Source organism: Schistocerca gregaria, chromosome 3 (assembly GCF_023897955.1).
Source record: "Schistocerca gregaria isolate iqSchGreg1 chromosome 3, iqSchGreg1.2, whole genome shotgun sequence".
NCBI lineage: Eukaryota > Metazoa > Arthropoda > Insecta > Orthoptera > Acrididae > Schistocerca > Schistocerca gregaria.
In genome coordinates this window covers 220,152,853-220,224,941 of record NC_064922.1, presented here as the reverse complement: position 1 = coordinate 220,224,941, position 72,089 = coordinate 220,152,853, and positions in this window count along the sequence as shown.

Here is a 72,089-nt window from a genome sequence, read left to right as displayed (position 1 = left end):
GGTTCCTGTTGTATTTAATCCCGATGCAATTCCTGTGTTTCATCGTCGACACGAATGTCCAAGAGTTACAGAAAACGTGGTGTGGATCATCGGAACCTAGTAATGGAATCCCGGTTATAGTAAAAATTTACTGTTTGAAGTGTTTCCTGGGTGGACAGAAGTCGCCATGGTTCATGTTGTATTTAATCCCGATGCAACTCCTGTGTTTCATCGTCGACACGAATGTCGATGTGTTACAGAAAACGTGGGATGGTGAATCGGCAACTATTACTGGACTCCCAGCAAAGGTTCCAAGGAAAGACAGTTCGAAGTGTTTCTCGTCTGGACAGTAGTACGCTTGGTGCCTGTTGCATTCAATCCCGAAGCAGTTCCTGTGCTTCATGGTCAATGGGAAGGTCTAAGAGTTATAGAAAACATGGAGTGGTGCATTGGGACCTAGTAATGGTATGCCTGTAATAGTTAAAAGAATGACAGTTTGAAGTGTTACTTGCGTGGACAGAAGTCACCATGGTTCCTGTTGTATTTAATGCCGATGCAATTCATGTGTTTCAGCATCGACACGAATGTCCAAGAGTTACAGAAAACGTGGTGTGGATCATCGGAACCTAATAATGGAATCCCGCTAATAGTGGAAAGAATTACTGTTTGAAGTGTTTCTTGTGTGGACAGAAGACGCCATGGTTCCTATTGTATTTTATCCCGATGCAACTCCTGTGTTTCATCGTCGACACGAATGTCCATGTCTTACAGAAAACGTGGGATGGTGAATCGGCAACTATTACTAGACGCCCAGCAAAGGATCCAAGGAAAGACAGTTCGAAGTGTTACTCGTCTGGACAGTAGTACGATTGGTGCCTGTTGCATTTAATCCCGAAGCAGTTCCTGTGCTTCATAGTCAATGGAATGGTCTAAGAGTTATAGAAAACATGGAGTGGTTTATCGGGACCTTGTAATTGTATGCCTGTAATAGTTAAAAGATTGACGGTTTGAAGTGTTACTTCTGTGGGCCGAAGTCACCATGGTTCCTGTTGTACTTAATCCCGATGCAATTCCTGTGTTTCATCGTCGACACGAATGTCCAAGGGTTACAGAAAACGTGGTGTCGATCATCGGAACCTAGTAATGGAATCCCGGTAATAGTAGAAAAAATTACTGTTTGAAGTGTTTCTTGTGTGGACAGAAGTCGCCATGGTTCGTGTTGTATTTTATCCCGATGCAACTCCTGTGTTTCATCGTCGACAAGAAAGTCCATGTGATTCAGAAAACGTGGGATGGTGAATCGGCAACTATTAGTAGGCACCTAGTAATGGATCCAATTAAGACATTTCGAAGTGTTACTCGTCTGGACAGTAGTACGCTTGGTGCCTGTTGCATTCAATCCCGAAGCAGTTCCTGTGCTTCATAGTCAATGGGAAGGTCTAAGAGCTATAGAAAACATGGAGTGGTTCATCGGGACCTAGTAATGGTATGCCTGTAAAAGTTAAAAGAATGACAGTTTGAAGTGTTACTTGTGTGGACAGAAGTCACCATGGTTCCTGTTGTATTTAATCCCGATGCAATTCCTGTGTTTCATCGTCGACACGAATGTCCATGTGTTACAGAAAACGTTTGATGGTGAATCGGCAACTATTACTAGACGCCCAGTAAAGGTTCCAATGAAAGACAGTTCGAAGTGTTACTCGTTTGGACAGTAGTACGCATGGTGCCTGTTGCATTCAATCCCGAAGCAGTTCCTGTGCTTCATAGTCAATGGGAAGGTCTAAGAGTTATAGAAAACATGGAGTGGTTCATCGGGACCTAGTAATGGTAAGCCTGTAATAGTTAAAAGAATGACAGTTTGAAGTGTTACTTGTGTGGACAGAAGTCACCATGGTTCCTTTTGTATTTAATCCCGATGCAATTCCTGTGTTTCATCGTCGACACGAATGTCCATGTGTTACAGAAAACGTTTGATGGTGAATCGGCAACTATTACTAGACGCCCAGTAAAGGTTCCAATGAAAGACAGTTCGAAGTGTTACTCGTTTGGACAGTAGTACGCATGGTGCCTGTTGCATTCAATCCCGAAGCAGTTCCTGTGCTTCATAGTCAATGGGAAGGTCTAAGAGTTATAGAAAACATGGAGTGGTTCATCGGGACCTAGTAATGGTAAGCCTGTAATAGTTAAAAGAATGACAGTTTGAAGTGTTACTTGTGTGGACAGAAGTCACCATGGTTCCTTTTGTATTTAATCCCGATGCAATTCCTGTGTTTCATCGTCGACACGAATGTCCAAGGGTTACAGAAGACGTGGTGTCGATCATCGGAACCTAGTAATGGAATCCCGGTAATAATAGAAAAAATTACTGTTTGAAGTGTTTCTTGTGTGGACAGAAGTCGCCATGGTTCCTGTTGTATTTTATCCCGATGCAACTCCTGTGTTTCATAGTCGACACGAAAGTCCATGTGTTACAGAAAACGTGGGATGGTGAATCGGCAACTATTAGTAGACGCCCAGTAATTGATCCAAGGGAAGACAGTTCGAAGTGTTACTCGTCTGGACAGTAGTACGCTTGGTGCCTGTTGCATTCAATCACGAAGCAGTTCCTGTGCTTCATAGTCAATGGGAATGTCTAAGAGTTATAGAAAAAATGGAGTGGTTCATCGGGACCTAGTAATGGTATGCCTGTAAAAGTTAAAAGAATGACAGTTTGAAGTGTTACTTGTGTGGACGGAAGTCACCATGGTTCCTGTTGTATTTAATCCCGATGCAATTCCTGTGTTTCATCGTCGACGCGAATGTCCAAGAGTTACAGAAAACGTGGTGTGGATCATCGGAACCTAGTAATGGAATCCCGGTTATAGTAAAAATTTACTGTTTGAAGTGTTTCCTGGGTGGACAGAAGTCGCCATGGTTCATGTTGTATTTAATCCCGATGCAACTCCTGTGTTTCATCGTCGACAAGAATGTCGATGTGTTACAGAAAACGTGGGATGGTGAATCGGCAACTATTACTGGACTCCCAGCAAAGGTTCCAATGAAAGACAGTTCGAAGTGTTTCTCGTCTGGACAGTAGTACGCTTGGTGCCTGTTGCATTCAATCCCGAAGCAGTTCCTGTGCTTCGTAGTCAATGGGAAGGTCTAAGAGTGATAGAAAGCATGGAGTGGATCATCGGGACCTAGTAATGGTATGAATGTAATAGTTAAAAGAATGACAGTTTGAAGTGGTACTTGTGTGGACAGAAGTCACCATGGTTCCTGTTGTATTTAATCCCGATGCAATTCATGTGTTTCAGCGTCGACACGAATGTCCAAGAGTTACAGAAAACGTGGTGTAAATCATCGGAACCTAGTAATGGAATCCCGCTAATAGTGGAAAGAATTACTGTTTGAAGTGTTTCTTGTGTGGACAGAAGTCGCCATGGTTAATATTGTATTTTATCCCGATGCAACTCCTGTGTTTCATCGTCGACACGAATGTCCATGTCTTACAGAAAACGTGGGATGGTGAATCGGCAACTATTACTAGACGCCCAGCAAAGGATCCAAGGAAAGACAGTTCGAAGTGTTACTTGTCTGGACAGTAGTACGATTGGTGCCTGTTGCATTCAATCCCGAAGCAGTTCCTGTGCTTCATAGTCAATGGAATGGTCTAAGAGTTATAGAAAACATGGAGTGGTTCATCGGGACCTTGTAATTGTATGCCTGTAATAGTTAAAACATTGACGGTTTGAAGTGTTACTTGTGTGGGCCGAAGTCACCATGGTTCCTGTTGTACTTAATCCCGATGCAATTCCTGTGTTTCATCGTCGACACGAATGTCCAAGGGTTACAGAAAACGTGGTGTCGATCATCTGAACCTAGTAATGGAATCCCGGTAATAGTAGAAAAAATTACTGTTTGAAGTGTTTCTTGTGTGGACAGAAGTCGCCATGGTTCGTGTTGTATTTTATCCCGATGCAACTCCTGTGTTTCATCGTCGGCACGAAAGTCCATGTGATTCAGAAAACGTGGGATGGTGAATCGGAACTATTAGTAGGCACCTAGTAATGGATCCAATTAAGACATTTCGAAGTGTTACTCGTCTGGACAGTAGTACGCTTGGTGCCTGTTGCATTCAATCCCGAAGCAGTTCCTGTGCTTCATAGTCAATGGGAAGGTCTAAGAGTTATAGAAAACATGGAGTGGTTCATCGGGACCTAGTAATGGTACGCCTGTAATAGTTAAAAAAAATGACAGTTTGAAGTGTTACTTGTGTGGACAGAAGTCACCATGGTTCCTTTTGTATTTAATCCCGATGCAATTCCTGTGTTTCATCGTCGACACGAATGTCCAAGGGTTACAGAAGACGTGGTGTCGATCATCGGAACCTAGTAATGGAATCCCGGTAATAGTAGAAAAAATTACTGTTTGAAGTGTTTCTTGTGTGGACAGAAGTCGCCATGGTTCCTGTTGTATTTTATCCCGATGCAACTCCTGTGTTTCATCGTCGACACGAAAGTCCATGTGTTACAGAAAACGTGGGATGGTGAATCGGCAACTATTAGTAGACGCCCAGTAATTGATCCAAGGGAAGACAGTTCGAAGTGTTACTCGTCTGGACAGTAGTACGCTTAGTGCCTGTTGCATTCAATCCCGAAGCAGTTCCTGTGCTTCATAGTCAATGGGAAGGTCTAAGAGTTATAGAAAACATGGAGTGGTTCATCGGGACCTAGTAATGGTATGGCTGTAATAGTTAAAATAATGACAGTTTGAAGTGTTACTTGCGTGGACAGAAGTCACCATGGTTCCTGTTGTATTTAATCCCGATGCAATTCATGTGTTTCAGCGTCGACACGAATGTCCAAGAGTTGCAGAAAACGTGGTTTAGATCATTTGAAGCTAGTAATGGAATCCCGGTAATAGTGGAAAGGATTAATGTTTGAAGTGTTTCTTGTGTGGACAGAAGTCGCCATGGTTCCTATTGTATTTTATCCCGATGCAACTCCTGTGTTTCATCGTCGACACGAATGTAAATGTCTTACAGAAAACGTGGGATGGTGAATCGGCAACTATTACTAGACGCCCAGCAAAGGATCCAAGGAAAGACAGTTCGAAGTGTTACTCGTCTGGACAGTAGTACGTTTGGTGCCTGTTGCATTCAATCCCGAAGCAGTTCCTGTGCTTCATAGTCAATGGGAATGTCTAAGAGTTATAGAAAACATGGAGTGGATCATCGGGACCTAGTAATGGTATGAATGTAATAGTTAAAAGAATGACAGTTTGAAGTGGTACTTGTGTGGACAGAAGTCACCATGGTTCCTGTTGTATTTAATCCCGATGCAATTCATGTTTTTCAGCGTCGACACGAATGTCCAAGAGTTACAGAAAACGTGGTGTAGATCATCGGAACCTAGTAATGGAATCCCGCTAATAGTGGAAAGAATTACTGTTTGAAGTGTTTCTTGTGTGGACAGAAGTCGCCATGGTTCCTATTGTATTTTATCCCGATGCAACTCCTGTGTTTCATCGTCGACACGAATGTCCATGTCTTACAGAAAACGTGGGATGGTGAATCGGCAACTATTACTAGACGCCCAGCAAAGGATCCAAGGAAAGACAGTTCGAAGTGTTACTCGTCTGGACAGTAGTACGATTGGTGCCTGTTGCATTCAATCCCGAAGCAGTTCCTGTGCTTCATAGTCAATGGAATGGTCTAAGAGTTATAGAAAACATGGAGTGGTTCATCGGGACCTTGTAATTGTATGCCTGTAATAGTTAAAAATTGACGGTTTGAAGTGTTACTTGTGTGGGCCGAAGTCACCATGGTTCCTGTTGTACTTAATCCCGATGCAATTCCTGTGTTTCATCGTCGACACGAATGTCCAAGGGTTACAGAAAACGTGGTGTCGATCATCGGAACCTAGTAATGGTATCCCGGTAATAGTAGAAAAAATTACTGTTTGAAGTGTTTCTTGTGTGGACAGAAGTCGCCATGGTTCGTGTTGTATTTTATCCCGATGCAACTCCTGTGTTTCATCGTCGACACGAAAGTCCATGTGATTCAGAAAACGTGGGATGGTGAATCGGCAACTATTAGTAGGCACCTAGTAATGGATCCAATTAAGACATTTCGAAGTGTTACTCGTCTGGACAGTAGTACGCTTGGTGCCTGTTGCATTCAATCCCGAAGCAGTTCCTGTGCTTCATAGTCAATGGGAAGGTCTAAGAGTTATAGAAAACATGGAGTGGTTCATCGGGACCTAGTAATGGTATGCCTGTAATAGTTAAAAGAATGACAGTTTGAAGTGTTACTTGTGTGGACAGAAGTCACCATGGTTCCTGTTGTATTTAATCCCGATGCAATTCCTGTGTTTCATCGTCGACACGAATGTCCATGTGTTACAGAAAACGTTTGATGGTGAATCGGCAACTATTACTAGACGCCCAGTAAAGGTTCCAAGCAAAAACAGATCGAAGTGTTACTCGTCTGGACAGTAGTACGCTTGGTGCCTGTTGCATTCAATCCCGAAGCAGTTCCTGTGCTTCATAGTCAATGGAATGGTCTAAGTGTTATAGAAAACATGGAGTGGTTCATCGGGACCTTGTAATTGTATGCCTGTAATAGTTAAAAGATTGACGGTTTGAAGTGTTACTTGTGTGGGCCGAAGTCACCATGGTTCCTGTTGTACTTAATCCCGATGCAATTCCTGTGTTTCATCGTCGAACGAATGTCCAAGCGTTACAGAAAACGTGGTGTCGATCACCGGAACCTAGTAATGGAATCCCGGTAATAGTAGAAAAAATTACTGTTTGAAGTGTTTCTTGTGTGGACAGAAGTCGCCATGGTTCGTGTTGTATTTTATCCCGATGCAACTCCTGTGTTTCATCGTCGACACGAAAGTCCATGTGGTTCAGAAAACGTGGGATGGTGAATCGGCAACTATTAGTAGGCACCTAGTAATGGATCAAATTAAGACATTTCGAAGTGTTACTCGTCTGGACAGTAGTACGCTTGGTGCCTGTTGCATTCAATCCCGAAGCAGTTCCTGTGCTTCATAGTCAATGGGAAGGTCTAAGAGCTATAGAAAACATGGAGTGGTTCATCGTGACCTAGTAATGGTATGCCTGTAATAGTTAAAAGAATTACAGTTTGAAGTGTTACTTGTGTGGACAGAAGTCACCATGGTTCCTGTTGTATTTAATCCCGATGCAATTCCTGTGTTTCATCGTCGACATGAATGTCCATGTGTTACAGAAAACGTTTGATGGTGAATCGGCAACTATTACTAGACGCCCAGTAAAGGTTCCAATGAAAGACAGTTCGAAGTGTTACTCGTCTGGACAGTAGTACGCTTGGTGCCTGTTGCATTCAATCCCGAAGCAGTTCCTGTGCTTCATAGTCAATGGAATGGTCTAAGTGTTATAGAAAACATGGAGTGGTTCATCGGGACCTTGTAATTGTATGCCTGTAATAGTTAAAAGATTGACGGTTTGAAGTGTTACTTGTGTGGGCCGAAGTCACCATGGTTCCTGTTGTACTTAATCCCGATGCAATTCCTGTGTTTCATCGTCGACACGAATGTCCAAGCGTTACAGAAAACGTGGTGTCGATCACCGGAACCTAGTAATGGAATCCCGGTAATAGTAGAAAAAATTTCTGTTTGAAGTGTTTCTTGTGTGGACAGAAGTCGCCATGGTTCGTGTTGTATTTTATCCCGATGCAACTCCTGTGTTTCATCGTCGACACGAAAGTCCATGTGGTTCAGAAAACGTTGGATGGTGAATCGGCAACTATTAGTAGGCACCTAGTAATGGATCCAATTAAGACATTTCGAAGTGTTACTCGTCTGGACAGTAGTACGCTTGGTGCCTGTTGCATTCAATCCCGAAGCAGTTCCTGTGCTTCATAGTCAATGGAATGGTCTAAGAGTTATAGAAAACATGGAGTGGTTCATCGGGACCTTGTAATTGTATGCCTGTAATAGTTAAAAGATTGACGGTTTGAAGTGTTACTTGTGTGGGCCGAAGTCACCATGGTTCCTGTTGTACTTAATCCCGATGCAATTCCTGTGTTTCATCGTCGACACGAATGTCCAAGGGTTACAGAAAACGTGGTGTGGATCATCGGAACCTAGTAATGGAATCCCGGTAATAGTAGAAAAAATTACTGTTTGAAGTGTTTCTTGTGTGGACAGACGTCGCCATGGTTCGTGTTGTATTTTATCCCGATGCAACTCCTGTGTTTCATCGTCGGCACGAAAGTCCATGTGATTCAGAAAACGTGGGATGGTGAATCGGAACTATTAGTAGGCACCTAGTAATGGATCCAATTAAGACATTTCGAAGTGTTACTCGTCTGGACAGTAGTACGCTTGGTGCCTGTTGCATTCAATCCCGAAGCAGTTCCTGTGCTTCATAGTCAATGGGAAGGTCTAAGAGTTATAGAAAACATGGAGTGGTTCATCGGGACCTAGTAATGGTACGCCTGTATTAGTTAAAAAAAATGACAGTTTGAAGTGTTACTTGTGTGGACAGAAGTCACCATGGTTCCTTTTGTATTTAATCCCGATGCAATTCCTGTGTTTCATCGTCGACACGAATGTCCAAGGGTTACAGAAGACGTGGTGTCGATCATCGGAACCTAGTAATGGAATCCCGGTAATAGTAGAAAAAATTACTGTTTGAAGTGTTTCTTGTGTGGACAGAAGTCGCCATGGTTCCTGTTGTATTTTATCCCGATGCAACTCCTGTGTTTCATCGTCGACACGAAAGTCCATGTGTTACAGAAAACGTGGGATGGTGAATCGGCAACTATTAGTAGACGCCCAGTAATTGATCCAAGGGAAGACAGTTCGAAGTGTTACTCGTCTGGACAGTAGTACGCTTAGTGCCTGTTGCATTCAATCCCGAAGCAGTTCCTGTGCTTCATAGTCAATGGGAAGGTCTAAGAGTTATAGAAAACATGGAGTGGTTCATCGGGACCTAGTAATGGTATGGCTGTAATAGTTAAAATAATGACAGTTCGAAGTGTTACTTGCGTGGACAGAAGTCACCATGGTTCCTGTTGTATTTAATCCCGATGCAATTCATGTGTTTCAGCGTCGACACGAATGTCCAAGAGTTGCAGAAAACGTGGTTTAGATCATTTGAAGCTAGTAATGGAATCCCGGTAATAGTGGAAAGGATTAATGTTTGAAGTGTTTCTTGTGTGGACAGACGTCGCCATGGTTCGTGTTGTATTTTATCCCGATGCAACTCCTGTGTTTCATCGTCGGCACGAAAGTCCATGTGATTCAGAAAACGTGGGATGGTGAATCGGAACTATTAGTAGGCACCTAGTAATGGATCCAATTAAGACATTTCGAAGTGTTACTCGTCTGGACAGTAGTACGCTTGGTGCCTGTTGCATTCAATCCCGAAGCAGTTCCTGTGCTTCATAGTCAATGGGAAGGTCTAAGAGTTATAGAAAACATGGAGTGGTTCATCGGGACCTAGTAATGGTACGCCTGTAATAGTTAAAAAAAATGACAGTTTGAAGTGTTACTTGTGTGGACAGAAGTCACCATGGTTCCTTTTGTATTTAATCCCGATGCAATTCCTGTGTTTCATCGTCGACACGAATGTCCAAGGGTTACAGAAGACGTGGTGTCGATCATCGGAACCTAGTAATGGAATCCCGGTAATAGTAGAAAAAATTACTGTTTGAAGTGTTTCTTGTGTGGACAGAAGTCGCCATGGTTCCTGTTGTATTTTATCCCGATGCAACTCCTGTGTTTCATCGTCGACACGAAAGTCCATGTGTTACAGAAAACGTGGGATGGTGAATCGGCAACTATTAGTAGACGCCCAGTAATTGATCCAAGGGAAGACAGTTCGAAGTGTTACTCGTCTGGACAGTAGTACGCTTAGTGCCTGTTGCATTCAATCCCGAAGCAGTTCCTGTGCTTCATAGTCAATGGGAAGGTCTAAGAGTTATAGAAAACATGGAGTGGTTCATCGGGACCTAGTAATGGTATGGCTGTAATAGTTAAAATAATGACAGTTTGAAGTGTTACTTGCGTGGACAGAAGTCACCATGGTTCCTGTTGTATTTAATCCCGATGCAAATTCATGTGTTTCAGCGTCGACACGAATGTCCAAGAGTTGCAGAAAACGTGGTTTAGATCATTTGAAGCTAGTAATGGAATCCCGGTAATAGTGGAAAGGATTAATGTTTGAAGTGTTTCTTGTGTGGACAGAAGTCGCCATGGTTCCTATTGTATTTTATCCCGATGCAACTCCTGTGTTTCATCGTCGACATGAATGTCCATGTGTTACAGAAAACGTTTGATGGTGAATCGGCAACTATTACTAGACGCCCAGTAAAGGTTCCAATGACAGACAGTTCGAAGTGTTACTCGTCTGGACAGTAGTACGCATGGTGCCTGTTGCATTCAATCCCGAAGCAGTTCCTGTGCTTCATAGTCAATGGGAAGGTCTAAGAGTTATAGAAAACATGGAGTGGTTCATCGGGACCTAGTAATGGTATGCCTGTAATAGTTAAAAGAATGACAGTTTGAAGTGTTACTTGTGTGGACAGAAGTCACAATGGTTCCTTTTGTATTTAATCCCGATGCAATTCCCGTGTTTCACCGTCGACACGAATGTCCAAGGGTTACAGAAGACGTGGTGTCGATCATCGGAACCTAGTAATGGAATCCCGGTAATAATAGAAAAAATTACTGTTTGAAGTGTTTCTTGTGTGGACAGAAGTCGCCATGGTTCCTGTTGTATTTTATCCCGATGCAACTCCTGTGTTTCATAGTCGACACGAAAGTCAATGTGTTACAGAAAACGTGGGATGGTGAATCGGCAACTATTAGTAGGCACCTAGTAATGGATCCAATTAAGACATTTCGAAGTGTTACTCGTCTGGACAGTAGTACGCTTGGTGCCTGTTGCATTCAATCCCGAAGCAGTTCCTGTGCTTCATAGTCAATGGGAAGGTCTAAGAGTTATAGAAAACATGGAGTGGTTCATCGGGACCTAGTAATGGTATGAATGTAATAGTTAAAAGAATGACTGTTTGAAGTGGTACTTGTGTGGACAGAAGTCACCATGGTTCCTGTTGTATTTAATCCCGATGCAATTCATGTGTTTCAGCGTCGACACGAATGTCCAAGAGTTACAGAAAACGTGGTGTAGATCATCGGAACCTAGTAATGGAATCCCGCTAATAGTGGAAAGAATTACTGTTTGAAGTGTTTCTTGTGTGGACAGAAGTCGCCATGGTTCCTATTGTATTTTATCCCGATGCAACTCCTGTGTTTCATTGTCGACACGAATGTCCATGTCTTACAGAAAACGTGGGATGGTGAATCGGCAACTATTACTAGACGCCCAGCAAAGGATCCAAGGAAAGACAGTTCGAAGTGTTACTCGTCTGGACAGTAGTACGATAGGTGCCTGTTGCATTCAATCCCGAAGCAGTTCCTGTGCTTCATAGTCAATGGAATGGTCTAAGAGTTATAGAAAATATGGAGTGGTTCATCGGGACCTTGTAATTGTATGCCTGTAATAGTTAAAAGATTGACGGTTTGAAGTGTTACTTGTGTGGGCCGAAGTCACCATGGTTCCTGTTGTACTTAATCCCGATGCAATTCCTGTGTTTCATCGTCGACACGAATGTCCAAGGGTTACAGAAAACGTGGTGTCGATCATCTGAACCTAGTAATGGAATCCCGGTAATAGTAGAAAAAATTACTGTTTGAAGTGTTTCTTGTGTGGACAGAAGTCGCCATGGTTCGTGTTGTATTTTATCCCGATGCAACTCCTGTGTTTCATCGTCGGCACGAAAGTCCATGTGATTCAGAAAACGTGGGATGGTGAATCGGAACTATTAGTAGGCACCTAGTAATGGATCCAATTAAGACATTTCGAAGTGTTACTCGTCTGGACAGTAGTACGCTTGGTGCCTGTTGCATTCAATCCCGAAGCAGTTCCTGTGCTTCATAGTCAATGGGAAGGTCTAAGAGTTATAGAAAACATGGAGTGGTTCATCGGGACCTAGTAACGGTACGCCTGTAATAGTTAAAAAAAATGACAGTTTGAAGTGTTACTTGTGTGGACAGAAGTCACCATGGTTCCTTTTGTATTTAATCCCGATGCAATTCATGTGTTTCAGCGTCGACACGAATGTCCAAGAGTTGCAGAAAACGTGGTTTAGATCATCGGAAGCTAGTAATGGAATCCTGGTAATAGTGGAAAGGATTAACGTTTGAAGTGTTTCTTGTGTGGACAGAAGTCGCCATGGTTCCTATTGTATTTTATCCCGATGCAACTCCTGTGTTTCATCGTCGACACGAATGTAAATGTCTTACAGAAAACGTGGGATGGTGAATCGGCAACTATTACTAGACGCCCAGCAAAGGATCCAAGGAAAGACAGTTCGAAGTGTTACTCGTCTGGACAGTAGTACGTTTGGTGCCTGTTGCATTCAATCCCGAAGTAGTTCCTGTGCTTCATAGTCAATGGAATGGTCTAAGAGTTATAGAAAACATGGAGTGGTTCATCGGGATCTTGTAATTGAATGCCTGTAATAGTTAAAAGATTGACGGTTTGAGGTGTTACTTGTGTGGGCCGAAGTCACCATGGTTCCTGTTGTATTTAATCCCGATGCAATTCCTGTGTTTCATCGTCGACACGAATGTCCAAGAGTTACAGTAAACGTGGTGTGGATCATCGGAACCTAGTAATGGAATCCCGGTAATAGTAGAAAAAATTACTGTTTGAAGTGTTTCTTGTGTGGACAGAAGTCGCCATGGTTCCTGTTGTAATTTATCCCGATGCATCTCCTGTGTTTCATCGTCTACACGAATGTCCATGAGTTACAGAAAACGTCTGATGGTGAATCGGCAACTATTACTAGAAGCCCAGCAAAGGTTCCAAGGAAAGACAGTTCGAAGTGTTACTCGTCTGGACACTAGTACGCCTGGGGCCTGTTGCATTCAGTCCCGAAGCGGTTCCTGTGCTTCGTAGTCACTGGGAAGGTCTAAGAGTTATAGAAAACATGGAGTGGTTCATCGGGACCTAGTAATGGTATGCCTGTAATAGTTAAAAGAATGACAGTTTGAAGTGTTACTTGTGTGGACAGAAGTCACCATGGTTCCGGTTGTATTTAATCCCGATGCAATTCCTGTGTTTCATCGTCGACACGAATGACCATGTGTTACAGAAAACGTCTGATGGTGAATCGGCAACTATTACTAGAAGCCCAGCAAAGGTTCCAAGGAAAGACAGTTCGAAGTGTTACTCGTCTGGACACTAGTACGCTTGGTGCCTGTTGCATTCAATCCCGAAGCAGTTCCCGTGCTTCGTAGTCACTGGGAAGGTCTAAGAGTTATAGAAAACATGGAGTGGTTCATCGGGACCTAGTAATGGTATGCCTGTAATAGTTAAAAGAATGACAGTTTGAAGTGTTACTTGTGTGGACAGAAGTCACCAAGGTTCCTGTTGTATTTAATCTCGATGTAATTCCTGTGTTTCATCGTCTACACGAATGTCCAATAGTTACAGAAAACGTGGTGTGGATCATTGGAACCTAGTAATGGAATTCCGGTAATAGTGGAAAGAATTACTGTTTGAAGTGTTTCTTGTGTGCTAAGAAGTCGCCATGGTTCCTGTTCTATTTTATCAAGATATAACACCTGTGTTTCATCGTCGACACGAATGTCCATGTGTTACAGAAAACGTGGGATGGTGAATCGGCAACTATTACTGGACTCCCAGCAAAGGTTCCAAGCAAAAACAGATCGAAGTGTTACTCGTCTGGACAGTAGTACGCTTGGTGCCTGTTGTATTAAATCCCGAAGCAGTTCCTGTGCTTCATAGTCAATGGGAAGGTCTAAGAGTGATAGAAAACATGGAGTGGTTCATCGGGACCTAGTAATGGTATGCCTGTAACAGTTATAAGAATGACAGTTTGAAGTGGTACTTGTGTGGACAGAAGTCACCATGGTTCCTGTTGTATTAAATCCGATGCAATTCCTGTGTTTCATCGTCGACACGAATGTCCAAGAGTTACAGAAAACGTGGTGTGGTTCATCGGAACATAGTAATGGAATCCCGGTAATAGTAGAAAACATTACTGTTTGAATTGTGTCTTGTGTGGACAGAAGTCGCCATGGTTCCTGTTGTAATTTATCCCGATGCATCTACTATGTTTCATCGTCGACACGAATGTCCATGTGTTACAGAAAGCGTTTGATGGTGAACCGGCAACTATTACTAGATGCCCAGCAAAGGCTCCAAGCAAAGACAGGTCGAAGTGTTACTCGTCTGGACAGTAGTACGCTTGGTGCCTGTTGCATTCAATCCCGAAGCAGTTCCTGTGCTTCATAGTCAATGGGAAGGTCTAAGAGTTATAGAAAACATGGAGTGGTGCATTGGGACCTAGTAATGGTATGCCTGTAATAGTTAAAAGAATGACAGTTTGAAGTGTTACTTGCGTGGACAGAAGTCACCATGGTTCCTGTTGTATTTAATGCCGATGCAATTCATGTGTTTCAGCATCGACACGAATGTCCATGTGTTACAGAAAACGTGGTGTGGATCATCGGAACCTGGTAATGGGATCCCGGTAATAGTAGAAGAAATTACTGTTTGAAGTGTTTCTTGTGTGGACAGAAGTCGCCATGGTTCCTGTTGTATTTAATCCCGATGCAATTCCTGTGTTTCATCGTCGACACGAATGTCCAAAGGTTACAGAAAACGTGGTGTCGATCAACGGAACCTAGTAATGGAATCCCGGTAATAGTAGAAAAATTACTGTTTGAAGTGTTTCTTGTGTGGACAGAAGTCGCCATGGTTCCTGTTGTATTTTATCCCGATGCAACTCCTGTGTTTCATCGTCGACACGAAAGTCCATGTGTTACAGAAAACGTGGGATGGTGAATCGGCAACTATTACTAGACGCCCAGTAATTGATCCAAGGGAAGACAGTTCGAAGTGTTACTCGTCTGGACAGTAGTACGCTTAGTGCCTGTTGCATTCAATCCCGAAGCAGTTCCTGTGCTTCATAGTCAATGCGAAGGTCTAAGAGTTATAGAAAACATGGAGTGGTTCATCGGGACCTAGTAATGGTATGCCTGTAATAGTTAAAAGAATGACAGTTTGAAGTGTTACTTGTGTGGACAGAAGTCACCATTTTTCCTGTTGTATTTAATCCCGATGCATTTCCTGTGTTTCATCGTAACACGAATGTCCAAGATTTACAGAAAACGTGGTGTGGATCATCGGAACCTAGTAATGGAATCCCGGTAATAGTAGAAAAAAATACTGTTTGAAGTGTTTCTTGTGTGGACAGAAGTCGCCATGGTTCCTGTTCTATTTTATCCCGATGCATCTCCTGTGTTTCATCGTCGACACGAATGTCCATGTATTACAGAAAACGTGGGATGGTGAATCGGCAACTATTACTAGAAGCCCAGCAAAGGATCCAAGCAAATACAGTTCGAAATGTTACTCGTCTGGACAATAGTACGCTGGGTGCCTGTTGTATTCAATCCCTAAGCAGTTCCTGTGCTTCATAGTCAATGGGAAGGTCTAAGAGTTATAGAAAACATGGAGTGGCTCATCGGGACCTAGTAATGGTATGCCTGTAATAGTTAAAAGAATGACAGTTTGAAGTGTTACTTGCGTGGACAGAAGTCACCATGGTTCCTGTTGTATTTAATGCCGATGCAATTCATGTGTTTCAGCATCGACACGAATGTCCAAGAGTTACAGAAAACGTGGTGTGGATCATCGGAACCTAGTAATGGAATCCCAGTAATAGTGGAATGTATTACTGTTTGAAGTGTTTCTTGTGTGGACAGAAGTTGCCATGGTTCCTATTGTATTTTATCCCGATGCAACTCCTGTGTTTCATCGTCGACACGAATGTCCATATGTTACAGAAATCGTGGGATGGTGAATCGGCAAATATTACTGGACTCCCAGCAAAGGTTCCAAGGGAAGACAGTTCGAAGTGTTACTCGTCTGGACAGTAGTAAGCTTGGTGCCTGTTGCATTCAATCCCGAAGCAGTTCCTGTGCTTCATAGTCAATGGGAAGGTCTAAGAGTTATAGAAAACATGGAGTGGTTCATCGGGACCTAGTAATTGTATGCCTGTAATAGTTAAAAGATTGACGGTTTGAAGTGTTACTTGTGTGGACAGAAGTCACCATGGTTCCTGTTGTATTTAATCCCGATGCAATTCCTGCGTTTCATCGTCGACACGAATGTCTAAGGGTTACAGAAGACGTGGTGATGATCATCGGAACCTAGTAATGGAATCCCGGTAATAGTAGAAAAAATTACTGTTTGAAGTGTTTCTTGTGTGGACAGAAGTCGCCATGGTTCCTGTTGTATTTTATCCCGATGCAACTCCTGTGTTTCATCGTCGACACGAAAGTCCATGTGTTACAGAAAACGTGGGATGGTGAATCGGCAACTATTAGTAGACGCCCAGTAATTGATCCAAGGGAAGACAGTTCGAAGTGTTACTCGTCTGGACAGTAGTACGCTTGGTGCCTGTTGCATTCAATCCCGAAGCAGTTCCTGTGCTTCATGGTCAATGGGAAGGTCTAAGAGTTATAGAAAACATGGAGTGGTGCATTGGGACCTAGTAATGGTATGCCTGTAATAGTTAAAAGAATGACAGTTTGAAGTGTTACTTGCGTGGACAGAAGTCACCATGGTTCCTGTTGTATTTAATGCCGATGCAATTCATGTGTTTCAGCATCGACACGAATGTCCAAGAGTTACAGAAAACGTGGTGTGGATCATCGGAACCTGGTAATGGGATCCCGGTAATAGTAGAAGAAATTACTGTTTGAAGTGTTTCTTGTGTGGACAGAAGTCGCCATGGTTCCTGTTGTATTTAATCCCGATGCAATTCCTGTGTTTCATCGTCGACACGAATGTCCAAAGGTTACAGAAAACGTGGTGTCGATCAACGGAACCTAGTAATGGAATCCCGGTAATAGTAGAAAAATTACTGTTTGAAGTGTTTCTTGTGTGGACAGAAGTCGCCATGGTTCCTGTTGTATTTTATCCCGATGCAACTCCTGTGTTTCATCGTCGACACGAAAGTCCATGTGTTACAGAAAACGTGGGATGGTGAATCGGCAACTATTAGTAGACGCCCAGTAATTGATCCAAGGGAAGACAGTTCGAAGTGTTACTCGTCTGGACAGTAGTACGCTTGGTGCCTGTTGCATTCAATCCCGAAGCAGTTCCTGTGCTTCATGGTCAATGGGAAGGTCTAAGAGTTATAGAAAACATGGAGTGGTGCATTGGGACCTAGTAATGGTATGCCTGTAATAGTTAAAAGAATGACAGTTTGAAGTGTTACTTGCGTGGACAGAAGTCACCATGGTTCCTGTTGTATTTAATGCCGATGCAATTCATGTGTTTCAGCATCGACACGAATGTCCAAGAGTTACAGAAAACGTGGTGTGGATCATCGGAACCTGGTAATGGGATCCCGGTAATAGTAGAAGAAATTACTGTTTGAAGTGTTTCTTGTGTGGACAGAAGTCGCCATGGTTCCTGTTGTATTTAATCCCGATGCAATTCCTGTGTTTCATCGTCGACACGAATGTCCAAGGGTTACAGAAAACGTGGTGTCGATCAACGGAACCTAGTAATGGAATCCCGGTAATAGTAGAAAAATTACTGTTTGAAGTGTTTCTTGTGTGGACAGAAGTCGCCATGGTTCCTGTTGTATTTTATCCCGATGCAACTCCTGTGTTTCATCGTCGACACGAAAGTCCATGTGTTACAGAAAACGTGGGATGGTGAATCGGCAACTATTACTAGACGCCCAGTAATTGATCCAAGGGAAGACAGTTCGAAGTGTTACTCGTCTGGACAGTAGTACGCTTAGTGCCTGTTGCATTCAATCCCGAAGCAGTTCCTGTGCTTCATAGTCAATGGGAAGGTCTAAGAGTTATAGAAAACATGGAGTGGTTCATCGGGACCTAGTAATGGTATGCCTGTAATAGTTAAAAGAATGACAGTTTGAAGTGTTACTTGTGTGGACAGAAGTCACCATTTTTCCTGTTGTATTTAATCCCGATGCATTTCCTGTGTTTCATCGTAACACGAATGTCCAAGATTTACAGAAAACGTGGTGTGGATCATCGGAACCTAGTAATGGAATCCCGGTAATAGTAGAAAAAAATACTGTTTGAAGTGTTTCTTGTGTGGACAGAAGTCGCCATGGTTCCTGTTCTATTTTATCCCGATGCATCTCCTGTGTTTCATCGTCGACACGAATGTCCATGTATTACAGAAAACGTGGGATGGTGAATCGGCAACTATTACTAGAAGCCCAGCAAAGGATCCAAGCAAAGACAGTTCGAAATGTTACTCGTCTGGACAATAGTACGCTGGGTGCCTGTTGTATTCAATCCCTAAGCAGTTCCTGTGCTTCATAGTCAATGGGAAGGTCTAAGAGTTATAGAAAACATGGAGTGGCTCATCGGGACCTAGTAATGGTATGCCTGTAATAGTTAAAAGAATGACAGTTTGAAGTGTTACTTGCGTGGACAGAAGTCACCATGGTTCCTGTTGTATTTAATGCCGATGCAATTCATGTGTTTCAGCATCGACACGAATGTCCAAGAGTTACAGAAAACGTGGTGTGGATCATCGGAACCTAGTAATGGAATCCCAGTAATAGTGGAATGTATTACTGTTTGAAGTGTTTCTTGTGTGGACAGAAGTTGCCATGGTTCCTATTGTATTTTATCCCGATGCAACTCCTGTGTTTCATCGTCGACACGAATGTCCATCTGTTACAGAAATCGTGGGATGGTGAATCGGCAAATATTACTGGACTCCCAGCAAAGGTTCCAAGGGAAGACAGTTCGAAGTGTTACTCGTCTGGACAGTAGTAAGCTTGGTGCCTGTTGCATTCAATCCCGAAGCAGTTCCTGTGCTTCATAGTCAATGGGAAGGTCTAAGAGTTATAGAAAACATGGAGTGGTTCATCGGGACCTAGTAATTGTATGCCTGTAATAGTTAAAAGATTGACGGTTTGAAGTGTTACTTGTGTGGACAGAAGTCACCATGGTTCCTGTTGTATTTAATCCCGATGCAATTCCTGTGTTTCATCGTCGACACGAATGTCTAAGGGTTACAGAAGACGTGGTGATGATCATCGGAACCTAGTAATGGAATCCCGGTAATAGTAGAAAAAATTACTGTTTGAAGTGTTTCTTGTGTGGACAGAAGTCGCCATGGTTCCTGTTGTATTTTATCCCGATGCAACTCCTGTGTTTCATCGTCGACACGAAAGTCCATGTGTTACAGAAAACGTGGGATGGTGAATCGGCAAATATTACTGGACTCCCAGCAAAGGTTCCAAGGGAAGACAGTTCGAAGTGTTACTCGTCTGGACAGTAGTACGCTTGGTGCCTGTTGCATTCAATCCCGAAGCAGTTCCTGTGCTTCATAGTCAATGGAATGGTCTAAGGGTTATAGAAAACATGGAGTGGTTCATCGGGACCTTGTAATTGATTGCCTGTAATAGTTAAAAGATTGACGGTTTGAAGTGTTACTTGTGTGGGCCGAAGTCACCATGGTTCCTGTTGTATTTAATCCCGATGCAATTCCTGTGTTTCATCGTCGACACGAATGTCCAAGGGTTACAGAAAACGTGGTGTCGATCATCGGAAATTAGTAATGGAATCCCGGTAATAGTAGAAAAAATTATTGTTTGAAGTGTTTCTTGTGTGGACAGAAGTCGCCATGGTTCCTGTTGTATTTTATCCCGATGCAACTCCTGTGTTTCATCGTCGACACGAAAGTCCATGTGGTTCAGAAAACGTGGGATGGTGAATCGGCAACTATTAGTAGGCACCTAGTAATGAATCCCAGGGAAGACAGTTCGAAGTGTTACTCGTCTGGACAATAGTACGCTTGGTGCCTGTTGCACTCACTCCCAAAGCAGTTCCTGTGCTTCATAGTCAATGGGAAGGTCTAAGAGTTATGGAAAACATGGAGTGGTTCATCGGGACCTAGTAATGGTAAGCCTGTAATAGTTGAAAAATGACAGTTTGAAGTGTTACTTGTGCGGACAGAAGTCACCATTTTTCCTGTTGTATTTAATCCCGATGCATTTCCTGTGTTTCATCGTAACACGAATGTCCAAGAGTTACAGAAAACGTGGTGTGAATCATCGGAACCTAGTAATGGAATCCCGGTAATAGTAAAAATTTACTGTTTGAAGTGTTTCCTGGGTGGACAGACGTCGCCATGGTTCATGTTGTATTTAATCCCGTTGCAACTCCTGTGTTTCATCGTCGACACGAATGACCATGTGTTACAGAAAACGTGGGATGTTGAATCGGCAACTATTACTGGACTCCCAGCAAAGGTTCCAAGGAAAGACAGTTCGAAGTGTTTCTCGTCTGGACAGTAGTACGCTTGGTGCCTGTTGCATTCAATCCCGAAGCAGTTCCTGTGCTTCGTAGTCAATGGGAAGGTCTAAGAGTTATAGAAAACGTGGAGTGGTTCATCGGGACCTAGTAATGGTATGCCTGTAATAGTTAAAAGAATGACAGTTTGAAGTGTTACTTGTGTGGACAGAAGTCACCAAGGTTCCTGTTGTATTTAATCTCGATGTAATTCCTGTGTTTCATCGTCTACACGAATGTCCAATAGTTGCAGGAAACGTGGTGTGGATCTTTGGAACCTAGTAATGGAATCCCGGTAATAGTGGAAAGAATTACTGTTTGAAGTGTTTCTTGTGTGCTAAGAAGTCGCCATGGTTCCTGTTTTATTTTATCAAGATATAACACCTGTGTTTCATCGTCGACACGAATGTCCATGTGTTACAGAAAACGTAGGATGGTGAATCGGTAACTATTACTGGACACCCAGCAAAGGTTCCAAGCAAAGACAGTTCGAAGTGTTACTCGTCTGGCCAGTAGAATGCTTGGTGCCTGTTGTATTCAATCCCGAAGCAGTTCCTGCGCATCATAGTCAATGGGAAGGTCTAAGAGTGATAGAAAACATGGAGTGGTTCATCGGGACCTAGTAATGGTATGCCTGTAATAGTTAAAAGAATGACAGTTTGAAGTGGTACTTGTGTGGACAGAAGTCACCATGGTTCCTGTTGTATTTAATCCCGATGCAATTCCTGTGTTTCATCGTCGACACGAATGTCCAAGGGTTACAGAAAACGTGGTGTCGATCATCGGAAATTAGTATTGGAATCCCGGTAATAGTAGAAAAAATTATTGTTTGAAGTGTTTCTTGTGTGGACAGAAGTCGCCATGTTTCGTGTTGTATTTTATCCCGATGCAACTCCTGTGTTTCATCGTCGACACGAAAGTCCATGTGGTTCAGAAAACGTGGGATGGTGAATCGGCAACTATTAGTAGACGCCCAGTAATTGATCCAAGGGAAGACAGTTCGAAGTGTTACTCGTCTGGACAGTAGTACGCTTAGTGCCTGTTGCATTCAATCCCGAAGCAGTTCCTGTGCTTCATAGTCAATGGGAAGGTCTAAGAATTATAGAAAACATGGAGTGGTTCATCGGGACCTAGTAATGGTATGCCTGTAATAGTTAAAAGAATGACAGTTTGAAGTGTTACTTGTGTGGACAGAAGTCACCATTTTTCCTGTTGTATTTAATCCCGATGCATTTCCTGTGTTTCATCGTAACACGAATGTCCAAGAGTAACAGAAAACGTGGTGTGGATCATCGGAACCTAGTAATGGAATCCAGGTAATAGTAGAAAAAAATACTGTTTGAAGTGTTTCTTGTGTGGACAGAAGTCGCCATGGTTCCTGTTGTATTTTATCCCGATGCATCTCCTGTGTTTCATCGTCGACACGAATATCCATGTGTTACAGAAAACGTGGGAGGGTGAATCGGCAACTATTACTAGAAGCCCAGCAAAGTTTCCAAGCAAAGACAGTTCGAAATGTTACTCGTCTGGACAATAGTACGCTGGGTGCCTGTTGTATTCACTCCCTAAGCAGTTCCTGTGCTTCATAGTCAATGGGAAGGTCTAAGAGTTATAGAAAACATGGAGTGGTTCATCGGGACCTAGTAATGGTATGCCTGTAATAGTTAAAAGAATGACAGTTTGAAGTGTTACTTGCGTGGACAGAAGTCACCATGGTTCCTGTTGTATTTAATCCCGATGCAATTCATGTGTTTCAACATCGACACGAATGTCCAGGAGTTACAGAAAACGTGGTGTGGATCATCGGAACCTAGTAATGGAATCCCGGTTATAGTGGAAAGTATTGCTGTTTGAAGTGTTTCTTGTGTGGACAGAAGTTGCCATGGTTCCTATTGTATTTTATCCCGATGCAACTCCTGTGTTTCATCGTCGACACGAATGTCCATGTGTTACAGAAATCGTGGGATGGTGAATCGGCAACTATTACTGGACTCCCAGCAAAGGTTCCAAGGGAAGACAGTTCGAAGTGTTACTCGTCTGGACAGTAGTACGCTTGGTGCCTGTTGCATTCAATCCCGAAGCAGTTCCTGTGCTTCATAGTCAATGGGAAGGTCTAAGAGTTATAGAAAACATGGAGTGGTTCATCGGGACCTAGTAATGTTATGCCTGTAATAGTTAAAATAATGACAGTTTGAAGTGTTACTTGCGTGGACAGAAGTCACCATGGTTCCTGTTGTATTTAATCCCGATGCAATTCATGTGTTTCAGCGTCGACACGAATGACCTAGAGTTACAGAAAACGTGGTGTGGATCATCGGAAGCTAGTAATGGAATCCCGGTAATAGTGGAAAGAATTACTGTTTGAAGTGTTTCTTGTGTGGACAGAAGTCGCCATGGTTCCTATTGTATTTTATCCCGATGCAACTCCTGTGTTTCATCGTCGACACGAATGTCCATGTGTTACAGAAATCGTGGGATGGTGAATCGGCAACTATTACTGGACTCCCAGCAAAGGTTCCAAGGAAAGACAGTTCGAAGTGTTACTCGTCTGGACAGTAGTACGCTATGTGCCTGTTGAATTCAATTCCGAAGCAGTTCCTGTGCTTCATAGTCAATGGGAATGTCTAAGAGTTATAGAAAACATGGAGTGGTTCATCGGGACCTAGTAATGGTATGCCTGTAAAAGTTAAAAGAATGACAGTTTGAAGTGTTACTTGTGTGGACGGAAGTCACCATGGTTCCTGTTGTATTTAATCCCGATGCAATTCCTGTGTTTCATCGTCGACACGAATGTCCAAGAGTTACAGAACACGTGGTGTGGATCATCGGAACCTAGTAATGGAATCCCGGTTATAGTAAAAATTTACTGTTTGAAGTGTTTCCTGGGTGGACAGAAGTAGCCATGGTTCATGTTGTATTTAATCCCGATGCAACTCCTGTGTTTCATCGTCGACACGAATGTCCAAGAGTTACAGAAAACGTGGTGTGGTTCATCGGAACATAGTAATGGAATCCCGGTAATAGTAGAAAAAATTTGTGTTTGAATTGTTTCTTGTGTGAACAGAAGTCGCCATGGTTCCTGTTGTATTTTATCCCGATGCAATTCCTGTGTTTCATCGTCGACACGAATGTCGATGTGTTACAGAAAACGTGCGATGGTGAATCGGCAACTATTACTAGACGCCCAGCAAAGGTTCCAAGCAAAGACTGTTCGAAGTGTTACTCGCCATGACAGTAGTACGCTTGGTGCCTGTTGTATTCAATCCCGAAGCAGTTCTTGTGCTTCATAGTCAATGGGAATGTCTAAGAGTTATAGAAAACATGGAGTGGTTCATCGGGACCTAGTAATGGAATCCCGGTAATAGTAGAAAAAATTACTGTTTGAAGTGTTTCTTGTGTGGACAGAAGTCGCCATGGTTCCTGTTGTATTTAATCCCGATGCAATTCCTGTGTTTCATCGTCGACACGAATGTCGATGTGTTACAGAAAACGTGCGATGGTGAATCGGCAACTATTACTAGACGCCCAGCAAAGGTTCCAAGCAAAGACTGTTCGAAGTGTTACTCGTCATGACAGTAGTACGCTTGGTGCCTGTTGTATTCAATCCTGAAGCAGTTCCTGTGCTTCATAGTCAATGGGAATGTCTAAGAGTTATAGAAAACATGGAGTGGTTCATCGGGACCTAGTAATGGTATGCCTGTAATAGTTAAAAGAATGACAGTTTGAAGTGTTACTTGCGTGGACAGAAGTCACCATGGTTCCTGTTGTATTTAATCCCGATGCAATTCATGTGTTTCAGCATCGACACGAATGTCCAAGAGTTACAGAAAACGTGGTGTGGATCATCGGAACCTAGTAATGGAATCCCGGTAATAGTGGAAAGAATTACTGTTTGAAGTGTTTCTTGTGTGGACAGAAGTCGCCATGGTTCCTATTGTATTTTATCCCGATGCAACTCCTGTGTTTCATCGTCGACACGAATGTCCATGTGTTACAGAAAACGTTTGATGGTGAATCGGCAACTATTACTAGACGCCCAGTAAAGGTTCCAATGAAAGACAGTTCGAAGTGTTACTCGTCTGGACAGTAGTTCGCATGGTGCCTGTTGCATTCAATCCCGAAGCAGTTCCTGGGCTACATAGTCAATGGGAAATTCTAAGAGTTATAGAAAACATGGAGTGGTCCATCGGGACCTAGAAATGGTACGCCTGTAATAGTTAAAAAAATGACAGTTTGAAGTGTTACTTGTGTGGACAGAAGTCACCATGGTTCCTTTTGTATATAATCCCGATGCAATTCCTGTGTTTCATCGTCGACACGAATGTCCAAGGGTTACAGAAGACGTGGTGTCGATCATCGGAACCTAGTAATGGAATCCCGGTAATAGTAGAAAAAATTACTGTTTGAAGTGTTTCTTGTGTGGACAGAAGTCGCCATGGTTCCTGTTGTATTTTATCCCGATGCAACTCCTGTGATTCATCGTCGACACGAAAGTCCACGTGTTACAGAAAACGTGGGATGGTGAATCGGCAACTATTAGTAGACGCCCAGTAACTGATCCAAGGGAGGACAGTTCGAAGTGTTACTCGTCTGGACAGTAGTACGCTTAGTGCCTGTTGCATTCAATCCCGAAGCAGTTCCTGTGCTTCATAGTCAATGGAATGGTCTAAGAGTTATAGAAAACATGGAGTGGTTCATCGGGACCTATTACTGGTATGCCTGTAATAGTTAAAAGAATGACAGTTTGAAGTGTTACTTGTGTGGACAGAAGTCACCATGGTTCCTGTTGTATTTAATCCCGATGCAATTGCTGTGTTTCACCGTTACACGAATGTCCAAAAGTTACAGAAAACGTCGTGTGGATCATAGGAACCTATAATGGAATCCCGTTAATAGTAGAAAAATTACTGTTTGAAGTGTTTCTTGTGTGGACAGTAGTCGCCATCGTTCATGTTGTATTTTATCCCGATGCAACTCCTGTGTTTCATCGTCTACACGAATGTCCATGAATTACAGAAAACGTGGGATGGTGAATCGGCAACTATTACTAGACGCCCAGTAAAGGTTCCAAGGAAAGACAGTTCGAAGTGTTATTCGGCTCTACAGTAGTACGCTTGGTGCCTGTTGCATTCAATCCCGAAGTAGTTCCTGTGCTTCATAGTCAATGGGAAGCTCTAACAGTTATACAAAACATGGAGTGGTTCATCGGGACCTAGTAATGGTATGCCTGTAATAGTTAAAAGAATGACAGTTTGAAGTGTTACTTGTGTGGACAGACGTCACCATGGTTCCTGTTGTATTTAATCCCGATGCAATTCCTGTGTTTCATCGTCGACACGAATGTCCAAGAGTTACAGAAAACGTGGTGTGGATCATCGTAACCTAGTAATGGAATCCCGGTAATAGTAGAAAAAATTACTGTTTAAAGTGTTTCTTGTGTGGACAGAAGTCGCCATGGTTCCTGTTGTATTTCATCCCGATGCAATTCCTGTGTTTCATCGTCGACACAAATGTCGATGTGTTACAGAAAACGTGGGATTGTGAATCGGCAACTATTACTGGACTCCCAGCAAAGGTTCCAAGTAAAGACAGTTCGAAGTGTTACTCGTCTGGACAGTAGTACGCTTGGTGCCTGTTGTATTCAGTCCCGAAGCAGTTCCTGTGCTTCATAGTCAATGGGAAGATATAAGAGTTATAGAAAACATGGAGTGGTTCATCGGGACCTAGTAATGGTATGCCTGTAATAGTTAAAAGAATGACAGTTTGAAGTGTTACTTGTGTGGACAGAAGTCACCATGGATCCTGTTGTATTTAATCCCGATGCAATTCCTGTGTTTCATCGTCGACACAAATGTGCATGTGTTACAGAAAGCGTGGGATGGTGAATCGGGAACTATTACTGGACTCCCAGCAAAGGTTCCAAGGAAAGACAATTCGAAGTGTTACTCGTCGGGACCGTAGTACGCTTGGTGCCTGTTGCATTCAATCCCGAAGCAGTTCCTGTGCTTCATAGGCAATGGGAAGGTCTAAGAGTTATAGAAAACATGGATTGGTTAATCGGGACCTAGTAATGGTATGCCTGTAATAGTTAAAAGAATGACAGTTTGAAGTGTTAGTTGTGTGGACAGAATTCACCATGGTTCCTGTTGTATTCAATCCCGATGCAATTCCTGTGTTTAATCGTCGACACGAATGTCCAAGAGTTATAGAAAACGTAGTGTGTATCATCGGAACCTAGCAATGGAATCCCGTTAATCGTAGAAAAATTACTGTTTGAAGTGTTTCTTGTGTGGACAGAAGTCGCCATGGTTCCTGTTGTATTTTAACCCGATGCAACTCCTGTGTTTCATCGTCGACACGAAATGTCCATGTGTTACAGAAAACGTGGGATGGTGAATCGGCAACTATTACTAGACGCCCAGCAAAGGTTCCAAGCAAAGACTGTTCGAAGTGTTACTCGTCTGGACAGTAGTACGCTTGGTGCCTGTTGTATTCAATCCCGAAGCAGTTCCTGTGCTTCATAGTCAATGGGAAGCTCTAAGAGTTTTAGAAAACATGGAGTGGTTCATCGGGACCTATTACTGGTATGGCTGTAATATTTAAAAGAATGACAGTTTGAAGTGTTACTTGTGTGGACAGAAGTCACCATGGTTCATGTTGTATTTCATCCCGATGCAATTCCTGTGTTTCATCGTCGACACGAATGTCCATGTGTTACAGAAAACGTGGGATGGTGAATCGGCAACTATTACTGGACTCCCAACAAAGGTTCCAAGGAAAGAAAGTTCGAAGTGTTAGTCGTCTGGACAGTAGTACGTTTGGTGCCTGTTGTATTCAATCCCGAAGCAGTTCTTGTGCTTCATAGTCAATGGGAAGGTCTAAGAGTTATAGAAAACATGGAGTGCTTCATCGGGACCTAGTAATGGTATGCCTGTAATAGTTAAAAGAATGACAGTTTGAAGTGTTACTTGTGTGGACAGAAGTCACCATGGTTCCTGTTGTATTTAATCCCGATGCAAATCCTGTGTTTCATCGTCGACACGAATGTCCATGTGTTACAGAAAACGTGTGATGGTGAATCGGGAACTATTACTGGACTCCCAGCAAAGGTTTCAAGGAAAGACCGTTCGAAGTGTTACTCGTCTGGACAGTAGTACGCTTGGTGCCTGTTGTATTCAATCCCGAAGCAGCTCCTGTGCTTCATAGTCAATGGGAAGGTCTAAGAGTGATAGAAAACATGGAGTGGTTCATCAGGACCTAGTAATGGTATGCTTGTAATTGTTAAAAGAATGACAGTTTGAAGTGGTACTTGTGTGGAGAGAAGAAGCCATGGTTCATATTGTATTTTATCCCGATGCAACTCCTGTGTTTCATCGTCGACGCGAATGTCCAAGTGTTACAGAAAACGTGGGATGGTGAATCGGCAACTAATACTGGAATCCCAGCAAAGGTTCCAAGGAAAGACAGTCGAAGTGTTACTCGTCTGGTCAGTAGTCGGCTTGGTGAATGTTGCATTCAATCCCGAAGCAGTTCCTGTGCTTCATAGTCAATGGGAAAGTCTAAGAATTATAGAAAACATGGACTGGTTCATCGGGACCTAGTACTGGTATGGCTGTAATATTTAAAAGAATGACAGTTTGAATAATTACTTGTGTGGACAGAAGTCACCATGGTTCCTGTTGTATTTAGTCCCGATGCAATTCCTGTGTTTCATCGTCGACACGAATGTCCATGTGTTACAGAAAACGTGGGATGGTGAATCGGCAACTATTACTAGACGCCCAGTAAAGGTTCCAATGAAAGACAGTTCGAAGTGTTACTCGTCTGGACAGTAGTTCGCATGGTGCCTGTTGCATTCAATCCCGAAGCAGTTCCTGGGCTACATAGTCAATGGGAAATTCTAAGAGTTATAGAAAACATGGAGTGGTCCATCGGGACCTAGAAATGGTACGCCTGTAATAGTTAAAAAAATGACAGTTTGAAGTGTTACTTGTGTGGACAGAAGTCACCATGGTTCCTTTTGTATTTAATCCCGATGCAACTCCTGTGATTCATCGTCGACACGAAAGTCCAATGTTACAGAAAACGTGGGATGGTGAATCGGCAACTATTAGTAGACGCCCAGTAATTGATCCAAGGGAAGACAGTTCGAAGTGTTACTCGTCTGGACAGTAGTACGCTTAGTGCCTGTTGCATTCTATCCCGAAGCAGTTCCTGTGCTTCATAGTCAATGGGAAGGTCTAAGAGTTATAGAAAACGTGGAGTGGTTCATCGGGACCTAGTAATGGTATGCCTGTAATAGTTAAAAGAATGACAGTTTGAAGTGTTACTTGCGTGGACAGAAGTCACCATGGTTCCTGTTGTATTTAATCCCGATGCAATTCATGTGTTTCAGCGTCGACACGAATGTCCAAGAGTTACAGAAAACGTGGTGTGGATCATCGGAACCTAGTAATGGAATCCCAGTAATAGTAAAAATTTACTGTTTGAAGTGTTTCCTGGGTATACAGAAGTCGCCATGGTTCATGTTGTATTTAATCCCGATGCAACTCCTGTGTTTCATCGTCGACACGAATGTCCATGTGGTACAGAAAACGTGGTGTGGATCATAGGAACCTATAATGGAATCCCGTTAATAGTAGAAAAATTACTCTTTGAAGTGTTTCTTGTGTGGACAGATGTCGCCATCGTTCATGTTGTGTTTTATCCCGATGCAACTCCTGTGTTTCATCGTCGACACGAAATGTCCATGTGTTACAGAAAACGTGGGATGGTGAATCGGCAACTATTACTAGACGCCCAGCAAAGGTTCCAAGCAAAGACTGTTCGAAGTGTTACTCGTCTGGACAGTAGTACGCTTGGTGCCTGTTGTATTCAATCCCGAAGCAGTTCCTGTTCTTCATAGTCAATGGGAAGCCCTAAGAGTTTTAGAAAACATGGAGTGGTTCATCGGAACCTATTACTGGTATGGCTGTAATATTTAAAAGAATGACAGTTTGAAGTGTTACTTGTGTGGACAGAAGTCAACATGGTTCATGTTGTATTTAATCCCGATGCAATTCCTGTGTTTCATCGTCGACGCGAATGTCCATGTTTTACAGAAAACGTGGGATTGTGCATCGGCAAAAATTACTGGACTCCCAGCAAAGGTTCCAATGAAAGACAGTTCGAAGTGTTACTCGTCTGGACAGTAGTACGCTTGGTGCCTGTTGTATTCAATCCCGAAGGAGTTCCTGTGCTTCATAGTCAATGGGAAGGTCTAAGAGTTATAGAAAACATGGAGTGGTTCATCGGGACCTAGTAATGGTATGCCTGTAATAGTTAAAAGAATGACAGTTTGAATAATTACTTGTGTTGTCAGAAGTCACCATGGTTCCTGTTGTATTTATTCCAGATGCAATTCATGTGTTTCATCGTCGACACGAATGTCCATGTGTTACAGAAAACGTGGGATGGTGAATCGGCAACTATTACTGGACTCCCAACAAAGGTTCCAAGGAAAGAAAGTTCGAAGTGTTACTCGTCTGGACAGTAGTACGTTTGGTGCCTGTTGTATTCAATCCCGAAGCAGTTCTTGTGCTTCATAGTCAATGGGAAGGTCTAAGAGTTATAGAAAACATGGAGTGCTTCATCGGGACCTAGTAATGGTATGCCTGTAATAGTTAAAAGAATGACAGTTTGAAGTGTTACTTGTGGGGACAGAAGTCACCATGGTTCCTGTTGTATTTAATCCTGATGCAAATCCTGTGTTTCATCGTCGACACGAATGTCCATGTGTTACAGAAAACGTGTGATGGTGAATCGGGAACTATTACTGGACTCCCAGCAAAGGTTTCAAGGAAAGACCGTTCGAAGTGTTACTCGTCTGGACAGTAGTACGCTTGGTGCCTGTTCATTCAATCCCGAAGCAGTCCCTGTGCTTCGTAGTCAATGGGAAGGTCTAAGAGTTATAGAAAACATGGAGTGGTTAATCGGGGCCTAGTAATGGTATGCCTGTAATAGTTAAAAGAATGACAGTTTGAAGTGTTACTTGTGAGGACAGAAGTCACCATGGTTCCTGTTGTATTTAATCCCGATGTAATTCCTGTGTTTCATCGTCGACACGAATGTCCATGTGTTACAGAAAACGTGGGATGGTGAATCGGGAACTATTACTGGACTCCCAGCAAAGGTTCCAAGCAAAAACAGTTCGAAGTGTTACTCGATTGGACAGTAGTACGCTTGGTGCCTGTTGTATTCAATCCCGAAGCAGCTCCTGTGCTTCATAGTCAATGGGAAGGTCTAAGAGTGATAGAAAACATGGAGTGGTTCATCAGGACCTAGTAATGGTATGCCTGTAATTGTTAAAAGAATGACAGTTTGAAGTGGTACTTGTGTGGACAGAAGAAGCCATGGTTCATATTGTATTTTATCCCGATGCAACTCCTGTGTTTCATCGTCGACGCGAATGTCCAAGTGTTACAGAAAACGTGGGATGGTGAATCGGCAACTAATACTGGAATCCCAGCAAAGGTTCCAAGGAAAGACAGTCGAAGTGTTCCTCGTCTGGTCAGTAGTCGGCTTGGTGAATGTTGCATTCAATCCCGAAGCAGTTCCTGTGCTTCATAGTCAATGGGAAAGTCTAAGAATTATAGAAAACATGGACTGGTTCATCGGGACCTAGTACTGGTATTGCTGTAATATTTAAAAGAATGACAGTTTGAATAATTACTTGTGTGGACAGAAGTCACCATGGTTCCTGTTGTATTTAGTCCCGATGCAATTTCTGTGTTTCATCGTCGACACGAATGTCCATGTGTTACAGAAAACGTTTGATGGTGAATCGGCAACTATTACTAGACGCCCAGTAAAGGTTCCAATGAAAGACAGTTCGAAGTGTTACTCGTCTGGACAGTAGTTCGCATGGTGCCTGTTGCATTCAATCCCGAAGCAGTTCCTGGGCTACATAGTCAATGGGAAATTCTAAGAGTTATAGAAAACATGGAGTGGTCCATCGGGACCTAGAAATGGTACGCCTGTAATAGTTAAAAAAATGACAGTTTGAAGTGTTACTTGTGTGGACAGAAGTCACCATGGTTCCTTTTGTATTTAATCCCGATGCAACTCCTGTGATTCATCGTCGACACGAAAGTCCAATGTTACAGAAAACGTGGGATGGTGAATCGGCAACTATTAGTAGACGCCCAGTAATTGATCCAAGGGAAGACAGATCGAAGTGTTACTCGTCTGGACAGTAGTACGCTTAGTGCCTGTTGCATTCAATCCCGAAGCAGTTCCTGTGCTTCATAGTCAATGGGAAGGTCTAAGAGTTATAGAAAACATGGAGTGGTTAATCGGGACCTAGTAATGGTATGCCTGTAATAGTTAAAAGAATGACAGTTTGAAGTGTTACTTGTGTGGACAGAAGTCACCATGGTTCCTGTTGTATTCAATCCCGATGCAATTCCTGTGTTTAATCGTCGACACGAATGTCCAAGAGTTATAGAAAACGTAGTGTGTATCATCGGAACCTAGCAATGGAATCCCGGTAATAGTAGAAAAAATTACTGTTTGAAGTGTTTCTTGTGTGGACAGAAGTCGCCTTGGTTCCTGTTGTATTTTAACCCGATGCAACTCCTGTGTTTCATCGTCGACACGAATGTCCATGTGTTACAGAAAACGTGGGATGGTGAATCGGCAACTATTACTAGACGCCCAGCAAAGGTTCCAAGCAAAGACTGTTCGAAATGTTACTCGACTGGACAGTAGTACGCTTGGTGCCTGTTGTATTCCATCCCGAAGCAGTTCCTGTGCTTCATAGTCAATGGGAAGCTCTAAGAGTTTTAGAAAACATGGAGTGGTTCATGGGGACCTATTACTGGTATGGCTGTAATATTTAAAAGAATGACAGTTTGAAGTGTTACTTGTGTGGACAGAAGTCACCATGGTTCATGTTGTATTTAATCCCGATGCAATTCCTGTGTTTCATCGTCGACGCGAATGTCCATGTTTTACAGAAAACGTGGGATTGTGCATCGGCAAAAATTACTGGACTCCCAGTAAAGGTTCCAATGAAAGACAGTTCGAAGTGTTACTCGTCTGGACAGTAGTACGCTTGGTGCCTGTTGTATTCAATCCCGAAGCAGTTCCTGTGCTTCATAGTCAATGGGAAGGTCTAAGAGTTATAGAAAACATGGAGTGGTTCATCGGGACCTAGTAATGGTATGCCTGTAATAGTTAAAAGAATGACAGTTTGAATAATTACTTGTGTGGACAGAAGTCACCATGGTTCCTGTTGTATTTATTCCATATGCAATTCATGTGTTTCATCGTCGACACGAATGTCCATGTGTTACAGAAAACGTGGGATGGTGAATCGGCAACTATTACTGGACTCCCAACAAAGGTTCCAAGGAAAGAAAGTTCGAAGTGTTACTCGTCTGGACAGTAGGACGCTTGGTGCCTGTTGCATTCAATCCCGAAGCAGTCCCTGTGCTTCGTAGTCAATGGGAAGGTCTAAGAGTTATAGAAAACATGGAGTGGTTAATCGGGACCTAGTAATGGTATGCCTCTAATAGTTAAAAGAATGACAGTTTGAAGTGTTACTTGTGAGGACAGAAGTCTCCATGGTTCCTGTTGTATTTAATCCCGATGTAATTCCTGTGTTTCATTGTCGACACGAATGTCCATGTGTTACAGAAAACGTGGGATGGTGAATCGGGAACTATTACTGGACTCCCAGCAAAGGTTCCAAGCAAAAACAGTTCGAAGTGTTACTCGTTTGGACAGTAGTACGCTTGGTGCCTGTTGTATTCAATCCCGAAGCAGCTCCTGTGCTTCATAGTCAATGGGAAGGTCTAAGAGTGATAGAAAACATGGAGTGGTTCATCAGGACCTAGTAATGGTATGCCTGTAATTGTTAAAAGAATGACAGTTTGAAGTGGTACTTGTGTGGACAGAAGAAGCCATGGTTCATATTGTATTTTATCCCGATGCAACTCCTGTGTTTCATCGTCGACGCGAATGTCCAAGTGTTACAGAAAACGTGGGATGGTGAATCGGCAACTAATACTGGAATCCCAGCAAAGGTTCCAAGGAAAGACAGTCGAAGTGTTACTCATCTGGTCAGTAGTCGGCTTGGTGAATGTTGCATTCAATCCCGAAGCAGTTCCTGTGCTACATAGTCAATGGGAAAGTCTAAGAATTATAGAAAACATGGACTGGTTCATCGGGACCTAGTACTGGTATGGCTGTAATATTTAAAAGAATGACAGTTTGAATAATTACTTGTGTGGACAGAAGTCACCATGGTTCCTGTTGTATTTAGTCCCGATGCAATTCCTGTGTTTCATCGTCGACACGAATGTCCAAGAGTTACAGAAAACGTGGTGTGGATCATAGGAACCTATTGGAATCCTGTTAATAGTAGAAAAATTACTGTTTGAAGTGTTTCTTGTGTGGACAGAAGTCGCCATCGTTCATGTTGTATTTTATCCCGATGCAACTGCTGTGTTTCATCGTCGACACGAATGTCCTTGTGTTACAGAAAACGTGGGATGGTGAATCGGCAACTATTACCAGACGCCAAGTAAAGGTTCTAAGGAAAGACGGTTCGAAGTGTTACTCGTCTGGACAGTAGTACGCTTGGTGCCTGTTGCATTCAGTCCCGAAGCAGTTCCTGTGCTTCATAGTCAATGGGAAAGTCTAGGTATTATAGAAAACATGGACTGGTTCATCGGAACCTAGTAATGGTATGCCTGTAACAGTTAAAAGAATGACAGTTTGAAGTGTTACTTGTGTAGACAAAAGTCACCATGGTTCCTGTTGTATTTAATCCCGATGCAATTCCTGTGTTTCATCGTCGACACGAATGTACAAGAGTTACAGAAAAAGTGGCGTGGATCATCGGAATCTAGTAATGGAATCCCGGTAATTGTAGAAAAAATTACTGTCTGAAGTGTTTCTTGAGTGGACAGAAGTCGCCTTGGTTCCTGTTGTATTTTATCCCGATGCATCTCCTGTGTTTCATCGTCGACACGAATGTCCATGTGTTACAGAAATCGTGGGATGGTGAATCGGCAACTATTACTGGACGCCCAGCAAAGGTTCCAATGAAAGACAGTTCGAAGTGTTACTCGTCTGGACAGTAGTACGCTAGGTGCCTGTTCTATTCAATCCCGAAGCAGTTCTTGTGCTTCATAGTCAATGGGAAGGTCTAAGAGTTATAGAAAACATGGAGTGGTTCATCGGTACCTAGTACTGGTATGGCTGTAATATTTAAAATAATGACAGTTTGAATAATTACTTGTGTGGACAGAAGTCACCATGGTTCCTGTTGTATTTATTCCAGATGCAATTCATGTGTTTCATCGTCGACACGAATGTCCATGTGTTACAGAAAACGTGGGATGGTGAATCGGCAACTATTACTGGACTCCCAGCAAAGGTTCCAAGCAAAGACAATTCGAAGTGTTACTCGTTTGGACAGTAGTACGCTTGGTGCCTGTTGTATTCAATCCCGAAGCAGTTCCTGTGCTTCATAGTCAATGGGAAGGTCTAAGAGTGATAGAAAACATGGAGTGGTTCATCAGGTCCTAGTAATGGTATGCCTGTAATAGTTAAAAGAATGACAGATTGAAGTGGTACTTGTTTGGACAGAAGACGCCATGGTTCATGTTGTATTTAATCCCGATGCAATTCCTGTGTTTCATCGTCGACGCGAATGTCCATGTGTTACAGAAAACGTGGGGTGGTGAATGGGGAACTATTACTGGACTCCCAGAAAAGGTTCCAAGCAAAGACAGTTCGAAGTGTTACTCGTCTGGACAGTAGTACGCTTGGTGCCTGTTGTATTCAATCCCGAAGCAGTTCTTGTGCTTCATAGTCAATGCTAAGGTCTAAGAGTTATAGAAAACATGGAGTGCTTCATCGGGACCTAGTAATGGTAAGCCTGTAATAGTTAAAAGAATGACAGTTTGAAGTGTTACTTGTGTGGACAGAAGTCACCATGGTTCCTGTTGTATTTAATCCCGATGCAAATCCTGTGTTTCATCGTCGTCACGAATGTCCATGTGTTACAGAAAACGTGTGATGGTGAATCGGGAACTATTACTGGACTCCCAGCAAAGGTTTCAAGGAAAGACCGTTCGAAGTGTTACTCGTCTGGACAGTAGTACGCTTGGTGCCTGTTGCATTCAATCCCGAAGCAGTCCCTGTGCTTCGTAGTCAATGTGAAGGTCTAAGAGTTATAGAAAACATGGAGTGGTTCATCGGGACCTAGTAATGGTATGCCTGTAATAGTTAAAAGAATGACAGTTTGAAGTGTTACTTGTGAGGACAGAAGTCACCATGGTTCCTGTTGTATTTAATCCCGATGTAATTCCTGTGTTTCATCGTCGACACGAATGTCCATGTGTTACAGAAAACGTGGGATGGTGAATCGGGAACTATTACTGGACTCCCAGCAAAGGTTCCAAGCAAAGACGGTTCGAAGTGTTACTCGTTTGGACAGTGGTACGCTTGGTTTCTGTTGTATTCAATCCCGAAGCAGTTCCTGTGCTTCATAGTCAATGGGAAAGTCTAAGAATTATAGAAAACATGGACTGGTTCATCGGGACTTAGTACTGGTATGGCTGTAATATTTAAAAGAATGACAGTATGAATAATTACTTGTGTGGACAGAAGTCACCATGGTTCCTGTTGTATTTAATCCCGATGTAATTCCTGTGTTTCATTGTCGACACGAATGTCCATGTGTTACAGAAAACGTGGGATGGTGAATCGGGAACTATTACTGGACTCCCAGCAAAGGTTCCAAGCAAAAACAGTTCGAAGTGTTACTCGTTTGGACAGTAGTACGCTTGGTGCCTGTTGTATTCAATCCCGAAGCAGCTCCTGTGCTTCATAGTCAATGGGAAGGTCTAAGAGTGATAGAAAACATGGAGTATTTCATCAGGACCTAGTAATGGTATGCCTGTAATTGTTAAAAGAATGACAGTTTGAAGTGGTACTTGTGTGGACAGAAGAAGCCATGGTTCATATTGTATTTTATCCCGATGCAACTCCTGTGTTTCATCGTCGACGCGAATGTCCAAGTGTTACAGAAAACGTGGGATGGTGAATCGGCAACTAATACTGGAATCCCAGCAAAGGTTCCAAGGAAAGACAGTCGAAGTGTTACTCGTCTGGTCAGTAGTCGGCTTGGTGAATGTTGCATTCAATCCCGAAGCAGTTCCTGTGCTTCATAGTCAATGGGAAAGTCTAAGAATTATAGAAAACATGGACTGGTTCATCGGGACCTAGTACTGGTATTGCTGTAATATTTAAAAGAATGACAGTTTGAATAATTACTTGTGTGGACAGAAGTCACCATGGTTCCTGTTGTATTTAGTCCCGATGCAATTTCTGTGTTTCATCGTCGACACGAATGTCCATGTGTTACAGAAAACGTTTGATGGTGAATCGGCAACTATTACTAGACGCCCAGTAAAGGTTCCAATGAAAGACAGTTCGAAGTGTTACTCGTCTGGACAGTAGTTCGCATGGTGCCTGTTGCATTCAATCCCGAAGCAGTTCCTGGGCTACATAGTCAATGGGAAATTCTAAGAGTTATAGAAAACATGGAGTGGTCCATCGGGACCTACAAATGGTACGCCTGTAATAGTTAAAAAAATGACAGTTTGAAGTGTTACTTGTGTGGACAGAAGTCACCATGGTTCCTTTTGTATTTAATCCCGATGCAACTCCTGTGATTCATCGTCGACACGAAAGTCTAATGTTACAGAAAACGTAGGATGGTGAATCGGCAACTATTAGTAGACGCCCAGTAATTGATCCAAGGGAAGACAGATCGAAGTGTTACTCGTCTGGACAGTAGTACGCTTAGTGCCTGTTGCATTCAATCCCGAAGCAGTTCCTGTGCTTCATAGTCAATGGGAAGGTCTAAGAGTTATAGAAAACATGGAGTGGTTCATCAGGTCCTAGTAATGGTATGCCTGTAATAGTTAAAAGAATGACAGTTTGAAGTGTTACTTGTGAGGACAGAAGTCACCATGGTTCCTGTTGTATTTAATCCCGATGCAAATCCTGTGTTTCATCGTCGTCACGAATGTCCATGTGTTACAGAAAACGTGTGATGGTGAATCGGGAACTATTACTGGACTCCCAGCAAAGGTTTCAAGGAAAGACCGTTCGAAGTGTTACTCGTCTGGACAGTAGTACGCTTGGTGCCTGTTGCATTCAATCCCGAAGCAGTCCCTGTGCTTCGTAGTCAATGTGAAGGTCTAAGAGTTATAGAAAACATGGAGTGGTTCATCGGGACCTAGTAATGGTATGCCTGTAATAGTTAAAAGAATGACAGTTTGAAGTGTTACTTGTGAGGACAGAAGTCACCATGGTTCCTGTTGTATTTAATCCCGATGTAATTCCTGTGTTTCATTGTCGACACGAATGTCCATGTGTTACAGAAAACGTGGGATGGTGAATCGGGAACTATTACTGGACTCCCAGCAAAGGTTCCAAGCAAAAACAGTTCGAAGTGTTACTCGTTTGGACAGTAGTACGCTTGGTGCCTGTTGTATTCAATCCCGAAGCAGCTCCTGTGCTTCATAGTCAATGGGAAGGTCTAAGAGTGATAGAAAACATGGAGTGGTTCATCAGGTCCTAGTAATGGTATGCCTGTAATAGTTAAAAGAATGACAGATTGAAGTGGTACTTGTTTGGACAGAAGACGCCATGGTTCATGTTGTATTTAATCCCGATGCAATTCCTGTGTTTCATCGTCGACGCGAATGTCCATGTGTTACAGAAAACGTGGGGTGGTGAATGGGGAACTATTACTGGACTCCCAGAAAAGGTTCCAAGCAAAGACAGTTCGAAGTGTTACTCGTCTGGACAGTAGTACGCTTGGTGCCTGTTGTATTCAATCCCGAAGCAGTTCTTGTGCTTCATAGTCAATGCTAAGGTCTAAGAGTTATAGAAAACATGGAGTGCTTCATCGGGACCTAGTAATGGTAAGCCTGTAATAGTTAAAAGAATGACAGTTTGAAGTGTTACTTGTGTGGACAGAAGTCACCATGGTTCCTGTTGTATTTAATCCCGATGCAAATCCTGTGTTTCATCGTCGTCACGAATGTCCATGTGTTACAGAAAACGTGTGATGGTGAATCGGGAACTATTACTGGACTCCCAGCAAAGGTTTCAAGGAAAGACCGTTCGAAGTGTTACTCGTCTGGACAGTAGTACGCTTGGTGCCTGTTGCATTCAATCCCGAAGCAGTCCCTGTGCTTCGTAGTCAATGTGAAGGTCTAAGAGTTATAGAAAACATGGAGTGGTTCATCGGGACCTAGTAATGGTATGCCTGTAATAGTTAAAAGAATGACAGTTTGAAGTGTTACTTGTGAGGACAGAAGTCACCATGGTTCCTGTTGTATTTAATCCCGATGTAATTCCTGTGTTTCATCGTCGACACGAATGTCCATGTGTTACAGAAAACGTGGGATGGTGAATCGGGAACTATTACTGGACTCCCAGCAAAGGTTCCAAGCAAAGACGGTTCGAAGTGTTACTCGTTTGGACAGTGGTACGCTTGGTTTCTGTTGTATTCAATCCCGAAGCAGTTCCTGTGCTTCATAGTCAATGGGAAAGTCTAAGAATTATAGAAAACATGGACTGGTTCATCGGGACTTAGTACTGGTATGGCTGTAATATTTAAAAGAATGACAGTATGAATAATTACTTGTGTGGACAGAAGTCACCATGGTTCCTGTTGTATTTAATCCCGATGTAATTCCTGTGTTTCATTGTCGACACGAATGTCCATGTGTTACAGAAAACGTGGGATGGTGAATCGGGAACTATTACTGGACTCCCAGCAAAGGTTCCAAGCAAAAACAGTTCGAAGTGTTACTCGTTTGGACAGTAGTACGCTTGGTGCCTGTTGTATTCAATCCCGAAGCAGCTCCTGTGCTTCATAGTCAATGGGAAGGTCTAAGAGTGATAGAAAACATGGAGTATTTCATCAGGACCTAGTAATGGTATGCCTGTAATTGTTAAAAGAATGACAGTTTGAAGTGGTACTTGTGTGGACAGAAGAAGCCATGGTTCATATTGTATTTTATCCCGATGCAACTCCTGTGTTTCATCGTCGACGCGAATGTCCAAGTGTTACAGAAAACGTGGGATGGTGAATCGGCAACTAATACTGGAATCCCAGCAAAGGTTCCAAGGAAAGACAGTCGAAGTGTTACTCGTCTGGTCAGTAGTCGGCTTGGTGAATGTTGCATTCAATCCCGAAGCAGTTCCTGTGCTTCATAGTCAATGGGAAAGTCTAAGAATTATAGAAAACATGGACTGGTTCATCGGGACCTAGTACTGGTATTGCTGTAATATTTAAAAGAATGACAGTTTGAATAATTACTTGTGTGGACAGAAGTCACCATGGTTCCTGTTGTATTTAGTCCCGATGCAATTTCTGTGTTTCATCGTCGACACGAATGTCCATGTGTTACAGAAAACGTTTGATGGTGAATCGGCAACTATTACTAGACGCCCAGTAAAGGTTCCAATGAAAGACAGTTCGAAGTGTTACTCGTCTGGACAGTAGTTCGCATGGTGCCTGTTGCATTCAATCCCGAAGCAGTTCCTGGGCTACATAGTCAATGGGAAATTCTAAGAGTTATAGAAAACATGGAGTGGTCCATCGGGACCTACAAATGGTACGCCTGTAATAGTTAAAAAAATGACAGTTTGAAGTGTTACTTGTGTGGACAGAAGTCACCATGGTTCCTTTTGTATTTAATCCCGATGCAACTCCTGTGATTCATCGTCGACACGAAAGTCTAATGTTACAGAAAACGTAGGATGGTGAATCGGCAACTATTAGTAGACGCCCAGTAATTGATCCAAGGGAAGACAGATCGAAGTGTTACTCGTCTGGACAGTAGTACGCTTAGTGCCTGTTGCATTCAATCCCGAAGCAGTTCCTGTGCTTCATAGTCAATGGGAAGGTCTAAGAGTTATAGAAAACATGGAGTGGTTAATCGGGACCTAGTAATGGTATGCCTGTAATAGTTAAAAGAATGACAGTTTGAAGTGTTACTTGTGTGGACAGAAGTCACCATGGTTCCTGTTGTATTCAATCCCGATGCAATTCCTGTGTTTAATCGTCGACACGAATGTCCAAGAGTTATAGAAAACGTAGTGTGTATCATCGGAACCTAGCAATGGAATCCCGGTAATAGTAGAAAAAATTACTGTTTGAAGTGTTTCTTGTGTGGACAGAAGTCGCCTTGGTTCCTGTTGTATTTTAACCCGATGCAACTCCTGTGTTTCATCGTCGACACGAATGTCCATGTGTTACAGAAAACGTGGGATGGTGAATCGGCAACTATTACTAGACGCCCAGCAAAGGTTCCAAGCAAAGACTGTTCGAAATGTTACTCGACTGGACAGTAGTACGCTTGGTGCCTGTTGTATTCCATCCCGAAGCAGTTCCTGTGCTTCATAGTCAATGGGAAGCTCTAAGAGTTTTAGAAAACATGGAGTGGTTCATCGGGACCTATTACTGGTATGACTGTAATATTTAAAAGAATGACAGTTTGAAGTGTTACTTGTGTGGACAGAAGTCACCATGGTTCATGTTGTATTTAATCCCGATGCAATTCCTGTGTTTCATCGTCGACGCGAATGTCCATGTTTTACAGAAAACGTGGGATTGTGCATCGGCAAAAATTACTGGACTCCCAGTAAAGGTTCCAATGAAAGACAGTTCGAAGTGTTACTCGTCTGGACAGTAGTACGCTTGGTGCCTGTTGTATTAAATCCCGAAGCAGTTCCTGTGCTTCATAGTCAATGGGAAGGTCTAAGAGTTATAGAAAACATGGAGTGGTTCATCGGGACCTAGTAATGGTATGCCTGTAATAGTTAAAAGAATGACAGTTTGAATAATTACTTGTGTGGACAGAAGTCACCATGGTTCCTGTTGTATTTATTCCATATGCAATTCATGTGTTTCATCGTCGACACGAATGTCCATGTGTTACAGAAAACGTGGGATGGTGAATCGGCAACTATTACTGGACTCCCAACAAAGGTTCCAAGGAAAGAAAGTTCGAAGTGTTACTCGTCTGGACAGTAGGACGCTTGGTGCCTGTTGCATTAAATCCCGAAGCAGTCCCTGTGCTTCGTAGTCAATGGGTAGGTCTAAGAGTTATAGAAAACATGGAGTGGTTAATCGGGACCTAGTAATGGTATGCCTCTAATAGTTAAAAGAATGACAGTTTGAAGTGTTACTTGTGAGGACAGAAGTCACCATGGTTCCTGTTGTATTTAATCCCGATGTAATTCCTGTGTTTCATTGTCGACACGAATGTCCATGTGTTACAGAAAACGTGGGATGGTGAATCGGGAACTATTACTGGACTCCCAGCAAAGGTTCCAAGCAAAAACAGTTCGAAGTGTTACTCGTTTGGACAGTAGTACGCTTGGTGCCTGTTGTATTCAATCCCGAAGCAGCTCCTGTGCTTCATAGTCAATGGGAAGGTCTAAGAGTGATAGAAAACATGGAGTGGTTCATCAGGACCTAGTAATGGTATGCCTGTAATTGTTAAAAGAATGACAGTTTGAAGTGGTACTTGTGTGGACAGAAGAAGCCATGGTTCATATTGTATTTTATCCCGATGCAACTCCTGTGTTTCATCGTCGACGCGAATGTCCAAGTGTTACAGAAAACGTGGGATGGTGAATCGGCAACTAATACTGGAATCCCAGCAAAGGTTCCAAGGAAAGACAGTCGAAGTGTTACTCATCTGGTCAGTAGTCGGCTTGGTGAATGTTGCATTCAATCCCGAAGCAGTTCCTGTGCTACATAGTCAATGGGAAAGTCTAAGAATTATAGAAAACATGGACTGGTTCATCGGGACCTAGTACTGGTATGGCTGTAATATTTAAAAGAATGACAGTTTGAATAATTACTTGTGTGGACAGAAGTCACCATGGTTCCTGTTGTATTTAGTCCCGATGCAATTCCTGTGTTTCATCGTCGACACGAATGTCCAAGAGTTACAGAAAACGTGGTGTGGATCATAGGAACCTATTGGAATCCTGTTAATAGTAGAAAAATTACTGTTTGAAGTGTTTCTTGTGTGGACAGAAGTCGCCATCGTTCATGTTGTATTTTATCCCGATGCAACTGCTGTGTTTCATCGTCGACACGAATGTCCATGTGTTACAGAAATCGTGGGATGGTGAATCGGCAACTATTACTGGACGCCCAGCAAAGGTTCCAATGAAAGACAGTTCGAAGTGTTACTCGTCTGGACAGTAGTACGCTAGGTGCCTGTTCTATTCAATCCCGAAGCAGTTCTTGTGCTTCATAGTCAATGGGAAGGTCTAAGAGTTATAGAAAACATGGAGTGGTTCATCGGGACCTAGTACTGGTATGGCTGTAATATTTAAAATAATGACAGTTTGAATAATTACTTGTGTGGACAGAAGTCACCATGGTTCCTGTTGTATTTATTCCAGATGCAATTCATGTGTTTCATCGTCGACACGAATGTCCATGTGTTACAGAAAACGTGGGATGGTGAATCGGCAACTATTACTGGACTCCCAGCAAAGGTTCCAAGCAAAGTCAATTCGAAGTGTTACTCGTTTGGACAGTAGTACGCTTGGTGCCTGTTGTATTCAATCCCGAAGCAGTTCCTGTGCTTCATAGTAAATGGGAAGGTCTAAGAGTGATAGAAAACATGGAGTGGTTCATCAGGTCCTAGTAATGGTATGCCTGTAATAGTTAAAAGAATGACAGATTGAAGTGGTACTTGTTTGGACAGAAGACGCCATGGTTCATGTTGTATTTAATCCCGATGCAATTCCTGTGTTTCATCGTCGACGCGAATGTCCATGTGTTACAGAAAACGTGGGGTGGTGAATGGGGAACTATTACTGGACTCCCAGAAAAGGTTCCAAGCAAAGACAGTTCGAAGTGTTACTCGTCTGGACAGTAGTACGCTTGGTGCCTGTTGTATTCAATCCCGAAGCAGTTCTTGTGCTTCATAGTCAATGCTAAGGTCTAAGAGTTATAGAAAACATGGAGTGCTTCATCGGGACCTAGTAATGGTATGCCTGTAATAGTTAAAAGAATGACAGTTTGAAGTGTTACTTGTGTGGACAGAAGTCACCATGGTTCCTGTTGTATTTAATCCCGATGCAAATCCTGTGTTTCATCGTCGACACGAATGTCCATGTGTTACAGAAAACGTGGGATGGTGAATCGGGAACTATTACTGGACTCCCAGCAAAGGTTTCAAGGAAAGACCGTTCGAAGTGTTACTCGTCTGGACAGTAGTAGGCTTGGTGCCTGTTGCATTCAATCCCGAAGCAGTCCCTGTGCTTCGTAGTCAATGTGAAGGTCTAAGAGTTATAGAAAACATGGAGTGGTTCATCGGGACCTAGTAATGGTATGCCTGTAATAGTTAAAAGAATGACAGTTTGAAGTGTTACTTGTGAGGACAGAAGTCACCATGGTTCCTGTTGTATTTAATCCCGATGTAATTCCTGTGTTTCATCGTCGACACGAATGTCCATGTGTTACAGAAAACGTGGGATGGTGAATCGGCAACTATTACTGGACTCCCAGCAAAGGTTCCAAGCAAAGACAGTTCGAAGTGTTACTCGTCTGGACAGTAGTACATTTGGTGCCTGTTGCATTCAGTCCCGAAGCAGTTCCTGTGCTTCATAGTCAATGGGAAAGTCTAAGTATTTTAGAAAACATGGACTGGTTCATCGGAACCTAGTAATGGTATGCCTGTAACAGTTAAAAGAATGACAGTTTGAAGTGTTACTTGTGTAGACAAAAGTCACCATGGTTCCTGTTGTATTTAATCCCGATGCAATTCCTGTGTTTCATCGTCGACACGAATGTACAAGAGTTACAGAAAAAGTGGCGTGGATCAACGGAATCTAGTAATGGAATCCCGGTAATAGTAGAAAAAATTACTGTCTGAAGTGTTTCTTGTGTGGACAGAAGTCGCCATGGTTCCTGTTGTATTTTATCCCGATGCATCTCCTGTGTTTCATCGTCGACACAAATGTCCATGTGTTACAGAAATCGTGGGATGGTGAATCGGCAACTATTACTGGACGCCCAGCAAAGGTTCCAATGAAAGACAGTTCGAAGTGTTACTCGTCTGGACAGTAGTACGCTAGGTGCCTGTTCTATTCAATCCCGAAGCAGTTCTTGTGCTTCATAGTCAATGGGAAGGTCTAAGAGTTATAGAAAACATGGAGTGGTTCATCGGGACCTAGTACTGGTATGGCTGTAATATTTAAAATAATGACAGTTTGAATAATTACTTGTGTGGACAGAAGTCACCATGGTTCCTGTTGTATTTATTCCAGATGCAATTCATTTGTTTCATCGTCGACACGAATGTCCATGTGTTACAGAAAACGTGGGATGGTGAATCGGCAACTATTACTGGACTCCCAGCAAAGGTTCCAAGCAAAGTCAATTCGAAGTGTTACTCGTTTGGACAGTAGTACGCTTGGTGCCTGTTGTATTCAATCCCGAAGCAGTTCCTGTGCTTCATAGTCAATGGGAAGGTCTAAGAGTGATAGAAAACATGGAGTGGTTCATCAGGTCCTAGTAATGGTATGCCTGTAATAGTTAAAAGAATGACAGATTGAAGTGGTACTTGTTTGGACAGAAGACGCCATGTTTCATGTTGTATTTAATCCCGATGCAATTCCTGTGTTTCATCGTCGACGCGAATGTCCATGTGTTACAGAAAACGTGGGGTGGTGAATGGGGAACTATTACTGGACTCCCAGAAAAGGTTCCAAGCAAAGACAGTTCGAAGTGTTACTCGTCTGGACAGTAGTACGCTTGGTGCCTGTTGTATTCAATCCCGAAGCAGTTCTTGTGCTTCATAGTCAATGCTAAGGTCTAAGAGTTATAGAAAACATGGAGTGCTTCATCGGGACCTAGTAATGGTATGCCTGTAATAGTTAAAAGAATGACAGTTTGAAGTGTTACTTGTGTGGACAGAAGTCACCATGGTTCCTGTTGTATTTAATCCCGATGCAAATCCTGTGTTTCATTGTCGACACGAATGTCCATGTGTTACAGAAAACGTGGGATGGTGAATCGGGAACTATTACTGGACTCCCAGCAAAGGTTTCAAGGAAAGACCGTTCGAAGTGTTACTCGTCTGGACAGTAGTAGGCTTGGTGCCTGTTGCATTCAATCCCGAAGCAGTCCCTGTGCTTCGTAGTCAATGTGAAGGTCTAAGAGTTATAGAAAACATGGAGTGGTTCATCGGGACCTAGTAATGGTATGCCTGTAATAGTTAAAAGAATGACAGTTTGAAGTGTTACTTGTGAGGACAGAAGTCACCATGGTTCCTGTTGTATTTAATCCCGATGTAATTCCTGTGTTTCATCGTCGACACGAATGTCCATGTGTTACAGAAAACGTGGGATGGTGAATCGGCAACTATTACTGGACTCCCAGCAAAGGTTCCAAGCAAAGACAGTTCGAAGTGTTACACGTCTGGACAGTAGTACGCTTGGTGCCTGTTGCATTCAATCCCGAAGCAGTTCCTGTGCTTCATTCTCAATGGGAAAGTCTTAGAATTATAGAAAACATGGACTGGTTCATCGGGACATAGTACTGGTATGGCTGTAATATTTAAAAGAATGACAGTTTGAATAATTACTTGTGTGGACAGAAGTCACCATGGTTCCTGTTGTATTTAGTCCCGATGCAATTCCTGTGTTTCATCGTCGACACGAATGTCCAAGAGTTACAGAGAACGTGGTGTGGATCATAGGAACCTATTGGAATCCTGTTAATAGTAGAAATATTACTGTTTGAAGTGTTTCTTGTGTTGACAGAAGTCGCCATCGTTCATGTTGTATTTTGTCCCGATGCAACTGCTGTGTTTCATCGTCGACACGAATGTTGTTGTGTTACAGAAAACGTGGGATGGTGAATCGGCAACTATTACCAGACGCCAAGTAAAGGTTCCAAGGAAAGACGGTTCGAAGTGTTACTCGTCTGGACAGTAGTACGCTTGGTGCCTGTTGCATTCAGTCCCGAAGCAGTTCCTGTGCTTCATAGTCAATGGAAAGTCTAAGTATTATAGAAAACATGGACTGGTTCATCGGAACCTAGTAATGGTATGCCTGTAACAGTTAAAAGAATGACAGTTTTAAGTGTTACTTGTGTAGACAAAAGTCAATATGGTTCCTGTTGTATTTAATCCCGATGCAATTCCTGTGTTTCATCGTCGACACAAATGTACAAGAGTTACAGAAAAAGTGGCGTGGATCATCGGAACCTAGTAATGGAATCCCGGTAATAGTAGAAAAAATTACTGTTTGAAGTGTTTCTTGAGTGGACAGAAGTCGACATGGTTCCTGTTGTATTTTATCCCGATGCATCTCCTGTGTTTCATCGTCGACACGAATGTCCATGTGTTACAGAAATCGTGGGATGGTGAATCGGCAACTATTACTGGACTCCCAGCAAAGGTTCCAAGCAAAGACAGTTCGAAGTGTTACTCGTTTGGACAGTAGTACGCTTGGTGCCTGTTGTATTCAACCCCGAAGCAGTTCCTGTGCTTCATAGTCAATGGGAAGGTCTAAGAGTGATAGAAAACATGGAGTGGTTCATCAGGACCTAGTAATGGTATGCCTGTAATAGTTAAAAGAATGACAGATTGAAGTGGTACTTGTTTGGACAGAAGACGCCATGGTTCATGTTGTATTTAATCCCGATGCAATTCCTGTGTTTCATCGTCGACACGAATGTCCATGTGTTACAGAAAACGTGGGGTGCTGAATCGGGAACTATTACTGGACTCCCAGGAAAGGTTCCAAGCAAAGACAGTTCGAGAGTTACACGTCTGGACAGTAGTACGCTTGGTGCCTGTTGTATTCAATCCCGAAGCAGTTCTTGTGCTTCATAGTCAATGGGAAGGTCTAAGAGTTATAGAAAACATGGAGTGCTTCATCGGGACCTAGTAATGGTATGCCTGTAATAGTTAAAAGAATGACAGTTTGAAGTGTTTCTTGTGTGGACAGAAGTCACCATGGTTCCTGTTGTATTTAATCCCGATGCAAAACCTGTGTTTCATCGTCGACACGAATGTCCATGTGTTACAGAAAACGTGTGATGGTGAATCGGGAACTATTACTGGACTCCCAGCAAAGGTTCCAAGCAAAGACAGTTCGAAGTGTTACACGTCTGGACAGTAGTACGCTTGGTGCCTGTTGTATTCAATCCCGAAGCAGTTCCTGTGCTTCATAGTCAATGGGAAAGTCTAAGAATTATAGAAAACATGGACTGGTTCATCGGGACTTAGTACTGGTATGTCTGTAATATTTAAAAGAATGACAGTTTGAATAATTACTTGTGTGGACAGAAGTCACCATGGTTCCTGTTGTATTTAGTCCCGGTGCAACTCCTGTGTTTCATCGTCGACACGAATGTCCAAGAGTTACAGAAAACGTGGTGTGGATCATAGGAACCTATTGGAATCCCGTTAATAGTAGAAAAATTACTGTTTGAAGTGTTTCTTGTGTGGACAGAAGTCGCCATCGTTCATGTTGTATTTTATCCCGATGCAACTGCTGTGTTTCATCGTCGACACGAATGTCCTTGTGTTACAGAAAACGTGGGATGGTGAATCGGCAACTATTACCAGACGCCAAGTAAAGGTTCCAAGGAAAGACAGTTCGAAGTGTTACTCGTCTGGACAGTAGTACGCTTGGTGCCTGTTGCATTCAGTCCCGAAGCAGTTCCTGTGCTTCATAGACAATGGGAGAGTCTAAGAATTATAGAAAACGTGGACTGGTTCATCGGAACCTAGTAATGGTATGCCTGTAACAGTTAAAAGAATGACAGTTTGAAGTGTTACTTGTGTGGACAGAAGTCACCATGGTTCCTGTTGTATTTAATCCCGATGCAATTCCTGTGTTTCATCGTCGACACGAATGTCCATGTGTTGCAGAAAACGTGGGATGGTGAATCGGCAACTATTACCAGACGCCCAGTAAAGGTTCCAAGGAAAGACAGTTCGAAGTGTCACTCGTCTGGACAGTAGTACGCTTGGTGCCTGTTGCATTCAGTCCCGAAGCAGTTCCTGTGCTTCATAGTCAATGGGAAGGTCTAAGAATTATAGAAAACATGGACTGGTTCATCGGAACCTAGTAATGGTATGCCTGTAACAGTTAAAAGAATGACAGTGTGAAGTGTTACTTGTGTGGACAAAAGCCACCATGGTTCCTGTTGTATTTAATCCCGATGCAATTCCTGTGTTTCATCGTCGACACGAATGTACAAGAGTTACAGAAAACGTGGCATGGATCATCGGAACCTAGTAATGGAATCCCGGTAATAGTAGAAAAAATTACTGTTTGAAGTGTTTCTTGCGTGGTCAGAAGTCGCCATGGTTCCTGTTGTATTTTATCCCGATGCACCTCCTGCGTTTCATCGTCGACACGAATGTCCATGTGTTACAGAAAACGTGGGATGGTGAATCGGCAACTATTACTGGAATCCCAGCAAAGTTTCCAAGGAAAGACTGTTCGAAGTGTTACTCGTCTGGACAGTAGTATGCTTGGTGCCTGTTGTTTTCAATCCCGAAGCAGTTCCTGTGCTTCATAGTCAATGGGAAGGTCTAAGAGTTATAGAAAACATGGAGTGGTTCATCGGGACCTAGTACTGGTATGGCTGTAATATTTAAAATAATGACAGTTTGAGTAATTACTTGTGTGGACAGAAGTCACCATGGTTCCTGTTGTATTTAATCCCGATGCAATTCCTGTGTTTCATCGTCGACACGAATGTCCATGTGTTACAGAAAACGTGGGATGGAGAATCGGCAACTATTACTGGACTCCCAGCAAAGGTTCCAAGGAAAGACAGTTCGAAGTTTTACTCGTCTGGACATTAGTACGCTTGGTGCCTGTTGTATTCAATCCCGAAGCAGTTCCTGTGCTTCATTGTCAATGGGAAGGTCTAAGAGTTATAGAAAACATGGAGTGGTTCATCGGGACCTAGTAATGGTATGCCTGTAATAGTGAAAAGAATGACAGTTTGAAGTGTTACTTGTGTGGACAGAAGTCACCATGGTTCCTGTTGTATTTAATCCCGATGCAATTCCTGTGTTTCATCGTCGACACGAATGTCCATGTGTTACAGAAAACGTGGGATGGTGAATCGGCAACTATTACCAGACGCCCAGTAAAGGTTCCAATGAAAGACAGTTCGAAGTGTTACTCGTCTGGACAGTAGTACGCTTGGTGCCTGTTGCATTCAGTCCCGAAGCAGTTCCTGTGCTTCATAGTCAATGGGAAGGTCTAAGAATTATAGAAAACATGGACTGGTTCATCGGAACCTAGTAATGGTATGCCTGTAACAGTTAAAAGAATGACAGTGTGAAGTGTTACTTGTGTGGACAAAAGTCACCATGGTTCCTGTTGTATTTAATCCCGATGCAATTCCTGTGTTTCATCGTCGACACGAAATGTACAAGAGTTACAGGAAACGTGGCGTGGATCATCGGAACCTAGTAATGGAATCCCGGTAATAGTAGAAAAAATTACTGTTTGAAGTGTTTCTTGTGTGGACGAAAGTCGCCATGGTTCTTGTTGTATTTAATCCCGATGCAATTCCTGTGTTTCATCGTCGACGCGAATGTCCATGTGTTACAGAAAACGTGGGATGGTGAATCGGCAACTATTACTAGACGCCCAGCAAAGGTTCCAAGCAAATACTGTTCGAAGTGTTACTCGTCTGGACAGTAGTACGCTTGGTGCCTGTTGTATTCAATCCCGATGCAGTTCCTGTGCTTCATAGGCAATGGGAAGGTGTAAGAGTTATAGAAAACATGAATTGGTTAATCGGGACCTAGTACTGGTATGCCGGTAATAGTTAAAAGAATGACAGTTTGAAGTGTTACTTGTGTGGACAGAAGTCCCCATGGTTCCTGTTGTATTTAATCCCGATGCAACTCCTGTGTTTCATCGTCGACGCGAATGTCCATGTGTTACAGAAAACGAGGGATGGTGAATCGACAACTATTACTGGACTTCCAGCAAAGGTTCAAAGGAAAGACAGTTCGAAGTGTTACTCGTCTGGACAGTAGTACGCTTGGTGCCTGTTTTATTCAATCCCGAAGCAGTTCCTGTGCTTCATAGTCAATAGGAAGGTCTAAGAGTTATAGATAACCTGGAGTGGTCTATCGGGACCTAGTAATGGTATGCCTGTAATAGTTAAAAGAATGACAGTTTGAAGAATTACTTGTGTGTACACAAGTCACCATGGTTCATGTTGTATTTAATCCCGATGCAATTCCAGTGTTTCATCGTCGACACGAATGTCCATGTGTTACAGAAAACGTGGGATGGTGAATCGGCAACTATTACTGGACTCCCAGCAAAGGTTCCAAGGAAAGACAGTTCGAAGTGTTACTCGTCTGGACAGTAGAACGCTTGGTGCCTTTTGTATCAATCCCGAAGCAGTTTCTGTGCTTCATAGTCAATGGGAAGGTCTAAGAGTTATAGAAAACATGGAGTGGTTCATCGGGACCTAGTAATGGTATGCCTGTAATAGTTAAAAGAATGACAGTTTGAAGTGTTACTTGTGTGGACAGAAGTCACCATTGTTCCTGTTGTATTTAATCCCGATGCAATTCCTGTGTTTCATCGTCGACATGAATGTCCATGTGTTACAGAAAACGTGGGATGGTGAATCGGCAACTATTACTGGACTCCCTTCAAAGGTTCCAAGGAAAGGAAGTTCGAAGTGTTACTCGTCTGGACAGTAGTACGCTTGGTGCCTGTTGTATTCAATCCCGAAGCAGTTTCTGTGCTTCATAGTCAATGGGAAGGTCTAAGAGTTATAGAAAACATGGAGTGGTTCATTGGGACCTAGTAATGGTATGCCTGTAATAGTTAAAGGAATGACAGTATGAAGTGTTACTTGTGTGGACAGGAGTCACCATGGTTCCTGTTGTATTTAATCCCGATGCAATTCCTGTGTTTCATCGTTAACACGAATGTCCATTAGTTACAGAAAACGTGGGATGGTGAATCGGGAACTATTACTGGACTCAGAGCAAACGTTCCAAGGAAAGACAATTCGAAGTGTTACTCGTCTGGACAGTAGTACGCTTGGTGCCTGTTGTATTCAATCCCGAAGCAGTTCCTGTGCTTAATAGTCAATGGGAAGGTCTAAGAGTTATAGAAAACATGGAGTGGTTCATCGGGACCTAGTACTGGTATAGCTGTAATATTTAAAAGAATGACAGTTTGAAGTGTTACTTGTGTGGACAGAAGTCACCATGGTTCCTGTTGTATTTTATCCCGATGCAATTCCTGTGTTTCATCGTCGACCCGAATGTCCATGTGTTACAGAAAACGTGGGATGTTGAATCGGGAACTATTACTGGACTCCCAGCAAAGGTTACAAGGAAAGACAATTCGAAGTGTTACTCGTCTGGACAGTAGTACGCTTGGTGCCTGTTGTATTCAATCCCGAAGCAGTTCCTGTGCTTTTATAGTCAATGGGAAGGTCTAAGAGTTATAGAAAACATGGAGTGGTTCATTGGGACCTAGTAATGGTATGCCTGTAATAGTTAAACAATGACAGTATGAAGTGTTACTTGTGTGGACAGGAGTCACCATGGTTCCAGTTGTATTTAATCCCGATGCAATTCCTGTGTTTCATCGTTAACACAAATGTCCATTTGTTACAGAAAACGTGGGATGGTGAATCGGGAACTATTACTGGACTCAGAGCAAACGTTCCAAGGAAAGACAATTCGAAGTGTTACTCGTCTGGACAGTAGTACGCTTGGTGCCTGTTGTATTCAATCCCGAAGCAGTTCCTGTACTTCAAAGTCAATGGGAAGGTCTAAGAGTTATAGAAAACATGGAGTGGTTCATCGGGACCTAGTACTGGTACAGCTGTAATATTTAAAAGAATGACAGTTTGAAGTGTTACTTGTGTGGACAGAAGTCACCATGGTTCCTGTTGTATTTTATCCCGATGCAATTCCTGTGTTTCATCGTCGACCCGAATGTCCATGTGTTACAGAAAACGTGGGATGTTGAATCGGGAACTATTACTGGACTCCCAGCAAAGGTTACAAGGAAAGACAATTCGAAGTGTTACTCGTCGGGACAGTAGTACCCTTGGTGCCTGTTGCATTCCCTCCCGAAGCCGTTCCTGTGCTTCATAGGCAATGGGAAGGTCTAAGAGTTATAGAAAACATGGAGTGGTTCATCGGGACCTAGTACTGGTATAGCTGTAATATTTAAAAGAATGACAGTTTGAAGTGTTACTTGTGTGGACAGAAGTCACCATGGTTCCTGTTGTATTTTATCCCGATGCAATTCCTGTATTTCATCGTCGATCCGAATGTCCATGTGTTACAGAAAACGTGGGATGGTGAATCGGCAACTATTACTGGACTCCCAGCAAAGGTTCCAAGGAAAGACAATTCGAAGTGTTACTCGTCTGGACAGTAGTACGCTTGATGCCTGTTGTATTCAATCCCGAAGCAGTTCCTGTGCTTTTATAGTCAATGGGAAGGTCTAAGAGTTATAGAAAACATGGAGTGGTTCATTGGGACCTAGTAATGGTATGCCTGTAATAGTTAAACAATGACAGTATGAAGTGTTACTTGTGTGGACAGGAGTCACCATGGTTCCTGTTGTATTTAATCCCGATGCAATTCCTGTGTTTCATCGTTAACACAAATGTCCATTTGTTACAGAAAACGTGGGATGGTGAATCGGGAACTATTACTGGACTCAGAGCAAACGTCCCAAGGAAAGACAATTCGAAGTGTTACTCGTCTGGACAGTAGTACGCTTGGTGCCTGTTGTATTCAATCCCGAAGCAGTTCCTGTGCTTCATAGTCAATGGGAAGGTCTAAGAGTTATAGAAAACATGGAGTGGTTCATCGGGACCTAGAAATGGTATGCCTGTAATAGTTAAAAGAATAACAGTTTTAAGTGTTACTTGTGTGGACAGAAGTCACCATGGTTCCTGTTGTATTTAATCCCGATGCAACTCCTGTGTTTCATCGTCGACACGAATGTCCATGTGTTACAGAAAACGTGGGATGGTGAATCGGCAACTATTACTGGACTCCCAGCAAAGGTTCCAAGGAAAGACAGTTCGAAGAGAAGGGCTAAGAGTTATAGCAAACATGGAGTGATTCATCGGGACCTAGTACTGGTATAGCTGTAATATTTAAAAGAATGACAGTTTGAAGTGTTATTTGTGTGGACAGAAGTCACCATGGTTCCTGTTGTATTTTATCCCGATGGAATTCCTGTGTTTCATCGTCGACCCGAATGTCCATGTGATACAGAAAACGTGGGATGGTGAATCGGCATATATTACTGGATTCCCAGCAAAGGTTCCAAGGAAAGACAATTCGAAGTGTTACTCGTCTGGACAGTAGTATGCTTGGTGCCTGTTGTATTCAATCCCGAAGCAGTTCCTTGCTTTTATAGTCAATGGAAAGGTCTAAGAGTTATAGAAAACATGGAGTGGTTCATCGGGACCTAGTACTGGTATGGCTGTAATATTTAAAAGAATGACAGTTTGAAGTGTTACTTGTGTGGACAGAAGTCACCATGGTTCCTGTTGTATTTAATCCCGATGCAATTCCTGTGTTTCATCGTCGACAAGAATGTCCAAGAGTTACAGAAAACGTGGTGTGGTTCATCGGAACCTAATAATGGAATCCAGGTAATAGTAGATAAAATTACTGTTTCAAGTGTTTCTTGTGTGGACATAAGTCGCCATGGTTCCTGTTGTATTTTATCCCGATGCAACTCCTGTGTTTCATCGTCGACACGAATGTCCATGTGTTACAGAAAACGTGGGATGGTGAATCGGCAACTTTTACTGGATTCCCAGCAAAGGTTCCAAGCAAAGACAATTCGAAGTGTTACTCGTCTGGACAGTAGTACGCTTGGTGCCTGTTGTATTCAATCCCGAAGCAGTTCCTGTGCTTCATAGTCAATGGGAAGGTCTAAGAGTTATAGAAAACATGGAGTGGTTCATCGGGACCTAGTAATTTTATGCCTGTAATAGTTACAAGAATGTCAGTTTGAAGCGTTACTTGTGTGGACAGAAGTCACCATGGTTCCTCTTGTATTTAATCCCGATGCAACTCCTGTGTTTCATCGTCGACACGAATGTCCAAGAGTTACAGAAAACGTTGTTTGGATCATCGGAACCTAGTAATGGAATCTCGGTAATAGTAGAAAAAATTACTGTCTGAAGTGTTTCTTGTGTGGACAGAAGTCGCCATGGTTCATGTTGTATTTTATCCCGATGCAACTCCTGTGTTTCATCGTCGACGCGAATGTCCATGTGTTACAGTTAACGTGGGCTGGTGAATCGGGAACTATTACTGGACTCCCAGCAAAGGTTCCAAGCAAAGACAGTTTGAAGTGTTACACGTCTGGACAGTAGTCGGCTTGGTGCCTGTTGTATTCAATCACGATGCAGTTCCAGTGCTTCATAGTCAATTTGAATGTAAAAGAGTTACAGAAAATATGGAGGGGTTCATCGGAACCTAGTACTGGAATCCCGGGAAAGGTTGAAAAAATGACAAATTGAGATGTTACTTGTGTGGACAGATGCCGCGATGGTTTGTGTTGTATTTAATCCCGATGCAAATCCTGTGTTTCATCGTCGACTCGAATTTCCAAAAGTTACAGAAAACGTGGGGTGGTGAATCGGGAATTATTATTGGACTCCCAGCAAAGATTCCAAGCAAAGAATGTTTGAAGTATTACTCGACTGGACTGTAGTCCGCTTCTTGCCTATTGTATTCACTCACGAAGCTGTTGCTGTGCTTCATCGCCGATGTGAAGGTCCAAGAGTTACAGAAAACGTGGAGGGGCTCATCAGAACCTAGTACTGGAATCCCTGTAATAGTTGAAAGAATGAAAATTTGACGAGTTACTTGTGTATTCAGAACTCGCTATGGTTCCTGTTGTATTTCATCCCATGCAATTCCTGTGTCTCATCGTCGACGCGAAAGTCCATGTGTTACAGAAAACGTGGGGTGGTGAATCGGGAACTATTACTGGACACCCAGCATAGGTTCCAAGCAAAGACAGTTTGAAGTGTTACACGTCTGGACAGTAGTCGGCTTGGTGCCTGTTGTATTCAATCACGATGCAGTTCCAGTGCTTCATAGTCAATTTGAATGTAAAAGAGTTACAGATAATATGGAGGGGTTCATCGGAACCTAGTACAGGAATCCCGGGAAAGGTTGAAAAAATGGCAAATTGAGATGTTACTTGTGTGGACAGATGCCGCCATGGTTCGTGTTGTATTTAATCCCGATGCAAATCCTGTGTTTCATCGTCGACTCGAATGTCCAAAAGTTACAGAAAACGTGGGGTGGTGAATCGGGAATTATTATTGGACTCCCAGCAAAGATTCCAAGCAAAGACTGTTTGAAGTATTACTCGACTGGACTGTAGTCCGCTTCTTGCCTGTTGTATTCAATCACGAAGCAGTTGCTGTGCTTCATCGTCAATGTGAACGTCCAAGAGTTACAGAAAACGTTGGAGTGGTTCATCAGAACCTAGTACTGGAATCCCTGTAATAGTTGAAAGAATGACAGATTCAGATGTTACTTGTGTGGACAGAAGTCGCCATGGTTCCTGTTGTATATAATCCCTATGAAATACCTGTGGTTCATCGTCGACGCGAATGTCCAACAGATACAGAAAACGTGGGGTGGCGAATAAATAACTAATATTGGACTCCCAGCAAAGGTTCCAAGCAAAGACTGTTTGAAGTGTTACTCGTCTGGACATTAGTCCGCTTGGTTCCTGTTGTATTCCACCCGGATGCAGTTCCTGTGCTTCATTGTCAATGTGAATGTCCAAGAGTTACAGAAAACGTGGAGTGGCTCATCAAAACCTAGTACTGGAATCACTGTAATAGTTGAAAGAATGACAGATTCAGATGTTACTTGTGTGGACAGAAGTCGCCATGGTTCCTGTTGTATTTAATTCCGATGAAATTCCTGTGGTTCATCGTCGACGCGAATTATCAAGAGCTACAGAAAACGTGGGGTTGCGAATAAAGAACTAATATTGTACTCCCAGCAAAGGTTCCAAGCAAAGACAGTTGGAAGTGTTACTTGTCTGGATAGTAGTCCACTTGGTGCTTGTTGCATTCAATCCCGAAGCAGTTCCAGTGATTCATAGTCAATGGGAAGGTCCAAGAGTTACAGAAAACATGGAGTGGTTCATCAGAACCTAGTACTTGTATCACTACAATAGTTGAAAGAATGACAATTTGACGAGTTACTTGTGTATACAGAACTCGTCATGGTTCCTGTTGTATTTCATCCCGAAGCAATTCCTGTGTTTCATCGTCGACGCGAATGTCCAAGAGTTACAGAAAACGTGTGGTGGTGAATCGGGAACTGTTACTGGACTCCCAGCAAAGGTTCCAAGTAAACACTGTTTGAAGTGTTATTCGTCTGGACAGTAGTCGGCTTGGTGCCTGTTGAGTTCAATCACGATGCAGTTCCTTTGCTTCATTGTCAATGTGAATGTAAAAGAGTTACAGAAAACATATAGTGGCTCATCGGAACCTAGTACTGGAATCCCGGTAATCGTTGAAAGAATGATAGTTTCAAGTATTACTTGTGTGGACAGATGTCGCCATGGTTCCTGTTGTATTTAATCCCGATGCAATTCATGTGTTGCATCGTCGACGCGAATGTCGATGAGTTACAGAAAACGTGGGGTGGTGAATCGGGAACTATAATAGGAATCCCAGCGAAGGTTCCAAGCAAAGACAGTTGGAAGTGTTACTCTTCTGGACAGTAGTTGGCTTGGTGCCTGTTGTATTCAATTGCAAAGCAGTTCCTGTGCTTCATAGTCAATGTAAATGTCCACGAGTTACAGAGAACGAGGGGTGGTGAATCAAGAACTAATATTGGACTCCCAGCAAAGGTTCCAAGCAAAGACAGTTTCAAGTGTTACTCGTTTGGATAGTTGTCAGCTTGGTGCCTGTTGTATTCAATCCCAATGCAGTTCCAGTGCTTCATAATAAATGTTAAGGTCCTAGAGTTACAGAAAACATTAAGTTGTTCATCAAAACCTAGTACTGGAATCCCGGGATTCCAGGGATTGAGATGTTACTTGTGTCTACAGAAGTCGCCATGGTTGCTGTTGTATATATTCCCGATGCAATTCCTATGTTTCATCGTCGACGCAAATGTCCAAGAGTTACAGAAAACGTTGGGTGGTGAATCAGGAACTATTATTGGACTCTCAGCAAAGGTTACAAACAAAGACAGTTTGAAGTGTTACTCGTCTGGATAGGAGTCCGCTTGGTTCCTGTTGTATTCCACCCCGATGCAGTTCCTGTGCTTCATAGTCGAAGTGAAAGTCCAAGAGTTACAGAAAACACGGAGTGGTTCATCGGAACGTAGAAATTGACTCCCAGGAAAGATTGAAAGAATGACAAATTGAAGTGTTACTTCTGTGGTCAGAAGTCGCAATGGTTCCTGTTATATTTAATTCCGATGCAATACCTGTGTTTCATCGTCGACGCGAATGTCCAAGAGTTACAGAAAACGTTTGGTGGTGAATCGGGAACTATTACTGGACTCCCAGCAAAGGTCCCAAGTAAAGACATATGGTGAATCGGGAACTATTACTGTACTCCCAGCAATGGTTCAAAGCAAAGGCAGTTTGTAGTGTTACTCGTCTAAACAGTAGTCGGTTTGGTGCCTGCTGTATTCAATCCCGAAGCAATTCCTGAGCACATCTTCAACGTGAAGGTCCATGGGTTAAAGTAAACGTGCAGTGTTGCAACGGGAACCTTTACAGGAGTCCCAGAAATTGAGAGAAACACTGACTATTTGAATCATTACTCAAATACACATATGACTACATGCTGCCTGTCGTATGTATTCCCGATCCAAATTCAGATCTTCTTCGTCAATGTGAAGGTACGAGGGTTACTGTAACCCTGCAATGGTACACTGGAAACCACTAATGGACATGCAGGAAAGGTACCACGCACAGACCCTGTGCAGCGTTACTCCCCATGACAAATGACGGCATGGTGTCGGTTGTATCGAATCCCGATGCACTCCCTCTGCTTCATCGTCAATGTTAATGTCCACGAGGTACAGAAAACATGGAGTGGTGCGTCGGCAAATACTACTACACTCCCAGGAAAGGTTCTGAGCAAAGACAGTTGAATTTGTTACTCGTCTTATGAGAAGCCGTCTTGGTGCCTGTTGTATTCAATCCCGATGCATTTCCTGTGCTTCATAGTAAATGCGAAGGCCCAAGAGTCAGAGAAAACATGGAGTTGTGCATCGGAAACTACTACTGGACCCCCAAGAATGGTACCAAGCAAACACAGTTGAAGAGTTACTTGTCAGGACAGAAGTCGGAATGGAGCTTGTTATATTCAATCCTGATGTAATTACTGTGCATCATAGTCAAAGCGAACGTCCAAGTGTTGCAGTAATCCTGCAGTGGTGCAAGGGATACTGGTAATGGACTCCCAGGAAAGGTAGCAAGCACGGATCTGCGCGGCGTTACTCCCGATGACAGAAGACGTCATGGTTCGTGTTGTATTCAATCCTGATGCAATTCCTGTGCATCATTGTCAATGCCAAGGTCCAAGAGTTACAAAAAACATGGAGTGGTGCATCGGAAACTATTACTGGGCTCTCAGGAAAGGCTCCAAGCAAATCTAACAGACTAAACGAAAGGAAACGCTAATGAAAGAAGGTGTTGTAAATCTAAGTGGAAAGCTTATCTCATTTAGATTAATTACTGTTCACTTATACAAACTGTCGACTGCCACAGCTTTTGATTTAGATGAGAATAAGGCTATTTTGTGGTGTAATTATTGGGTCATTTCTTGCGGCAATTTTATTATTCTCCCTAATTTATCTTTTCCTTGATTGTAAACTAATAAATGAACTTCGTTTCCAACGGCAACCGCTATTATTCAACCTTCTGCAGGAGTTCCAGGGTATGCAACAATGTTGGAGTTTTAATTCATGTTTTCAAGCGGAAAGTAACGCATAGGTATTACTTTACATGAAGCCTGATGGCTGATTAAAAAATAATTTACACAAAAAGTTTTAATTAGACTTAGCCCTATAAGTTCACTCAAATATATTACCTAATATAAATCATATTAGTTTAATAAACAGCGATTGATAAGTGTGGTAGGGAAACTTTGTCCTTGATTAGGAATGTGTTCAGCTTCCATTACGTAACTGTTGGTGTAGAATTTTTTCTTCATCATTTTCTTCCGGTAACAGGTCCCACAAAAAATAGCGATTCCTTGTTTGAGAAACATCCATTTACTTCCACGAGATTTTCATGACTGTTTATACGAAAAATGTCATCCCAGCAAGTTTACACCGTCATTGAAAGCACCCAATTTTAAATACGAAATTTTCGTGTACAGCGTACCATCGCTTCCTGAAAAATAAAGTGTAAACCCAAATTTTTGTTAGCATTTCCCTTCCTTGCCTTTTATGGAAGCATTAAAAATGCAATATATTAATCATTATTTCTGTTTACTTTTCAGTGAAAGTGACGCAAAAATTTAAAATATAAAATGTTTTCCACAGACGGCAACGAACCCGCGCCTTTGTCAATCGTTCCACACTCTTTTCATCGTTCCACAGTCTTTATACTACTTGCAAGTTGAACTACTATAAATGGTTTATCCCTTACTCGAGCTGTACCAAAAACGCTACGTTCTTTTATACGCCTGGGTACCACCTCTGTTATTTTTGGCCAAGCCCTGAATTTACCACAAATCCGGACGAAATCGGTGGCGACGAGTAATCGCGGTCCCCCTGTGAGCTGCAGGCTACTTGCGAGTGGCGCACTCAGGCAGCGTCATCAAATAAAATACTTTAACTTCCATTTTATCCATACTGAGTGAGATTCATTTTCCTTCCAACTTTAAAAACCATTACGAAGTGTTAGCTGCATTTAGTATACAGCAATGTGCACCCAAAATAAACGGAACGTAATGTAGCCAGTGACAGCATATTTCACTGTAAACCCCTCAAATTTTGTACAGTACCATACTTGGTTATTGCCATAGTAACTATGACCCACAAGGGAGAAATAGGTGCTACATCAGGCTCTGATATGAAACAATAAGACACGAAATAAACCAGTTTTGTAAACCGGTTATTTTATCACGATCGAATGAGAGATAGTAAAAATATAGAACCTATTAGTGAAGGAGTCGATTTAATTTTGTAAAGTAAAATGAGAAGCTCTATCAAAAATCTAACCACAGAAGATGATGAAGTTTTGCTTCATTTGCATACTGTATTGTCTTCAGTTTAATGAGCTGCTACTGTTACAGCAAGAAAATCGGAAAATTCATTTTTGTCATGTACCGCTTCGTGGTAATCGCCGTTACCTTCTTGAGTGATCTTTTCTCTTACTACCGCTCTTTCCATGTTGCTAACTTTCACTGCACGTCAAACAACTCTTTGTTTTCAGGTAAGACCAGCGACTAGAATGCACAATTAATAAAATAAACAAAGCGTATCCGTTCGCCCCTATCTGTAAACACTACTCCAGAATGAGATTTTCTCTCTGCAGTGTAGTGTGCGCTGATATGAAACTTCCTGGCAGATTAAAACTGTGTGCTCGACCGAGACTCGAACTCGGGACCTTTGCCATTCGCGGGTAAGTGTTCTACCAACTGAGCTACCGAAGCACCGCTCACGTTCGGTACTCACAGCTTTACTTCTGCCAGAATCCGTCTCCTACCTTCCAAACTTTACAGAGTGAGATTTTTCACTTTGCAGCGGAGTGTCCGCTGTGTGCGCTGTGAGTACCAGGCGCGAACGTGCGTCGGTAGCCCAGTTGATAGAGCACTTGCCCGCGAAAGGCAAAGGTCCCTAGTTCAAGTCTCGGTCGGGCTCACAGTTTTAATCTGCCAGGAAGTTTCATATCAGCGCACACTCCGCTGCAGAGTGAAGATCTCATTCTGGAAACATCCCCAAGGCTGTGGCTAAGCCATGTCTCCGCAGTATCCTTTCTTTCAGGAGTGCTAGTTCTGCAAGGTTCGCAGGAGACCTTCTGTAAAGTTTGGAAGGTAGGAGACGGATACTGGCAGAAGTAAAGCTGTGAGTACCGGGCGTGAGTTTTGTGAACACTACTGTTTACTCGGTTTCGAAGTGGCAGACTTGGCGCGTGCTCAGTAAATTTTCACGCATGGGTTTCAGCTGAGTCTGTATAATCTTCTTTCTCTGACTATATCAAAAGGACAATTCTGGAAATCATTGACACACACCTCCACTTAAAATAGGAACACAACGTAGCTACAATATGACCTCTATGCTGAAGATACGTTCGTGATACAAGCTGTGCGTGTTTATAATATTACTCTTGTTCTTCATAAGCTGAAAGGTATTTGTTCTTAGCCCAGCCATGAGTACACATACTCCGGTTATAATTTCATACTCAGCAACATGTTACTCTTGTGCTTGATAAACTTATGTGAATTGGCATTTATCTTATCCACGCGTACGCAAATTCTATTACCATTAAAATCCAGTTCTTGATAAACCAATCCTCCATACTTACGCTTATGTAAATACATAGCAAATAACTATGAATCAGCACCTACTCAGATATTAACATTAAATCCAGTTCCTGATAAACTAATCCTCCATTCGTACGCTTATACAAATACATAGCAAATAATTACGCAATCAACGATATGCATCATGTGACAATTAATCACCAATTACAACCAATAAGGAGAGCTTCATAGTTATTTTTATATAGTACAATACCAACTTCTAACTGCGAGACAGGTTTCACTGATTATGAAATAAATCTCAATGAAGTTTCCACACGTTGTAAAACGAAGTTGGTTGTAGGCTGCTGGCTCATTTTCCTCAACTCCCACGTGCCAGATACCGAGCACAATGATGTATTTAAGTGAAAATGAACAGTCGAAATGGCAAAAATATTTTTTCTTTAACCTGTTTGGGCTCATGAAAAAGTCATTTTAAGAATTTCTGGTCCTGCAATGGTAGGAACAGCAAATTTACAAACTGTACCATTACTTGTGGCCTCAAAGTATGATACAGAAGAGCTGCAGTAGAAATTACAGACAGTAATACTGTATATGACGTTAAAAAATAGAAAAAGGTAATAGCGTTTACCCTGTCGCCGGTGCTGGCGGCTCCTCGGATTTCTCGTCATACCACGATCGTACGGTGACTGATGGCTTTGGAGTCATGGAACAAATAGTGTGCAGTTCTTGCCCTTACACAATATCCACAATTATACATGTCATGTCACCCAGTGTTCAGCGGTGAATCGTTGATTAGAATGAATAAGCTACATCTCTCTCCAGATTAAAAAGAGAGAGAAAGAGAGAGAGAGAGAGAGAGAGAGAGAGAGAGAGAGAGAAAGAGAGAAATTTCTGTTCTCAAACAAATTGGAGCAGCTAATAGTTATGACATTAAAATGGTTGCCATTCTTTTTCAGAAGAAAAGGTTGCATCAACCGCATGCAACTTGTCTATTTGAGAACTGCGTCTGATAGGATAAACAGGTTTTCTTTTTAAATGCTGACTTAACGCTGCCTTTTTCTACCACAACATACTGCAGATAAACGAAAACACTCTATCGGAAATTCAAAATATCGATTCTCAAAACCCGGGATATATAAATTAACATGCAAGTATTGCCACAAGATACACAGTCTGATTACAAATATCCGGACGCCTGGCTGACAATGACTTACAAGTTCGTGGCACCCTACATCGGAAATTCTGGAATTCAGTATGGTGTTGGCTCACTCTTAGCCTTGATGTCACCTTTCACTCCTGGAGACAAACGTTCCATCCGGTGCTAGAAAATTCTTGGGGGAACTGCAGCCCATTCCTCACGGAGTGCGTGCAGCACTCAGTTGTGGTATTAGTGGTATCGATGTCGATCGGTGAAGCCTGGCACGAAGTCTGGGTTCCAAAACATCCCAGAGGTGTTCAATAGGTTTCATGTCAGGACACTGTTCAGGCCAGTCCATTACAGGGTTGTTATTGTCAGGTAACCACTTCACCAAACGCAGTGCATTACAAACAGGTGTTCGATCGTATTGAAAGATGTAGCCGCCATCCCCGAACTGCTCTTTAACAGTGCGAAGCAAGAAGGTGCTCGAAACATCAGTGTAGGTCTGTGCTGTGATAGTGCCAGGCAAACCAACAAGGGGTGCAAGCCCCTTCCTTGGAACACACGACCACACCATATCACTACAGCATCAAAATTTTCTGTTGACACTACACACACTGGTAGATGACGTTCACCGGGCATTCGCCATACACACACCCCACCTTCCGATCGCCACACTCTGTACCGTAATTCGTCACTCCACTCAACGTTTTTCCACTGTTTACTCGTCAAATGTTTACGCTCCTTACATCAAGCGAGGCGTCGTCTGGCAGTTACCGGCGTGATATGTGGCTTATGAGCAGCTGCTCGACCATGAGATCTCACTTCCCGTCTAAGTGTCGTAGTAGTTGCAACGGATCCTGATGCCGTTTGGAATTCCTGTGTGATGGTCTGGATAGATGTCGGCCTATTACACATTACGACCGTCTTCAACTGTCTACATGTACATTTATACCCCGTAAGCCACCCAACGGTGTGTGGCGGAGGGCACTTAACGTGCCACTTTCATTTCCTCCCTTTCCTGTTCCAGTCGCTTATGGCACGGGGAAAGAACGACTGCCGGAAAGTTCAGATTCGTGATCTCCTCGGGATGTATAAGTAGGGGGAAGCAATATATTCGATATTCCATGCAGAAACGCACCCTCTCGAATCCTGGACAGCAAGCTATACCGCGATGCAGAGCGGCTCTCTTGCATAGTCTGTCACTTGGGATTGCTAAACATCTCCGTAACGCTAACACGCTTACCAAATAACACTGTGACGAAATGCGTCGCTGTTATTTTGGTCTTCTCTATCTCCTCTGTCAACCCCACCTGGTACAGATCCCACACTGATGAGCAATACTCAAGTGTAGGTCGAACAAGTGTTTTGTAAGCCACCTCCTTTGTTGATGGACTCTCCCAATGAATCTCAACCTGGCACCCGCCTTATCAACAACTAATTTGAATAATAATTCCACTTTAAATCGTTCAGTACGCATACTCCCAGAAATTTTACAGAAGTAACTGCTAGCAGTGTTTGTTCCGCTATCATGTAATTATACAATAAAGGATTCTTCTTTCTACGTATTCGCAATGCATAACATTTGTCTACGTTAAGGGTCAGTTGCCATGCCCTGCACCAAGTGCCTATCCGCTGCAGATCTTCCTGAATTTTGTTGAATTTTCTAATGCTGCAACTTCTCTACATAGTACAGCATCATCCGCAAAAAGCCGCATGGAACTTATATCTACTAGGTCATATATATATATATATATATATATATATATATATATATATATATATATATATATTGAGAAAAACAATGGTCCCATAACACTCCTCTGTGGCATGCAAAAGTTTAGTTTAACGTCTGTAGCCATCTCTCCATTGAGAACAACGTTCTGCGTTCTGTTTTGCTAAAAACTCAAAACTCTTTAATCGAGCCACACAGTTGGTCTTATATTTTGTAGGCTCTTACTGTGTTTATCAGGCGACAGTGCGGAACTGTATCGAACTGTCGGCTGTCACTCTCAGTCAACAGACGGGGTCGGCCTGTACGCCTTTGTGCTGTACATGTCTCTTCACGTTTCCACTTCACTGTCACATGGGAAACAATGGACCTAGGAATGTTTAGGTATGTGCAAATCTCGCTTACAGACGTATGACACAAGTACATCCAATCACCTGACCACGTTTGAAGTCCCTGAGTTCCGCGCAACTCCCCATTCTGCTCTCTCACAATGTCTGACTAACTCAGGTCGCTGACATGGATTACATGGTAGTAGGTGGTTACACAATGCACCTGATACGAAAAACGTATGTTTTTAGGAGTCTCCGGATACTTTTGGTAATATGGTGTAGCATCAGGTCGCTGCTCTTCGTAGACTATGTTGTCATGATTTCTGAACAATGATGTATGCTCCTCCAGCTGTTGAAGGAAGACCTAATTGTTCTGTACTAGTTACATGATTTTCTATGCTAGGTGCACTTGCGGCAATACTTGTATGGCCTAATAGAAACGCAGAATATGAACAATTTCTTGCTTGTGTGATGCATTACGTGTTCCAGCATCTATGCAGCGTGTTTACTCGACCTTCTGGATTGCATGTAGTTCGCCACTAAAAGCTGTAAACTAACCAAGGAATCGATACCTGAAGGTACGATAAGGGATTATAACTGAGCACCCAAAGATATCCCCCGTTTTTAGAAGTCTGAAAGTACCTTAGTAAAAAGGCTAATATAAACTGTGATCCCATAAATTCTTATAAAATAAAGACTTCGAAATTACGTTAGGAGTACACTCTTTCCTGACCGTGATAAATTCTTCTCCTGATCCTTTTCATCTTAGAGTAGCTCCTACGTCTTCAATTATTTGCTGTATATATTGCAATCGCTGAGTTCCTCTACATTCTTTATCCTCTATAGCTCCCTTTAGTTCTATGGAAGTTATTCGTTGACGTCTCAACGTACTGTCCTGTCACCATGTCCCTTCTTCTTGCCAATGTTTTCCATATGTTCCTTTCCTGGGCGACTCTGCTGAGAATCTCCTCGTACCTCATTTAATGAGTCTATCTACGTTTCAATATTCTTATGTAGCAAACCATTTCAGATGTTTCCAATCCCTTATGTTCAGGTTTTCCCGCAGATAAATTTTCACTACACCTGCTGTGGTGCATCGCAAATAACTCCTGGACTCCAGGAATATTTCAATGCACAAACTGTTTGATGCATTACTCGCCAGGAGACAGTTTGGCATGTTGCCTGTTGTATTAAATCCCGATGCAAATTCTGTGTTCATATTGTTAGTGACGGTCGTTGTGTTTGAGTAATACTGCAGTGGTGCACCGGAAACTATTACTAGACTCCCAGGAGAGGTTCCAAGCACAGGCCGTTTGCAGCGTTACTCCCCCGGACAGAAGGCGACATGGTGCTTGTTGTTATTAATACCCTTGCAATTACTGAGTCTCATTGTCAATATGAACGTCCAAGGGTTACATTAAACCTGCAGTTTTGCATCTTAAACTACTACAGGCCTCCCAGGCAAAGTTCCAAGCACAGATCTTTGAAGCGTTTCTCCCCGGACAGAAGAAGGAATGGTACCTGTTGTATTCAAACCCGATGCCATTTCTGTGCTTCATCGTCAATGTGAAGGTCCAAGGGTTACTGTAACCCGGCTTGGTGCTTCGTAAACTACTATTGGACACTCAGGATTCGTTACAACAACAGGTCATTTACAGCGTTACTCCCCTGGACAGAAGACGGCATGGTGCATTTTGTATTCAATGCCGATGCAATCTCTGTGTTTCATTGTCAATGTGAAAGTCCGAGGATTACAGTAAACCAGTAGTGGTGCATCCGAAACTACTACTGGAAACCCAGGAATGGTTCAAACACAGGCCGTGTGCAGCGTTACTCCCCAGGACAGAAGACGAAATGGTGCCTGTTGTATTCAATCCCGATGCAATTCTGTGCTTCATCGTCAATGTGAATGTCCAAGCGTTACATTAATCCTGCAGTTATTCAACGGAATCAACTACTGGACTCCCACGAGTGGCTCTCAGCACAGACCGTTTTCAGCATTACTCCCCTGGAGAGAATAATGCATAATGCCTGTTGTATTCAATTCATATGCAATTTCCGTGTTTCATCGTCAATGGGAAGGGCCAAGGGATACAGTAATCGGGCAGTGGTGTATCGGAAACTACAACTGGTCTCCGAGGAGAAGTCCCTAGCACAGACCATTGGAAGCGTTATTCGCCTAGACAGAAGTCGTCATCGTGCGTTTTGTATTCAATCCCGTTGCAGTTTCCGTGTTTCATCGAAAATTTGAAGGTATAAGGTTCGGGTAAACCTGCTGTGGTGCATCGCATATAGCTCATGGACTCCAGGAATATTTCAATGCACAAACTGTTTGAAGCTTTACTCGCCAGGAGACAGTTTGGCATGTTGCCTGTTGTATTAAATCCCGATGCAAAGTCTGTGTTCACATTCTTAGTGGCGGACGTTGTGTTTGAGTAATACTGCAGTGGTGCATCGGAAACTATTACTAGACTCCCAGGAGAGGTTCCAAGCACAGGCCGTTTGAAGCGTTACTCGCCTTTACAGAATTCGGCTTGTTGCCTGTTGTATTCAATCCCAATGCTATTTCTGTGTTTCATCGTCAATGTGAAGGTGCAAGGTTTACAGTAAACCTGAAGTGGGGCGTCGCAAACAACTTCTGCGCTCCCGGTTAAGGTTCCAAGCACAGACCGTTTGCATGTTTACTGTCTGGAGAGATGATAGCATGTTGCCTCTTGTATTGAATCTCAATGCAATTTCTGTGTTTCATCGTCAATGTGAAGGTACCGGGGTTACAGTAAACCAGCAGTATTGCAGCGGGAACAACTACTGGATTCCCAGGAACGTTTCCTAGAACAGATCACTGGCAGCGTAACTCCCCTGGACAGAAGGAATCATGGTGTCTGTTGTATTCAATCGGGATGCAATATCTGTGTTTCATGGTATATGTGGTATTTTTACTTCATTTAATATTCTTCATTCAAAGGATGTGATCTTTAAAGAAAAATGTTCAAATGTTAGTGAAATCCTATGGGACTTAACTGCTAAGGACATCAGTCCCTAAGCTAACACACTTCTGAACCTAAATTATCCTAAGGACAAACACACAGTCCCGTGGGCGAGGGAGGTCTCGAACTTCCGCCGGGACCTGACGCACAGTCCATGACTCCAGTGCCTAAGACCGCTCGGATAATCCCGCGCGTCGAAGTGATTTTATACTGTTAATTTTTTGAGGTCTTTTCTATTAGTTGTATTACCGAAATTTAGTCTTTTCAGTTCCGGAGGTAATTTGCTATTCCCAGATTTTTGCTTTTTAAAAAATAGTCTTGGGTGTTTTTAGAAACGTTAATAAATTTGTTATGGCTCAGTGCCTTTCTACCCAACACCAGCTCCCTACCGCACTTCAATGATGGTAGAGCGTTGTTGTTAATGAGTGGGAGGGTTCTAAACCTGTCTAGTGGGAGGGGAAAATTTTATGATTAAATTTGTTTGAACCAAACTACTGTTGGATATTTTTGGTTTCAGGTGTATTTGTTAAAGAAGGCGGATCATGGATGTGAGACTGGTGATAGGAATTTCTTATTTGATAAAAGAAACTAATTAAATATGATCTGACCGTACTTGGGGGCCGGCCATTGTGGCCGAGCGGTTCTAGGCGCTACAGTCTGGTACCGAGCGACCGCTACGGTCGCAGATTCGAATCCTGCCTCTGGCATGGATGTGTGTGATGTCCTTAGGTCAGTTAGCTTTAAGTAGTTCTAAGTTCTAGAAGACTGATGAGCTCTGAAATTGAGTCCCATAGTGCTCAGAGCCATTTGAACGTACTTGGGGAAAATCAGTGGCTGGAGTGGCTCAGCGCCTGCGCGCGTTGCTGAGTCGTGTGCTTGTTTCAACACGGACACCGTAAGGTGAGGTATGTCGCGCTCGCCCCGTTTGCTACGGCCTCCTGCACAGCTTGCTGGCCAACCTTTAGTTATTGAAGCGCGGTGTCCCTATGCGTGCACAATTATTTTGTGTTCTAGCGCAAATAAATCACCTTGTTAATTGTGTGGGCGACTTTAGCGTAATTAATTGAGACCGTAAACAGAAAACGGTCGCGAGTGCTTTTTGTGGAGAGGCCACAAAGTTATTCGGACCTTGATTGGTTAGTTACCGAGATTGAGTAATTTCGCTTTAGCAGTGAGAGGTGGGACGCTATTCCTAATGACTCTAGTTCAGTAGGTGAGATCTGTGCGTCCAGAAAGTTTGATAGATCGTAGACTCATAAAGTCAGGTACTCATTATCGTTGTAATCAGCCTGGAGTTTCTGTGCATGAATGTTCGGCACACGTACAGAAAGGAGAACAGTGCTGGCGCTAGAAGAGTGCATGTTTCAGCGGAAGCGTGCGGAAATTAACAGGACTCGCAAAATCAGAGCGTCCGCTTCGGAGACTCTATGTGTGCCACTTTAGGCCGTGAGCCGGTTTGTGCGTAACAGCCTTAGTGAATCTTGGTATCATAAGTTTTCTCGATTCTAAGAAATTCCTACGCTCCAAAAGTCCCGAGTTCAGTGGTGGAGTGTTAACGGCAGGATAATTTCAGTCGTAGGAAATGTGGTTCTATGTCTGAAGATTGAACAGTGGTACAGGGTTTGAGTACCGATGTAGTGTTGGTGTGTGATTTCTTTGAACGTGCCGGTTTGCATTTTCAATTGCCGAGATAGTGAGATTGTTTAAATTTTGTCCGGGAAGAAAATACCCCTTTTGTGATCATAAACGATCGCGATGAATATGTGCTGTGGTGGAAGATGGGTCTTCATCTAAGCTTTCGCTTCTGGAACCGGAGCGCGTCAACGCTTTATCACTGGTGTTAAACAAGTTTCCAGAAGTACTCACTGATAGATCTGGGGCCACTAATAAGATTCAATACACCATTCAGCAAACGGATGAGGTGACGGTTCGGCAATCCCCTTACCGATTATCCCCCTAAACTTAAAGAACTTCGCAAGATAATCGATTCGCATTTGGCCGATGGCGTAATTCGTCCATCCACCTCTCCCTATGCCTCTCCGGTATTTTAAGTGGCAAAGGCCTAGGATCAAAGGTTCCGGTCGGTGCCTGATTACCGACTGTTGAACCAGAAGGTGATTTAAGAATCAGTCCCATTTCCTGATCGACATGATTGTTTGAACTGGTTTTCAGGTCCGCAGTATTTTTTCAATCCTTGATCTGAATCAACCATATCAGATATAAATCCCTTGACTGTTTTGTACCGGCTGAAAGTTATTAAATGGTTCAGATGGCTCTGAACACTATGGGACTTACCTTCTGAGGTCATCAGTCCGCTAGGACCTAATTAACCTAAGGACATCACACACATCCATACCCTAGGCATGATTCGAAAATCCGACCGTAGCGGTCGCGCGGTTCCAGACTGTAGCGCCTGGAACCGCTCGGCCACGCCGGCTGCCTGGAAGTTGTTAGAATATAAACGTGTCCCTTTTGGTCATCTTAAAGGAGCTGGTGTGTTATCCCGTCTTTTGGATTCTGTGTTTGGGGACTTAAACTTTAAGTGTGTATACAATTATCTTGACGATGTCGTCCATCATTTTCCGGAGCCTCAGAATAAGACGAATATTGCGAGATTCATCTTGATGAAGAATTTTTTCCGAAAATTTGTGCCAAATTTTGCATAGTTGGCGGCCCCTTGTCATCAACTACGGCGGAAAGGGGAGAAATTTGTTTCACGGCGAATTTCTGCAAGCACCCGTCGACGCTCTCAATGTCGCTTTATGTAATGCGCCGGTTTTGACCATTTCTAATTTTAAGAAGGATCATGTTCTCCAAACCGATGCTTCTAATTCTGGGATTGCCGCAGTCCTATTGCAAGAAAACCGAGGTGAAAAACTGCCGATTGGCTGTGCCTCGAGATCTTCCTCCCCATGGGAAAGAAATATTCGTTATACGAGTTAGAAGTGTTGGCAGTCTTATTCGGCTTGGAGCGTTTCATCTTGATCATAAATCTTTCCTGTTAGAAACCGACAACGTAGCGTTGACGGGGGTTTTGGCCCGGCCGCGGAAAACAGGACGCATTGCTAGGTGCGCGGTGAGAACTTCCACATTCCGTTTTCAGGATCATCATATCAACGGCATGGATAATAAAGTGGCCGATGCCCTAAGTCGAATTTTTCTGAAGTCGATTCTGGAAACTCCAGCGTGTGTGACCACAGGTATGTTCGTGTGGTAGCAGTTTTAACCCAGCTTCCTGGCTTGTTTGGTGATCAGAGGCAGCTGCAGGAAGGGGATCCTCAGTTCCTATAAATCACAAGCAGCAGGAAGGGGTAGAAGTTCCGGGATATTCCATTACAACGGATTTTTCTTTATTTTAGGACTCGTTATGACGGCAATGAGAAGTTATCTACTCATGGGATTGGTGCTGGCTGTGTTTCAGTATTTCCGTAAGTCTTGATGTTGGGGTCATTTGGATGTCTATAAGACCTTCATGAGAATAAGGCAACACTTCACCTGTCCGTCCTTAAATGAGGTCGTTCAAAAGGTAGTGGGTCGATGCCAAGAATGTTGTAAACCGAAACACGTTCAGAATACGCATTAAGAAGAACTAAATTCGACCAAGGAGGAAAGCCTCATCGACTAAATCTTTGTTATCTTGAACCCTTGCCATGCACCCGGCATGGAAACATATATATCTTTGTCATTGTTGTCGCCTTATCTAGATTTGTGTGGTCAATGCTGAGCAAGACAAAAATGTGGGGAATCACTACTGAACTTTTAAGTGGGGTGTTAGCCTTGTTAGGTCCTCTTAGAGCACTAGTGTGCGATAATGGGTCAGCATTTGTCTCCAAAGAAGTTAATGGGTTCTGCTCTGGTAGTGGGACATCTCATGTGACCACCATTCTCTATTGCCC